This window comes from Lemur catta, chromosome 19 (assembly GCF_020740605.2).
Source record: "Lemur catta isolate mLemCat1 chromosome 19, mLemCat1.pri, whole genome shotgun sequence".
Taxonomy (NCBI): domain Eukaryota; kingdom Metazoa; phylum Chordata; class Mammalia; order Primates; family Lemuridae; genus Lemur; species Lemur catta.
The window spans coordinates 17,962,591-18,028,434 of record NC_059146.1 but is presented as its reverse complement, the minus strand read 5'-3'; the positions used below and the strand labels follow the sequence as shown (position 1 = coordinate 18,028,434).

The following is a 65,844-nucleotide window of genomic DNA, read 5'->3' as shown; positions in this document are numbered from 1 at the left end:
AAGGTTTCAACAGGGCTTGTTCCTCCGGGAGGCTCTAGAAGAGAATCCATTTCATTACCTCCTCCAGCTTCTAGAGGCTGCCCACATTCCTTTGTGGTCCCTTCATCTTCAAAACCAGCAATAAGTGGTCAAGTCTTAGGCTGCCAGCTCCCTGGCTCTGGTCCTCCTGCCTCCTCTTACGGACCTGGTGATTACACCTGGGGCCCACCTAGTACCCACGATACTCTCCCCACCTCAAGATCCCGAATCATATCTTGTCCCCTCCCCACCTGCACTCTTTTAAAATTTATTTTTTAATTTCAGAGTATTACGGGGGTACAAATGCTTTGGTTACATAAATTGCCTTTGCACCGCCAGAGTCAGAGCTACAAGTGTGCCCATCCCCCAGACAGCGCACACCATCTCCGTTAAGTGTGAATTTATCCATCCTTTCCTACCCCCTCCCACTTGCCTGACACCCTGTGAATGTTACTTCCCGTATGTGCACATTAATGTTGATCAATTAGCACCACCCACCTGCACTCTTAACCACACCTGCAGCGTCCCTTTTGCCATGGGAGATAAAATATTCACAGGTTCTGGGTATTGGGATGGGGAATCCTTTTCAATTCTTGAAGTCATAAAAGTTTCACTTTTTCCTGATATTTAAAAATATCATTGGCTGGGTACTGTGGCTCATGCGTGTAATCTTAACACTCTGGGAGGCCAAGGTGGGAAGATTGCCTGAGGTCAGGAGTTCAAGACCAGCCTGAGCAAGAGCAAGACCCTGTCTCTACTAAAAATAGAAAAACCCGGGCATGGGCGTGCGTGGTGGTGCTCGCCTGTAGTCTGAGCTACTCAGGAGGCTGAGGCAGGAGCATTGCTTGAGCCCAGGAGTTTGAGGTTGCTGTGAGCTAGGCTGACACCACAGCACTCTAGCACATGTGACAGAGCGAGACTATCTCAAAAAAAAAAAAAAAAGAAAAATCCTGGTTTTTTAATAAATCTGGAGTTTATTTTTGACTGTATATGAAGTAGAAATCTATTTTCTTTTATATAGAAAGCCAATTGTTCCCCAACATTTAGTGAACGTCCACCTTGTCTTCACTACTTTCACATATACCAAGTTCCAAAAGGTCTGTTCCTGGATTGATCTAGTTGTCCACTGCTGTGACAATACCACACTGGCCGGCTCCTCCTACGCCCTTGGCCTTACCCAGACTGGGTCATCCCACAGGGATAGCTGAGGTCCCTGGTGGGGAGTCAGGAGGACCCTAAAGTAAGGTCTCTGGGGGCACTGGGTGCTGCATTCCCACTGTTTCCTTCATCCACGCAGACACACTTATGTGTATATATTCGAGTTTATTCTCGCACTGCTACAGGGCCTACTGTCATTTCCAGTGCAGTTAGGTTAGGGATATGGTCAGGCTGGGATTCATGACAACCTCATGCAGGCCCAGGGTGAAGGTGACACTGAGTACAGTGGTGGTCAGAGTTGGTTCCTGTCCCTGTGGGCTGGTCAGAGGGTCAGAACCTCCAGGTTCCCTCACACACAGCCTGGTATATGTCTGCTGTCAGGGGCAGGAAGGTCTGGGCCTGGGTGTCCAGTACAAACAGGGGGTCAACGATGACACCCACGTTGAAGCCCTCACGCACCAACCGGGTCTTCACCAGTTTGAACGTGCTTGTGATCTCCAGGGCGTCCTGCAGAGCGGTGATGGTGACCCCCTGACTGTGACAGCCACCCCTGGCCGTGATCCCCCACCCATCTACTCCTGCCACCCTGGACTCACCTGGATGCGGATGAAATGGGGGACAGCGTAGGCAGGGAGCCAAGCACGGACGTACCGGAATAGCTTCTGCCCATCGAAAGTCTGGCCGGGGACCAGCTGCACGGCAGCCATGCCCACCTTACCCTCACACCCTAGGAAGCACACTGGTCACTCTCGGCTGACCTATCTCGAGGGGCCCGCAACTGAACCTCCAGCCTCGCTCAGCTCTGCTCACTGGCTGTGCGACCAGGCAAGTCTCTAAACCTCTCTGTGCCCTAGCAGTTCCCCACCTATAAAATTGGAATAACAACCCTCCACCCACAAAGTTGTTGGAGTTTTAAACTGAGGCGAACCCTCCGCACCTGGCACAGACACGCCATAGACGTTAACCTCCTGCAGGAAGTCCACCTGTGACAACACGCCCTCCACCTCCCGCGTGGACACGTTCTCACCCTTCCATCTGCAGGGTCGGAGCCCGAGCTAGCGACCACGCCACGTCCCTGGCAAAGGGGAGACCCTGCCTCTTGCCCTCCAAGCCCCGCCCCCTCCAGGATCCGGAAGTCCCGCCTCTTCGGTCTTGTCCCCTCTGGGAGCCGAAAGCCCCTGGGGCCCCGCCCCAGCCCCCGCTGCCCGCTCTCCTAGTCCCGCCCAGATAAACCCCAACCCCGGACCGGAAGGTGTCCCCAAGGCGGTCGCGGAAATAGACGAATCCTTCGCGATCCACGGCCAGGACGTCCCCGGAGTTGTAGTAAACGTCACCGGTGCGCCGCACGTCCCGCACCAACTTCCGTTCCGACAGCTCTCGGGGGCCGCGGTAGCCCACGAAGGGTTGGCGGGCTACCACCTGGGCCAACAGGATCCCCGCCTCCCCTGGGGTAGGAGTAGGAGTATTAACCAAGACCAAGAAGCCCTGGAGCCCACCAGCCCCCTGCTGGGGGTTTCCACTATGGTGAACTCTTCATCACTCAGGACTGTGCCAGAGACAGACCCAGAGATAGAGACAGAGTTCCAGAGACATAGAGAGGGAGACACACAGAGACCTTGAGAGACTGGGGCAGGGGGACACAGAAAATGAGAGAAGCAGAGAGAAGATGGCATCAGGGAGCCCATAAGAAACAGGAAAAAGATAACAAGGGATGGAAGAGGGACAGAGATAAATAGCAGCGGGAAGAAAGAGATACGGCCAGGACCCTGCAAGGGCCCAGAAGAGAAGACACTAAGAGAAGGTCCAGGACAAAGGACCTATGCCTGGGAAGATGTGACCTTCACAGAAAATCTGAGAGAACAGCTCATATGGACACCAAGAGACTCAACAGACCAGACTGAGAGATTGAAGTAGGGGGTCCCAGATGGTGGTCAGACAGGCCAGGGACTCAGGGGCCAGATGAGGGCTGCAGATAATCTCTACTGAGCACCAATCTCAAGGTTTTGGGCAGCTTGTTCCAGCCAAGGAGGAGACAGCGTCTCCACACCTTCCACACCCAGGAAAGGGCTCCCCGACCCTCATACCTGGCCCCACAGGGATGCAGAAGCCCCGATTGTCCCTCACAGGCTCCTCTGTCTCTATGTCGAACTTTACCAGCTCAAAAGGGGACAGCATCTGGGGTGGAGGGTGGGGAGCGTCGGCATAGTTCCTTTGGCCTCGGCCTCAGTCAGAGCCGCTGTCACACCAGGCACCCGACCCACTCACTCGAAGGAAGCAGCTCGTCTTGCCCACGGCCCCACAGCGCCCCAGATAGTTAACGAAGCCGATGTTGCCCTCTGTGGAGCCGTAGAGTTCCCAGATCCGAATGGGACCAAAGCGCTGCTGGAAGGTCTCCCACACGTCAGCCCGGAGTCCATTGCCCATCGCCAGGCGGACTGTATGTTTCCGGTCCTCTGGTTGCTACAGGGATGGCCCCAGAGGGTGAGGAGGAGGTGCCCTCAGGGTATGCCCTGGAACTTTAACCTGGAGTGGGGGCTATCTTGGGGCATTAACTTGGGCACCTATACCTAGGAGATCTACCTGGGGTCCTTACACGAGAATAGTTATCGGAGTTTTTACCTGGAGGATTACCTGAAAATCTTGCCAGGGGGAAGTTACCTAGGGGGGGGCTTTTACCTGAAGGCAACCTGGGGAGTGACTTAAGGCCTTATCCTGAGGAGTCACCTGAGGGTAGTTACTTGAAGCATTTCCCTGAGGGGTATCTGGAGGAATACCCCGTGACCTTGCTTGGATATAGTTACCTGGGGACCATACCTCATTGCTCTGTAAGGATAAGGCCAGCTCACATCTAGTGAGTTTATCCTGTTCTAGGCACTTTGTATATATGTAATTCATTCAATTCTCATAATACCCCCTTGAGGTGGGGGCCATTATTAACCCTATTTTCCAAATGAGGACACTGAGGCTGAGAGCGTTAAAATCACCTGCTTAAGGTAGCACAGCTGATCATCAAAGGAACTACTATCAGAAAATTTGTGTAGAACTCATTATCTGGGGCTCTTGCTTGGGGTGTTACCTGAGGGACCTTGCTTGAGTCCAGTACCTGAATCGTTACCTGAGACTTTTTCCTGGGTTTTCACCATGGAGCTCTAATCTTAGAGCCTCACCTCGGGAGTGTTACACAAGTACCGTAGGACCTCGCCCACATATAGGATCACTGTCACACCATGCCGCCTACAATCATTCCAGAAGCTGGAGGCAGAGAACTTGGGGGCCAGGACACAGGTGGCACCTGGAAGGGAGGAGAGGAGGGGGTTTCAGGTCATGCTTCTAAGTTGCCATAAGAAGCTGCTTTGATCAACTGACTGTGGTCCCCTGAAACAGGACAATGTCAAGGTCATCTCTGTGTCTACAGCGCATCCAGGACTGCTCCCATAAGAAGAACACAGTCAGACCTGGGTTCAAATCCTGTCTCCAGGATGTGTGGAAAGGTGGGTGCCCAGTACAAAGTGTGCACTGCTAAATATGGGCTGTGGCTATTAATCATTCTTGATTATGATAAATGAATGCCCAGCTAGGCAGATGGGTGGGTAGGTGAATGGATATGGTAGATAGATAGAAAGATGAGCGGGTGAATGGATAGATTAGGTGGGTGAATGAGTAAATAGATGGATGGAAAGATAAATGGATAGGTGTGAGGATAGATAGATAGGTGAGTGGATGGAAGGCAGGGTGAAGAGGTAGGTGAGTGGATGGATGGGTGGGTTGGTGGATGGATGTATTGATGGATGGACACTTGAATTAGTAAGATTTAGGGGCCATTATATGATCCCTCCCTCTTGATCTCTTCTGCATCTGGCTCTGTGGAAGGCATTCTCCCTACCCCAACCCTAATCTTTAACAAAACCCTGCAAGCTAAATATCATCATCCCTGCACCCCAAGGAACAACTGCTCATGTGATGTCTCAGGGAGGTAGCAAGTGTGTGTCCTTCCTTGAGGCTATATTTTTGGTGGGGAGGTAACCTATAATGCCCTCTCTGTGAAAATGAATGATGAGTCCTTTAAAGAAACAGCTTTGTTTGCAAACCCTAATGAAACATTTGATTCAGGAAAGGTCTTCAAGAGCTGGTAAAGCCAACAGGGGAGCACTCCCTATCCACCTTAGCCTCTCTAAGGTAGGACAACAGGGATGAGCCGTCTCCAGTATAATGAGTTAGGAAGCACAAAGCACCCCTATCAAGGTTCTTGCCAAGAATTATTGAAACTGAATCTAATAATACCTCTCGAGAAAGTTTCCAATCTAACAAGCAATTTGGGGAAAGAGGAACAGAGGCCTAACAAGTAAATATGACAAGGGAATCATTTAACTGTTAAAAAAACAAATTTAAAAAACCTACCTCCAACCATTGGAGAAATTTGACCATGGACTGGACATTAAATGATATTAAAGGGTTACTGTTAATTTTGTTAGATGTGATAATCACTATAGTCATAGTTTTTAAGTCCTTATGTGTTAGAGATTCGTACTGCAGTATTTACAAGCCAAAAGATACAGCATCTAGGATTTGCTCTGAAATAATACAGAAAGAGGAGAGTACATGTGAAATAAAACTGGCAACATGTTAACAATTGTTGAAGCTGGATGAGGACACATGAGACATCATAAAACTATTTGCACTTTTATATATGTTTGAAATTTCCCATGATAAAAATTGTTTTTAAATATGACAGTAAAAGACAACCAGGAATGGGGGGAGGGTGATAAATGAAACAAGTACAGCAAAATGCTGATAACTGAAGCTGGGTGGTGGGCACATGAGGATTCATGTAGAAAAATTTAGAAATGTTTGTATGTTTCAATGTTTTGTTTTGTTTTTTCTCAGACAAGTCTTGCTCTGTGGCCCAGGCTAGAGTGCCGTGGCATCAGCCTAGCTCACAGCAACCTCAAACTCCTGGGCTCAAGTGATCCTCCTGGTTCAGCCTCCTGAGTAGCTGGGACTACAGCCACGTGCTACCATGCCCGGCTAATTTTTACTATTTTTAGCAGAGACAAGGTCTCACTCTTGTTCAGGCTGGTCTCTAACTCCTGAGCTCAAGCGATCCTCCCACCTCAGCCTCCCATAGTGCTAGGATTATAGGTGTGAGCCACCATGCCAGGCCTGTTTCAAACTTTTCATAATAAAAATTTGAAAACAGAACAAACTGTGGAGAGGTCCCAGTCTAAATTCTGAAGCAGGCATCCAGGGAGACAGCCCCATGGAGTGCTTGTGGGGCATTCCCTCACCAGCTTCTCCTGGGGCAATGTCACAAATCAGCATCTCCATCACCTCCCGAATACCCCCAGCTCCCCTGGAGGCTCATAGCCATCACTCATATCAGCTCTTCTTACCTCCTGACCAAAGCACAGCCATTAAGAACCTTCTGGGTCTCCAAGCCTCTGTCCATGTGACCCTAGAACTCATTTCTGCATGTCCCTTCTCAAAATGAGACTGGGAACATATATTCAAGGCAACTTGAGTCTATGCTCCAGGACTGCAGTCCTCAAACTTGGCCCAAATAAACTCTACTTATACTCAAAAAAAAAAAAGTGAGACCCCAGGATGCTAGGTAACCTATGGGGTCTTTTCACCCGACAGCCCCACCCTGACACTCACTCTAGTAGTCCCGTAGATTGGAAGGATTCTCAGAGAAGGGCTTACCGAGCTCTAAGCAGCCAAGGACCCCAAGGACGAGCCCCATCGAGTGGTACAGAGGCAGAACTGTGTAGACCACATCATCAGCTGTGACCCCACACAAGGACAGCATCCTGCTCATCTGTAGCACCCGCTCATGCGTGAGGATGACTGGCTTTGGGAGGCCTGGGGAATGAAAGAATGGGAATGGTGGGATGGGGAATGGAGAGCGTGGAAGAGAGGGGGTCTCCAGCAGTCAGGGCTGTACGTGGGGTTGAGGGTCTCAGAGAGTGGTCAAGTATGGGTATTTGTGTTTGGGTTCAGAGGCTGAATTCGGACTGGAAGTAATCACTCAAGACCAAAGGTCATTAAAGGTTTCAGTGGCTGTTTACTAGACAGAGGCAGGATTCTGGCACTGACCACTCAAATCACATTGGGGTCAGATTTCTGGCCAATGTCAAGATCAGAGAGCAGCGGGTTTCAGTGGTGAGTATTGGGACACGGGTCAAGCTTGGGGTCAGGTCAGAGTGCGAGTTCAGAGGCTGAGGCTAGGACTGCTGGGCACCCTCACCAGTAGTCCCGGAGGTGTAGATGAACAGGGCAGGGCTTCGCCGTGTGATCCCAGCACGAAGGTCAGCAGGCACTGGATCAGGGGGTGCAGCGTCCAGCGCTGCCCCCAGAGCCCCCACACCCGGTGTAGGGGAAGTATGGCTAAAGTAGAAGCAGCGGATGTTCTCAGCCTGCAGCTTTGGAAGGATCTCCTCCAGGCTCTCCCGGAGGTCTGCGGGAATGGGTCAGAGGAGAAACTGAGGCAAGGCTCACCTTCAAGGCCCAAGGGGGAACCTGAGACCTGCAGATGGGGGATGAGGGGGACAGAGGAGTAGCTAACAGAGAAAAGCTTCTGTTTTCAACAAAGAATCCCAAAGAAACCCATTGTTAGTATTTTTTGGTGAAAAGAATTGAAATAGCCAGTGTGAAAAAATATTAAACTCTGGTGACCTCAGAATTACATTCCAGTTATAGTAAGTTTTGACTCTACCTGCCTGCAAGGGTGGGTGGGAGGAGAGCAAGGGCCTCTTTGCCCAGCCCCTCCCAGGACCCCATCCTCCAGTTGGTCCCTTGCCCCCTTCCATTCATTCTCCAGTGGCTCCAGGGGCCCTCACCTGGGTCTACCACGAGCACCCGGGCCCCAGAGCTCAGCACTGAGTGTACCAGGGGTGCCCCGCGGCCATGCGGGTTAATCCAGGCGGCTGGGCAGCCCAGCTTGGCCAGTCCCAGACACAAACTCAGGGCAGGAATGCCCTGGGAGGCCAGCACCAGGAGGGCAGCGGTCTCCCCGGCACACAGGCCCGCAGGGCCGCCCAGCTTGGTCTTCAGGGCCCATGCCGCCCGGCAGGCCTGGGCATCTAGCTCGCCAAAAGTGACGGAGCGGGCCCCAGGCCCCGTCCACACCAACGACACCTGGCCAGGCTGAGCTCTTGCCTGCCGCTCAATTGTGTCCACAAAGGTGTCGACCGGCTGTCGGCTCAAGCGCGCCCTGATGTCCAGGCCCAGGTGGAGGATCTTGGCCAGGAAGGCCACATCAGCAAACAGCCAACGTAGCCCTGGGGGCGGCTGTGCAGGAAGCAGAGTCAGTGCGAGGGACGCAGCGACAAAATTCAGCCAGTGAGGCACCCATGGGCTGAGCCAGGGCTGCACCAGCACGGCCAGGCTGAGCAGCACGCAGCATACAGTGTCCCCTAGGAGCCAGCGCAGGGCCAGGGCCACAGCTGCTGGCCACACTGGCTGCCCCAGTCCCCGAAGCAGTAGCAGCAGCAGTAGCAGAAAGGCCAGCCGCTGCAGGACACCCATGATATCCGCTGTCTCCTGAGAAGTGGCTGTGGAATACCCAGGCTCACCTTTGTCCCTAGGTCCCCAGGTGCTGACTTCAGGGAATCTGTCTGCTCCATTCCCCACCTCCAGCCCCACGTGGTGGCCTAGGCACTGTCAACAGTGGCTGCTCCTGTCCCCAGGACTCTGCCCCCTGCACCACCCCTCACACTAAAGGTCAAGTTTGGTGTTTTTTTTTTTTTTTGGTTGTTGTTGTTTTTCAGGCTTGGTTTTGTTTGTTTGTTTGGGTTTTTTTGTTTTGTTTTGAGACAAGAGTCTCATTCTGTCACACAGGCTAGAGTGCAGAGGTGTCATTATAGCTCACCGCAACCTCAAACTCAAGTGATCCTTCTTCCTCAGGCTCCCAAGTAGCTGGGACTACAGGCGTGCATCACCACACCCAGCTAATTTTTTTCTGTTTTTAGTCACTGGGCTAATTTTTTCTATTTTTAGTAGAGACGGGGGTCTCACTCTTGCACAGGCTGGTCTCAAACTCTTGAGCTCAAATGATCCTCCTGCCTTGGCCTCCCAGAGTACGAGCTAGCATTACAGGCATGAGCCACCGCACCCAGCAGGCAGTCTATTTGTTTTGCCCTGGCTGGCCTTGTGTGTGACTCCAGCCCCACTGCCTGTGTGCCATCTGCATCAGCCCCTTCCTCCTTCACCAGGTCTGTCCCCCTTTGCTCTGCCGCTGGCTTCTGGGCTCCCACGTCTCTGCCCCGTGGGCACCATCACCAGCCTCCTTCCTGCTGGCTGCTTGACCAGTCCACCCTCCAGAGCTAGCACCTGCCTCCCTCCCTTCACCTCCCAAACCTCTTGTGCACCAGGCACTTGGGAGACTAGCAGAAATCCCTGCCCTTGGGGAACGTTCCAATCAGGCCAAACAGAAAAACAACAGGATACAAGACACCTGGCCCTGGCCCTAAGCATGTCTTGCTGCTCCACCCACCTCACTGGGAGGTCCTCCTGTGATCCAAAGAAACAGCCTCTAGCCAGGTACATAGCAAGTGCTCAGTAAATACTTAACACTTGCATTATCTGAATTCAAACCCAGCTCTGTCCCCCAGCTATGCGCCTGCACTGACTCTCTGCCCCACCCTGGTATGGATGATGAGGATGGAGTCCTGGGGTTCAGGAGATTGAACTCTAAACATGATGTGCCTGGTTAGACCATAAAAGCCTTAGCCCCTCACTGCCTCTGGAAGGCAGTCACAAAAGGTGATCACAAAGGAGCCGCCATTGGCCTTCCTCGTCTGGAAGACTGGGCTGGGGCATGTCCTTCCACAGGCTCCAAATGCTTAGGGCTGGGTGCCCAGGCCAGGAGCCACCAATGCACTGGAGGTGGGAGAAAGGGAGAAGAGGGGCCCCTCTCCACACTGGATGCCAGGTCCTGTGACACTGGGTCCTGTGACACTGGCTTGCCACTAGAGGGGCGCCATCTCCAGCTGCCCAGTGGTCAGGCCTCACTGCTTCCCGCCCCCTACACAGCTGCTCAACACCTGCCCCACACCCTGGAACTTGGCCCCTAGCAGCCAGAGCAGGTATAGTGAGGCTCATACATATACCGTTACAGCCACCTGGTACCAGAGACCCCTCCCCCCGTAGGCTCCCCAAAAGTAAGGTGCTCAACCATCATATCCATCAGAGTGGGGAGGTAGAAGTCTTAAGTCCAAAAGGCCCTTAGAGTTTGGCTGAAAGATGTAAGGGAGGGGCATTGAAATCTACATGGTGGACAGCAGTAGCCAGGAGTGTGACTGTGTGATCAGGGATTTCCACATGTGGCCTCCCTCTTGAAGACCCACCTCAGATGGGGCCGGCCTGTCACCCTCCCCACAGGATGGGGGGGCAAAAGAACCAAGTGCCAGTCATACATGCAGCAGCCCCAGCCCTCCAGGACAGGACCCCAGGGTGGGAAAGTGGGTCGTCCAGTCTCTGCCCAGGAGAGCCTGGTGCCAGCATGGGTGCTGCCCAAGGACCAGTACGCTGAGCGCGGACACCCACAGCCCACTTATGAGAGCAAAGCACACGCTGGTCCAGGTGCACACAGCTTCACGGTTTAGGCCCCAGCCAACAGTCCTTTATTACAGAGCGGAGCCAGAGGCCCAGCTCCATTCTATGATGGGTCCACCTGAGCCTCCCTAGGCGCCCCCTGAGGGAGCACTAGCTGGGGGTAGGGAGCCAGGGACCTCGCCCAGCCTAACACTGGGGCAGGGGCGGGGCCCCAAACCCCACCCCCGTCCCCGCCCCAGGGGGTTAAGGAATCCTAGGCCAGGCTCCAAGGGTCTGAGCACCCGGTTCAGGCTGGAAATGGTCCAGTTCTCAGAGGTGGTCCGGTCCCTCACCAGCCCCAGCCTGGCACCACCTGGAGGATCTAAGCACGTAGTGGAGAGGAGTAAGGTGGACTGGGCCCTAGTAAGGAGAAACGGGTAGGAGAGAGGGAGGGCCTGCTCAAGAGAGTGTGGCGGGTGTGGCTGACTGCGAGCTAGTGTGGTCGCTCTCACAGTGGGCGAGGCCAGGCCCAGGACCGCAATCAGGGCGCAGGGTGTGAGGACAGGTGGCGCTCCAGCAGCGCACGGTGCGAGAAGACCTTGCCGCAGGCGGGGCAGGGCGAGCGCTCGGGCCGGTGCGTGCGCATGTGCACGTTGAGCGAGCTCTTCTGTGTGAAGCGCTTGGCGCAGACGGCGCACTGGAAGGCGCGCACGCCGGTGTGCGTGACCATATGCTTGAGCAGGTAGTCGCGCAGCGAGAAGGATCGCCAGCACACGGCGCACTGGTGCGGCTTCTCCCCTGCGGACGACAGGGTGGGCCGCGAATGCACGTCAGATCTACGGCTCCCCACCCACTGGGCGCCTGTACCTGGCAGGGGCTCCGCTCCCCTCCCCTCTGGAATCATCACCCCGGCGGTCCCTTACCTATCAGGAAACCCTCCCCTCACTCTGGGATCTCCCTACCCAGCAGGGACAACCCCTCCACTCCCCAGCCACCCCTCACATGGGGACTTTCCTGTCCAACAGGGACCCTCACACAAGCCTAGGTACCTCTTTCCCACCCTTGCCTGGCAGGGACACCCCTTTTTGTCATTGTGGGATACCACTGCCTGGCAGGGTCCCCCTAAATCCAACAGATACCTTCCCAGAAGGGAACGCTGCTCGTCTGGAACATCTGTTGCCCATCTAAACTGCCCATTCATTTTCCCCCTCCTCCAGGGACCCTCCCCCTTCAACCCCTACCGCACCTGGCAGAGGGAGACACAACTGCCCAGCCTCTATTCCCCCCATGCCCATAGAGCCTTCAGAACTTTCAAATCGCTAGTCATCATTGTGGGGACAGTCTGAGAAGGCCTAGTACCTTTTCACAAGGAGAAACCTGGGCACATGTGCCACCTTCCTGCTGGAAGCCCCAGTTGCCCAGAAGCCCTGCCCGTGGGCCACTATAATGTCCCTGGGATGACAGAGCTGAGTCAGCTGCCCTCCTCACCCTGGGTTGGAGGAGGAGAGGCAGGCTGTGTCTGCCCCTAGGGTCATCAGGTGTTAACAAAACAGCTATCTCAGTGGCAGAAGTCACACACTTCTTGCACAGCCAGCACTACCTTGGAGCCTGTGGCAGCTTCCTACTGGCTGAATTACCCAGCTCCCCTTATTCCCAGGCCCCTGGCTTCTCCCCATCCTCCCCAAGGCAGCCAGAAGGAGATTTTAAACTGTGACATCTCAGTCATTCCCTAGCTTAGAACAGTGATGGCTTCCCCACCACTCACAGTCAAACCCCAAGTTCCTGTTCCTGCAGACCCCCCCCCACACACACGTGGCCTTCCAGCCAAATTTTTGCTTTACCAGACAATGCCCAGCAGACCTCTGCCTTCCTTATCCCTGCCTTCCATCTCAGCCTCCAGGGAGCATCCCACCTCCCTGTGGCACACCACCCCGGGCCTTCTCTCCACCACCCTCCCGCTCTTTACCTCCCCTCTCCCCCAGCTCTGTGGCGCTGCCTCTCTGACACACACAAGGTCTGAGGGAACCTCCTCACAACCTTCAGGAGCCCTTTCCTCCCTCTGCAGCTGTGGGGTCCCCACACTGTGGCCATGTTTTCCTCCTCCTGCCCCAGTCTCAAGGGCTCCTGAGGCCTTCATCCAGCAACCTCTCTGCCAGCTTCACATGCCCTAGGCTAGCTAACCCTCCCTTATTGCCAGCCCATAACCAGACTGCTGGCATCCAGAGAGGCACAGGACGCTGCCCAGAGCCCGGCTCCCCAACCTGGTCAGGACACCCCTTCCAAGGCTCCACTGCTGGGGGGCTCCTGCTCCCCAACCCAGCCTCAGGATCCCTGCTCCATCAGAGACCTATGTCTAAAATAAATAAATAAATAAATAAATAACGGAAGGAAGAGAGGATCCCTGCTCCATAGAAGCCTGCTCCTGGGGGGGCAGGGTGGGGGTGTCGGAGGAAAAAAAAAACGAAAAAAAAAAAAAAAGCCAGCTCCTGCTGGCCACCTGGGGGGGGCGGTTCCTCTCTGCCACATGCCTTGCACTTGGGACAGAGGCTTAATTTCCAGGCTGCCTGGAGTTACCAAAAAGCAACAGAAATGGCAATGCCCTGCACACAATGCCCAATTCCCCCTTGGGTTTGAATCTCTAACGAGGGGGGTTGTTCCCTCTCCTGTCCCACCCCGGCTCACCGGAATGGATGAACATGTGCTTGGTGTAGTTTTTCCGTGAGCTGAACGTCTTGCGGCAGTGGCTGCACTCATAGGCCGGCGGCTCCGCGCCTGGGGCACGCGCAGGAGTGCCTAAGGGGGCCGTCGCAGGAGCGACAGAAGGTGCCGGAGCCTCCCCCAGCTGAGAGGTGGGGGCTGCATCCGGCTGGAGTGTGGGGTAGAAGGCAGGCGGGGGTGCAGGGGCTGGCCCCGATGGTGCGGTAGGGGTTGGTGCGGGAGGCCCCGGAGCGCCCAGGTGAAAGGGGAAGAGCGCGACGGGCGGCCCCGGGGCCTTCACGCCTGGTGGGCGCGGTCCGGCCAGGATGCAGTCAGGCGGGACAGGGGTCTCAGCAGTACAGCCTTCAGCTGCAGCGCCGTCCTCGTCGTGCCAAGCGGATACGTAGCTGTCTGGGAACATGTCCTCGGCTGCCGTAGCTCCCCGAAGGAAGTCCCTGCCGGCACCGCCGCCATAGTCAGCAAGGCCAGTGGGCGCAGGGGGTTCCTCGCAAGTACTGTCAGAGGCGGCAGTGAGGAAGCCACCGGTGCAGTCTGGGAAGGAAGGGGGCGCCTGGCCCTCGCCCGGGCCGCTGCCTTCGCCATCCTCGCCGTCGGTCTCATCATCAGTCTCCTCATCCTCGTCGTCACCTCGGTCGTCAGGGGCCTCGGGCAGTGCGGGATCGGCTTCAGACCCCTCGGCCTTGGTGGGCGCGGGGGGCGCAGGCAGCTGCAGACGCGCAGGCTGGCGCTGCTTGCGGCTGTGCGCGGGGCCAGAGTGCCCCGGAGGACGCGCGGCCAGCAAGTGGCGCAAGCGGTGCCGCAGCTGAGCCGGCGCGAGTGGCGGGGGCACCGGCGCAGGCAGGAGCGCTGGTGCGGAGGTGCCTGGGGCGCGAGCACGCGCGATAATCTGCGTGCACTCATCGATAACTGTCTGGATGCGAAGCACAGACGCAGCCGTGAGCACTTGCAGCGCTTCGCCCTGCGCCACCACTAGAGAGCCGCTGTAGAGGAATTCAACGAGCTGGCGCACGGTCTGTGCGGGCACCACCGGAGGCACGCGGATCTCAGAGTGACCGAGTAGCAGCTTGTCCTGGAAGAAGGGCGAGCCGGCGGCCAGCACACAGCGGTGTGCCCGCAGTGAAGCCTCGCGGATGCGCACAGTGACGTCGCAGAAGTGCCCGCCCAGCCTCTGCCCGTTGAGGGTCTCAAGAAGCGAGCGAGAGAAGTTCTGCAGGTGTATGTGGTGCACGGCCTCTGCCGCCGCCATCTGTATGAAATGAGGAGGGCCGGGAGAGGTCAGCCGAGGACCTCCCTCTGCCCCAGTGTCCCGGTCCCCTCACCCCTTATCACAGGGCAGGGCCCAAGGGTGCACCACACCCCCAGGCCTCACTGACCCCATCCCTCCCCAGCAGCTCGTTACAGTCCCATTCCCAACACAGGACACACCAGCACTCCTGCCTCCACTCTACCCCCAGGTCGTCTGCAGCGTCCTCCACCTCCACAGACCCCAGCACACCCCTAGGAGAGGGTTGGCGGTACTGAAGGTATGCCCCTTTCCCAGCCTTGCTCACTGCCTCAGGGAAAGTTCAGGGCTTGGCCTCCCCTATCTTGGCTCACCCACCTCCCCCCCAACTCCAATAACCTTAAGCCTCCCCATCTCCCGCTCCAAGGGGGCAGCCCTGTGTAGAAGAGGCCAGGGACAACACCCACCCCCCCATCCAAACTAGCTAACCTGCCTCACCCAGAGCAGACCTTGCTCTCCAACCAGGTAGCTTCGATTCCCCCAACCCACCTCTAGGCTCCTTTTTGGTTTCCCTTCATCATACCCCCCAATCTAAGGCCCTATGCATATCCAGGACTGGTGCCTCAGAACTAGGTTACATTAACTAGTATATACAGACGTTTTGCAAGGGGTGGGGTGGCACGATCTGCCTCCTGGGCAGAGAGATTTGGGATATGCCTGGTCACAGAGGGCCGAAGGTTGGGCATTACCCTGGCAGGTGCTCCATGGGAGACAAGTACATGGTCCCTGGCCAGACCCCAGCCCAGCGGGCAAGGATGTGCCTCCTGCAGCCCCAGCTTCCTGCAATCTTGATGGGGCCTATGGAGCCCAGGGTGTAGGTGTGGCACAGAGAGGGAGAGTATGTGGATATGAGCATGGGTGTGTGACTCAATGGGCGCAGGTGAAGCAGCAGCAGCCAGGAGAGCAGCATGGCTGAGCAATCAGGATGCTTCTTATGAACCTATGGCTCCCTGATCCCAGGCACGGCCCACCCTCAGGCACCGGAAAGGGAAACGGGTAGTTCCAAGGGACTCTGGGAATCTGAGAAGCTCTGCTACTACACCCATCAAGCCAGGTGACCCCCGCAGTCATTCAGCCTGTTTCCCCTTCTATCAAACAAGGGATGGGATACTCGCTCATCCCAAACCCAGATTCTGGCACCACATCTCCAGGTCTAAGAGAGGAGAATCCGGGCACAGGATGCACCGATAACCATATACTCTCCACCAGCCTGCCTCTCTCTTGGGGTCACACAATCCCAGAGTGGGGCCCACTTAATCCTGCCCCTACACCCTCGGGGTGTATTGGCATCTCAGACTCAATGCTTCTGGCTCCTTATGCCCAAACCGCCTTCCTTTTGCTCCAGTAAGACCCCTCCTTTTCTTGCATGCACCACAGATAACCCCTCCGACCACTTTGCACACGTCCACTGTCCCGGTTGCTGCTGTCTTGGTCGGATGAGGTAACCTTGCTGGTCCCCTCTGCGTCCCCCTCCTCCCGTTCTATTCCCCACGCGGCAGCCAGAGGGAGCCTGATCAGACGTAACATCGGGACACACATCACCCTGCCCCCGCTCGGAGTACTCTACGGTGATGCATTCATTGCAATTCCTAAAATAAGACAAGCCTTTGCACGTGCAAAGGCTTTACCTCTGCCAGCAGCACTGTTCCCCATCTTTATTCACCTAGCATCTGAAGGACGTCAAATCTGTGTCTGGGCGATGGAGACGGAAACCTGTGCATCAACCCGCAGGGCTTGAACCCTTCCTTTTCCGACCTGCCCCCCGTTGCTCCCTGGCGGGCTCCGATTCCTCAGTCCAGATGCCGCAGAGCCTTCTTGGATGCCTCAGAACAAAGGACCACCTTCAAGACCTGACACCCAGGCCCACCCTCCGGGGTCTGGCGCCGCATACTCGCCGCCACGCCTTCGCCCACGCCGTGGACTTTGCTCTGAGCCCCGTCTCCCGTACTCTGCGCCATTGCTCGCGTCCTGCCCTGAGCCCAGAGCCCCTTCTCTGATCTGCTAGGGCTGCACCCGCTCCACTCCCGCCAACCTAGGTTTCCCGCCTCCGCACCCTTGTCCGCGCTGGGCCTCGATCCTGCAGCGCCCTCTCGCGTTCGTAGCGTGCTCTGGAGCGTAGAGCGGGCGCCCCTCCCCTGGCACGCCCCAGCCTCCCCGCCGGCCCTGCGGCAGGGGGATGCCCGCCCGACCCCACCTCCGGCTCCTCCTCAGGCACCAGGCCGGGCCGTGGCCGCCTCCTGCTCACCAACGCCAAGGCCGCACTTCCGGGCCGCTACGCCGGCGGAACCGAAGCCCTGCGCCGAGGCGGCGCGGGGGGAAACCCTACGCCGTAGCACGTTTCCCGTATTTTTACGACGATCAGGTGCCGCAGTCGTCGGCAGGCCGCCCTTCTGACTCCTCTCAGAGTCGGAACCAAAGTCGCAGTAGCTGGGGCTGCCGCGGCGCAAGAATCCAATGAACCACAGCACACTTCCGGCGTGGCCTTGGAGACCAGGGCGAGGGTGAGGGTGAGGGTGAGGGCGAGGGTGAGGGCGGGGGCGGGGCCTGCTGTGATTCAGCGGGCGCGCAGTAATGGAGGTTGGGAAGACAGTGGCGGCCCAAGTCTCCCAACCTGGCCGGTTTATTATTATTTTATTTATTTGTTTGTTTCTTTCTTTCTTACTTTACTTTCTCACTTTTTTAGAGACGAGGTCTCGCTCTTTTGCCCGTGCAGGAGTGCAGTGGTGCAATCATAGCTCACTGCAGCCTCCAACTGCTGGACTCAAGCGATCCTCGGGCACCAGCCTCTGGAGTAGCTGGTACTATGGGCACATGCCACCACACCGGGCTGCTTTAAACCCCACTGTGACCTGGGGAAGCGCCCTTCTTCCTATAACATGCGTAGCCGCATAAGTAGGTCTCGCCCCTGGCCTGTTGGACCCCAGCCCTGCGTGAGGCGCAGGTGGTATACACCTGTAGCTTCTCCCCAGGACCTCTGGCTGTGGGTGGCATGGGGAGCGGACCCCACTGTGGCCCTGGCTCCCACCTTCCGCTGTGAGCCTGGGTACCACCCACAAGATGGAGGCAGCCTTACCCAATGCCTCCACCCCTCAGACCACCAGGCCCACCTACCCTGGTCAAGGACTGAACAAATGAGTGGATATTGAACTGAATGTCTCCTATGCGCCACAGCCTGGACCAGAGGTCAGAAAAGAAAGGGAATGTGGGGATAAGATGAGGTGGTAATCAGCCAGAAACCAAAGACCAGAAGACTGGAGGGGAGAGAATCTGTGGGAAGAGCTGTCCAGGCAGAGGGAACAGCCTTGATCTGCAAAAGACCTGAAATGGGGCTGGCTGTCCAAGGCACCCATGAACCTCATCCACTAGGTGGTGGGCTAGCATTGCTTTGTGCTCTATTCTTGTGGGTAGCCCCTTGGCCACTTTGTGGGGGCAGGCATCATTGGGGCTGGAGAGAGATAAAAGGGCCTGGACCTCAAGGTCAGAATATCACAGGGCCTCAGTGGACCCTATACCTTATGGAGCAAGTGCAGAGTCCAGCATGAGCCTCTCAGCCTCCAGGAGGGAGATAAGGTCAGGATGCCTGTCCCTCACTCAGGGCAGCTGCTGGGTGGCTGTATTGTAGATGTGGTGTTTGGAGGTCAGGGACGGGAAAGTATATGCCAGGTGGGGAACCTCACTAAAACACAAGTCTGATGGCCTGCATTCATTGTCTCTGTTCAGACTCTGAGCCCCACACCATGATGGGCTGGGCATATTGGGTTTGTTCCCATCAACCTTGACAACCCCCTTTCCTCTCTCTCTGGCTGCGTATTCCTCTTCAGCCTCACAGGCCCCTTGCTGTACCCAATTTGAGGCTGACCTGTGCAGTTCCCTCTGGCTGTAGCACCCTATCACACAGCTAAGATGTCACCACCTCCCCCAGGGCTCTCCCTGACCTCAAAGCTCCCCCTCATCCTCTGTTGCAGGGTCTGTGAGGGTGGGGGTTCATCTGTGTCCTTCATCTTGGCACCTGCTGCTACAATACAGACAGGAACAGACAGCCACTTCACCCTGCCCTGGACCTCCACTGATCTTGACCCTGTGGGATTGTGGGATTCTGGGACATTGCAAGTTAATCTGGTATGAGGGGGGCAGAATTCTGAAAATGTCCCCCCCCCTCAAGATTCTGTGTCCCAATCCAAAGTATATCACCTGTGCATAGTTACACTACATGGTGAAGGGGGCTTTGCAGATGTAATTAAGGTTGTTAATTAGCTGACCTTAAAATATACGATTCTGGTCTGGGCGCGGTGGCTCATGCCTGTAATCCTAGCACTCTGAAAGGCCAAGGCGGGAGGATCACTTGAGCTCAGGAGTTTGAGAGCAGCCTGAGCAAGAGCGAGACCCCATCTCTACTAAAAATAGAAAAATTAGCTGGGCACAGTGGCTCACACCTGTAGTCTCAGCTACTTGGGAGGCTGAGGCAGGAGGATCACTTGAGCCCAGGAGTTTGAGGTTACTGTGAGCTATGATGATGCCACTGCACTCTAGCCAGGGTGACAGACTGAGAATCTGTCTCAAAAAAAAAAAAAAAAAAAAAAAGAGCCTGTTACGATGGCTACATCACTATAGGATAAGTCCTAGTGGGGTGGCAAAGGCAGGAGACCTAGCGGTCAGCAATGGTGCTCTGATCTCAGCAGGGAAAGGCAGAAAGGGACAGATTCAGGGTAGGAAGGAGAGGACATAGGTGGCTTTAGAGAAGGTCTCAGCTTCAAGGAAAGAAGCTGGAAGGATAAGGGTGAGATGGGAGTAGAGGACCTGGCTCATGAGGCTAGGGGTGGGTGTAGAGGGAAGAAACCCAAACCCTGACCCCTCTCAGGCAGCCAAGGGAGGTGAAAACTGTGGCCTCCAGAGTCACAAGCCTTGAGAAAACATTTATTGCAGGACAGCATGGGTAAGAGGACGGATGGCTCCCACCAAAGGGTCTTCTAGGGCCTCTCAGCTATGCCTGCTTCCAGCTCAGTCTAAGTCTCAACCTCCTTCTCTCCTCCCTCACTACCAGGCCAGCTGTTCAACCAGGTTCTCCCTCTGTGGCAGTCATTCCAGGGGTAAAGCCCAATGCTCAGGTCCCCAAGTCCACAAACCCAGCCCCAGCCTAGCGGATCTGGGCTGTGCCAGGTGTGGGATGCAGGTCCCAAGATCCAGGTACTTGCCTCAGTCTGTCAGGAGCTTCCACTCAGCCCAGGGAGAAGACACTAAGAATATCCTGGCAGAAATTAGCTGGGCATGGTGGCGCATGCCTGTAGTCCCAGCTACTCGGGAGGCTGAGGCAGAGGGATCGCATGAGCCCAGGAGTTTGAGGTTGCTGTGAGCTAGGCTGACGCCACGGCACTCTAGCCTGGGCAACAGAGTGAGACTCTGTCTCAAAAAAAAAAAAGAAAAGAATATCCTGGCAGAAATGCTTCCTGGAACTGGGTATTGTGGCTTAAGACTGTAATCCCAGCACTTTGAGAGGCTGAGGAAGGAGGATTGCTTGAACCCAGGAGTTTGAGACTAGCCTAGATAAGACTCTGTCTCTACAAAAATTAAAAAAAAAAAAAAATAGTTGGGCTTGGTGGCCCACGCCTGTAGTCCCATCTACTCTGGAGGCTGAGGCAGGAGGACACCTTGAGCCTAGGATTTGGAGGATACAATGAGCTATACTACTGCACTCCAGCTTGGGTGACTGAGTGAGACCCTATCTCTAAAAAAAACAAAAACAAAAACAAAAACAAAAAAACAAACAAATGCCTCCTGGTATCAGGCAGATAGAGGTGAAGGCTGAGTGGCAGGGTCCCTCAAAGCAAGTGGCAGCAGTGGGGGATTGAGCCCTTCTGATGGGACAGAGAGGACATGGGACCCACACGGGGTAGGGAAGGGGCAGTGGCAGGGTCCCCTTTACACTCCAGAAAGGCTTCTGAGGCTGCAGCTTAGAGAGGGTCCAGCAGGGAGGCCCAGACCCAGGCCCTGGTGCAGCCTACCAGGTGGTCGAAGTAATGGGTTGGACCAGTTCAGGAGACTTGGGGATTTACCAAAAACAGCATTTGGATAGGTATTTTTATTTTTTTATTTTTTTTTGAGACAGAGTCTAGCTCTTTTGCCCAGGCTACAGTACCATGGCGTCAGCCTAGCTCACAGTAACCTCAAACTCCTGGGCTTAAGCAATCCTTCTGCCTCAGCCTCCTGAGTAGCTGGGACTACAGGCATGCGCCACCATGCCCGGCTAATTTTGTCTATATATTTTTAATTGCCCAGCTAATTTCTTTCTATTTTTAGTAGAGACAGGGTTTCACTTTTGCTCAGGCTGGTCTTGAACTCCTGATCTCCAGCGATCCTCCCACCTGGACCTCCTAGAGTGTTAGGATTACAGGTGTGAGCCCGGCCTCAGATAGGTATTCAGGGCTCAACAAAGAGAGGTGGGGGTGAGGAATATTTGCAAGAGAGAAAAGTTTCAATGTGCTTTTCATATGTAAAATACAAAGAAGAGCATACCAACATCCCTTTGGACAGAGGCCTGAGAAAACAATTCAGGAAGGATGAGACCTCAACTGAAATAATAATCGTAACAACAACCACTGTTTTCTCCAGAGTCCCAGCACCTTGACCCATACTGTGCCCTAGGATTGATTTTGAAGAGTTAAAAAACCCAAGAAAGACGTAGAATAATATATCATAGACTTTATACCGTGGAGCACTCAAATCCCCAAATTAGCAAATGTTCTTGTTTTGTCCTGCTTTTAGTATACTAAAAAAAAAAGAATATTTCAAGAGAAGCTCTAAGGCAAACGGTAAAGCCCCAGCGCTCTGCTGTGGCACCCCTGGGTAGTTCCACCCCTAAGGCCACAGGGAAGAAGCTCTAGTTCCATCCCCAGAAGACAAATCATCTGCGGAAGCCAGGGTACTGTTCCTTGGGTGCCCTGGGGCTGGGAATTCTGCCACCCACAATAAGTGTGAGCCTGGCCCCTTCAGTTTTACAGCCCGAAGGGACAGCCTTTCCCACCTCCAGACACCAACTCTCTCATATGATTCCCTCATTTCAAACGCACAATTCAATCATTTTTAGTAACTTTGCCCTGTTGTATAACCCTCACCACCCTTATCCCCAAAAAGATCTCTCGGCCGATATACTGTGAGTCCTTTTCCCCACCCCGGTCCCCGCTAATCTAAGGTCACTGTCTGTTCTGGACATTTCATATCAGTGGGAACACACAATATGAAGTCTTGGTCCCTGCCCTCACTGGCCCTATCTTTGGCTCAGACTCCCAGACATTGTGCTGCCCAAACATTGTGAATTTTGCTTGGTCAGATTATTTAGTGTTTTCTCAGACCAAAAGCAGTTGGTCTGAGAAGTGCTTCCCTACCGAGGTGGGCAACTGAGGCGGAATGGCCTTCCAGCCCTGCTCTCCCAGCCATCTTGCTGCTTCACCCAAGGTGGTGGAGGCCAGGAAGAGACAGCCCAGGCTTGCCACACCCTGACCTCATCCCCTCCCTCTTGACAAAGGTTGCTCTCCACTCTGCCCTCTTTGTGTTTAAGCCATTGATTAACCCTTCTCTTTTAACCTCAGGAAGTGTATTTGAAAAACAAGGATGGGGGCCTGTGTGGTGGCTCATACTTGTAATCCCGGCACTTTGGGAGGTCCAGGCAGGAGGCTCTCTTGAGCCCAGGAGTTCCAGGTTGCAGTGAGCTTTGATCCAGACAGCCTGGGTGACAGAGTAAGACCCTGTATCAAAGACAAAAACCACACAAAATACAAGGATGGATTTCCTGCTAATCCATCTTCAGAAGCTTCCTCACTGCTTAGCATACCTGGTCTGCAAGCCACTAGTTGTCCCCACACAGGCACTGGCAGCCAGTTTGTCTTTGCCAGGGACCCACTCTGGCTGCTCAGGTCCTTTGCTCCTGGTGGATCCACATGCGCTGCCCGGCTTTTAATTTTTTCTTTTGGCTCCACACAAGCAACTTGACACCCGCCCTTTTTAAAAAGTTAAGGCGGGAGTGCTAGGGAAGCCGAGGTGGGGGTGGATCGTTTGAGCTCAGGAGTTCGAGACCTGCCTGAGCAAGAGTGAGATGCCATCTCTATTAAAAATAGAAAAAAATCAGCCGGGCATGGTGGCGCATGGCTGTAGTCCCAGCTACCCAGGAAGCTGAGGCAGGAGGATCGCTTGAGCCCAGGAGTTTGAGGTTGCTGTGAGCTAGGCTGATGCCACAGCACTCTAGCCCGGGCAACAGAGTGAGACTCTGTCTCAAAAAAAAAAAAAGTTAAGGTGAAATGCACATAACACAAAATTAACCATTTTAAAGCGAACAGTTCAGTGCCTTTTAGTATAGCCACAATGTTGTACAATCACCTCCTCTATCTAGTTCTAAAACATTTTCTTCACCACAAAATAAAAACCTATTCCTCCCTCCCCCCCAGCCCCTGGAAACTGTTAACCTACTTTCTGTCTCTATAGATTTGCAGATTCTGGTTATTTTATATAAATGAACCATACAATATGTTATTTTTGTGTCTGACTTCTTTCATTTAGCACAATGTTTTCAAGGTTCAACCATGTTGCGGCACATAGCAGTACTTCCTTTTTATGGCTGAATAGGACTCCATTGGATGGACATGGCATGTTTCTTCATTCATCAGCTAATGGACATTTGGGTCATTTCCACCTTTTAGTTATTTTGAATAGTGCTGCTATGAACACTCCTGCTTAAGGATTTGTTTGAACACTTGTTTTCAATGCCTTTGCGTATATACCTAGGAGGTGAATTGCTGGGCAATGTATGAAGGTTCTAATTTCTCCGCATCCTCACCAACATTTATTTTCAGTTTTTCTTTATAGCCATCCTGGTATGAAACAGTATTTCATTGTGGTTTGATTTGCATTTCCCTGGTTACTACTGATGTTGAACACCTTTTCATGCTCTTACTGGCCACTTGTATATCTTCTGGGGACCCCCTTTCCTTTTTTAATAGTTGTATTGAAATCTAATTTATATGCCATAAAATGCATATGGTATATAGGTGTTGGGTGGGATCTCAATGTCACATCCTGATTGTCCCCTGCCCATTTACGTTTTCCCCCTAGGCAACTGCATTGACATTACACCCGCCACATACCTCATAGTGTAAATGTAAGCAGATAATCTTGGCCTAGCAGGGATTTCATTACTGGTTGGGAAATTATGTTTTCCAAATTGTAACATCTAATTATTAGCAGGCATTCTTCTGTAAGCAAGAGCTAGGGCCATGTGTTCCCCTGAAATACACTTCCCCTTGGGAAGGCAGGATCAATGCCAAGTTCTCAGAGTGAGGGGCTGGCTTAAAAGCCATATCATATGGTGACAGATGGGTGTATTTTTCTGGCTCTCTCTCTTTTTTGAGAACACTTAAGGACTCATGGATAGTGTGGATTTACCATGTGTCAGGCGATGACATTCACCATTGTTATGTTGGAGTTGTACTGTCAGGTTTGGCTTCTGTGTCCTTTTAACATGTCCCTGTCATTCTTTGGGCACTTCTTACTTTGTAGCATAACAAGATGTTTCAGGCTCACCTGGGACTTTTCTCTGAAAAGCCTGGAATCAATTGTTTCTCCTGGGTGCCCTGGTTCCTCTTGGCAGAAAGGGATGAGACCCTGGGCTCCTTCACTGCCCCCCCACCCCACCCCACCGCCCCCCGGAAATCACAGGTGCCTTTGGGAAGCCCGCAGACAGAAAGGGTGACGGCACTCACTGAATCCAGGACTGCATTGAATTCCTACAGGCTGTGGAGCTCTAGACAACCTCTTTCACTCTCTGAGGACTTATTCCCCCTTCTGTGAAATGGGGACTGCAGTAAGCTTAAAATGGACCCCAAAGATCTATACATCCTAATTCTTGGAGCCTGGAAGTGTTACCTTATTAGGCAAAAGGGTCTTTGCAATTGTGATTAAGGATCTTGAAATGGGAAGATTATCCTGAATTATTTGATGGGCCCTAAATGTAAATTAACATGCATTCTTGTAAGAGAGAGGCAGAGGAGAAAATAACAGACTGAGTAGCTTTAACAATAAAAGTTTATTTTTCACAGTTCTGGAGGGGGAACTCTAAAATCAAGGTGCTGGTAAGGTAGATTTCATTTTGAGGACTCCTCTTCTCTTGGTTTGCTGGAGGTGGGATTTTTTGTGGGGAAGAACTCTCTGGTGTCTCTTCTTGTAAGGACTACACCCATCATGGGGTCCCCACCCTCATGACCTCATCTAACCCTAATTATCTTCCAAAGGCTCCATTTCCAAATACCATCCCACTGGGGGTTAGGGCTTCAACATATGAATTTGAGGGGGACACAACTCAGTCCATAGCAAAAGAAATAGGAAGTCAGAACAGACAGAGATTTGAAGATGTTGGCCTTAAAGATTGGAGTGATACAGCCACAAGCCCAGGAATACCTGGAGCCACCAGAAGCTGGGAAGGACCTCTCCTGGCCTCCAGAACTGTGAGAGAATCCATTTTTGTTTTAAGCCACCACGTTTGTGGTAAGGTGTTAAAAAAGCTATAGGAAGTTAATGGAGGAACATAGTGATTCCAAAGAGCAATTGAGAAGATCCAGTTGGAGGCTTGTCTTCTGCTTCCCATCCTGCTCCCACCACCCATCCACTCCCCATCTGAAACCCTTGAAATGGGAATCAGATCATGCCACCTTCTGCTAAAACCTTCTGTTAGCTCCGCATTACAATTAAAGAAACATCCAGGCAAAAGCCATATATGGTATTGTTCACTGCAGCAGCTGTGTTACTAACAGCACAAGCAGGAGGGAGACCCAAATGCAGTCAAGAGAATATGTAAACAAACTGTAGGGTATTCATATGGTGAGAGCCTCCATAGCAAGGGCAGGGAAGGAACTAAGGCCACACATGGCCACACAGATGTGCACTGAGGGAGAGAAACCACATAGAGAAGTACAAATTCCATGTGTTTCCAAGAATAGACAGGCAAAGCACCCCTGTGAAGTCAAGATGGCAGCCAAGAGGGGCATGAAGCACTTCTGGGAGCCAGAGGTATTCTGTTTTTTCCTATCAGAGCTAATAACCTGGGGTGCTCACCGTACATATCTCTATACATCATAAGCCTCCATCAAAAGGTTAAAAAGTCAGGCTGGGTGCAGTGGCTCACACCTGTGATCCCAGCACTTTGGGGGGGCCAAGGTGGGAGGATCACTTGAAGCCAAGAGTTCCAGACCAGGCTGGGCAATGTAGCGAGACCCCATCACTATTTAAAAAATAAAAAAAATTTTGCACAGTTTCTACAGGTCAGAAAAAAAATAAAAATGAAATAATTTAAAAATTTAAAAAAGGTTAAAATGTCTATGGAGGCCAGGTGCAGTGGCTCACACCTGTAATCCTAGCACTCTGGAAGGCCGAGGCAGGAGGATTGCTTGAGGTCAGGAGTTTGGGACCAGCCTGAGCAAGAGTGAGACCCCGTCTCTACTAAAAATAGAAAAAATTAACCAGTCAATTAAAAATAGAAACAAAAAATTAGCCGGGCATAGTGGTGTGCGTCTATGGTCCCAGCTACTCAGAGGCTGAGGCAGGAGAATCGCTTGAGCATAGGAGTTTGAGGTTGCTGTGAGCTAGGCTGACACCACGGCACTCACTCTAGCCGGGGCAACAAAGCAAGACTCTGTCTCAAAAAAAAAAAATGTCCATGGAGAGAGAAAGTAGCTTAGTGGTTGCCAGGGACTGGTGAGAGAGGGAATGGGGATGGAGTACTGATGGATACAGGATTTACTTTTGGGGTAATAAAAATGTTTTGGAAGTAGGTAGAGATGGCAGTCACACAATATTGAGAATACGTGGAATGCCGCTGATGTACACTTTAAATGTGAGTTTTAACTCAATTACCAAAAAAAAAAAGTTTAAAGTGTAATAGAACCCAAACTTCATTTTATGGTCTATAAAACTGGCAGGGTCAAGACAGTCATCATCCTCACGTATTTTTTTTTTTTATCTGCAGGCATCTTGATAACATCCTCATACATTTGTCTGTCTTTTCACACATCTGCTGATTGCCTACTGTGGAGTAGGTGCTGGGCCAAGCACAGTGGATGCAGCAATGAGCACAAACAATTTGGAGCTCATGTCTTCATGATTCTCCCTAGTGAAATGGGGAGGAAGAGAGGCCAGAGAAGAATATTCTGAGTAGAGGTAACAGCAAGTACAGTGGTGCTGAGGTGGGGACAAGTCTCCTGTGTGGCTGGAAGAGTGGTGAGGTCAGAGGTCAGCAGGGCCAGACCCCAGAGCTCTCATCAGAACCTGGATTTTTTTGTATGTGATAAGATACACATATAGTTTCCATCTCAACTATTTTAAAGTGTGCAATTCAGTGACATTAAGTACATTCATGATGTTGTGCAACCATCACAACCATCCAGTTCCCAAATAGAATTTAATTTTTATTCTAACCCAAATAGGATCACTGGAGGGCACATGATTGTGGAGGCTGGCAGGTCTGAAATCTGCAACATAGACTGGTGATCTAGAGACTCAGGGAAGAATTCTGCAGTCTGCTGGTAGAATTCCTGCTTCCTTAGGATAGGTCAGTCTTCTTTAAGACCTTCAACCGATTGTATGAAGCCCACCTACACTATCGAAGATAATCTGCTTTACTCAAACTCTACTGATTTAAATGTTAATCTCATCTAAAAAATATCTTCACAGAAACATCTAGAATAATGTTTGACCAAATTACATTATCTGGTACCACAGCTTAGTCAAGTTGACACATGAAATTAACCATCACAAGTGGAGTGTAGTGGCTCACGCCTATAATCCCAGCACTTTGGGAGGCTGAGATGGAAGAATTGCTTGAGGCAAGGAGTTGTAGACCACCCTGGACAACATAGTGAGACCCCATCTCTACAAAAATAAAAACATAGAAAAATTAGCCATGCATGGTGGTGTATGCTTGTAGTCCCAGCTACTTGGGAGGCTGAGGCAAGAGGATGGCTTGAGGCCAGGACAGCCTGGGCTACAGAGCGAGACGACCCCATCTCTAAAAAAAAAAAAAAATTATCACAATGACACATCCCTGTCCAGGTATAAACCCAGAGACATGTCTGCACAGGCACCTTAGTCTGCATGAGGCTGTGTGTCACCGCATTGCAGGGACCACAGGTGAAGGGAGTGGCTGCCTAGGGTCCATCACAGGGCAATGAGTCTAACAGGGTGGCCTGTGATGGAACCCTCCATGGCAGGTGGCAGCCTAACCCATGGCCACTCAGAGATTTCCATCCATCAATCATGCTAGAGGACACTCAGCCGCAGTCTGGGGAGGACAGCTGAGGAGGGGAAGGGCAGTGGGGACAGCGTGGGCAATTATGGGGAGAAAATAGCACAATAAAATATAAAGAGAAATGTCTGGAATAGGCAAATCCATAATGAAAGTAGATTTGAGGGTACCAGGGTCTTGGAGGACAGGGATTGGGGATCATATGAGTTTCCTACAGTTCCTGTAACAAAGTACCACAAACTGCATTGTCTAAAACAACAGAAATTTATTCTCTCACAGTTCCAGAGGCCAGAAGTCCAAGCTCTGGGTGTTGGTAGGGTTGGTTCCTTCTGGGGGTTCTAGGGGGGAATTTATTCCATGCCTCTCTGTTAGCTTCTGGTGGCTCCTGGCAATTCTTGCCTTGTGGACATATTATTCCAATCTCTGCCAATGTCTTTTTTAAAAAAGTTTTTTAGGCTGGGTGCTGTGGCTCATGCCTGTAATCCTAGCACTCTGGGAGGCCAAGGCGGGCGGATTGTTTGAGCTCAGGAGTTTGAGACCAGCCTGAGCAAGCGAGACCCCGTCTCTACTAAAAATAGAAAGAAATCATATGGACAGCTAAAAATATATATAGAAAAATGAGCCGGGCATGGTGGTGCATGCCTGTAGTCCCAGCTACTTGGGAGGCTGAGGCAGAAGGATTGCTTGAGCCCAGGAGTTTGAGGTTGCTGTGAGCTAGGCTGACGCCACGGCACTCTAGCCTGGGCAACAGAGCAAGACTCTGTCTCAAAAAAAAAAAAAAAAAAAAAAAGTTTTTTAGAGACAGAGTCTCACTATGTTGCCCAGGCTGGACACAAACTCCCGGGTTCAAGCAATCCTCCCACCTCAGCCTCCCTAGTAGCTGAGACGACAGGAGCTGGCCACCATGCCCGGCTTCTACCTGTCTTTATGTGGCACTCTCCTTTGTGTACGTAGCTCTTCTGTTCTTATAAGGACACTAGTCTTATTGCATTAGGACTTACCCTACTCCAGTTTGACCTCATCTTAACTTTATTACATCTGCAAAGACCCTATTTCCAAATAAGGTCACATTCACAGGTCCAGGGGGTTAGGACTTCAACATCTTTTTTTTTTTTTTTTTTGAGACAGAGTCTCACTTTGTTGCTCAGGCTAGAGTGCCGTGGCGTCAGCCTGGGACTACAGGCATGTGCCACCACACCCGGCTAATTTTTTTTATATATACATATTTTTAGCTGTCCATATCATTTCTTTCTATTTTTAGTAGAGACGGGGTCTTGCTCTTGCTCAGGCTGGTCTCGAACTCCTGAGCTCAAATGATCCACCTGCCTTGGCCTCCCAGAGTGCTAGGATTACAGGCGTGAGCCACTGTGCCCAGCCAACATGTCTTTTTGAAGAACAGAAATCAGCCCATAACACGGGTATAGTGGGTTGAATAGTGAACCCTAAGAAGATATGTCCATGTTCTAATCCTCAGGACCTATAAATGTGAACTTATTTAGAAAAGGTCTTTACAGATATACAGTCCTACATCACTTAACAACAGGGATAATGAATACACAGTAATATAGGCAATTATCAAGTATGTATTCGTAACTGTACATGGTATACTTGTTTATGACTGACAGCATAGTACATTTATTTTTTAATTTTTTTTAACGTAACTGGAATGGAATCAAACAGTACCTTTATTTATACCAGTATCACCATAAATATGTGAATTATGTCTTGCATTAAGATGGTGTGATGGGCCAGGCGTGGTGGCTCATGCCTGTAATCCTAGCACCCTGGGAGGCTGAAGTGGGAGGATCACTTGAGGTCAGGATTTCAAGACCAGCCTGAACAAGAGTGTGACCTATCTCTACTAAAAGTAGAAAAATTAGCCAGGCATCATGGCACACACGTGTAGTCCCAGCTACTCAGGAGGTTGAGGCAGGAGGATTGCTTGAGCCCAGGAATTCGAGGTTGCTTTGAGTTAGGCTGATGCCACAGCACTCTACTCAGGGCAACACAGTGAGACTCTGTCTCAAAAAAAAAAAAAAGATGCTATGATGTGGCTCACACCTGTAATCCTAGCACTTTGGGCAGCTGAGGCAGGAGGATCACCTGAACTCAGGCGTTCAAGACCAGCTTGCGCAAGAGTAAGACACTATCTCTACTAAAAATAGAAAAATTAGCTGGACGAGGTGGTGCGCACTTGCAGTCCCAGTTACTTGGGAGGCTGAGGCAGGAGGATCGCTTGAGCCCAAGAGTTTGAGGTTGCAGTGAGCTATGATGATGCCACTACACTGTACTCAGGTGACAGGGCGAAACTCTGTCTGAAAAAAAGAAAAAAACATGTTATGGTGGCTACATCACTAGATGATAAGAATTTTTCAGCTCCATTATAATAGTATTGGACCACCATTGTATATGTGGTCCATCGTTGACCAAACCAACTATAATTAAATTAAGGATCTGAAGATGAGGTCATCCGGGATTATCCAGGTGGGTCCTAAATCTAATGACAAGTGTACTTATTGAAGACAGAAGAGAAGGCACAGAGAAAAGAAGGCTATGTGAAAACAGAGACAGAGATTGGAGTGATGCAGCCATAAGGCCTCCTCAGGAAGTGGCTTTGGGGGTAACACCTGAGGAAGAAAGGGTGAGGGTGGCTGTTTTCTGGCAGGTGCCCAACTGGGCCCATGGAAAGTCCTCAGGAGGCCTGGCTGAGTGCCATCTGAGCACCCCCTACATATTGCTTCATGCCTCCAAACCCTGTCTGCAAAGCCAAAATATAGACAGTTCCCAGTGCTCCAAGACAGGGAAGGGAGAGATGCTATAAAGGGTTAGCAAGAAGCACAGAGGCAAGAGTGTGGGGCAGAGCTGAGGCGCACTGGTGTCCCACCATATACTTCTGGACCTCTGGATATACTGGCTCCCAGAGAGCGCCTCTGAGTGAGGTCCTCAGCCTTGCCCTCCTATATGCCCACCCTGGCTTGGTCCATGCCAGGATACACCCTCTGGTTTCCCTGAGTCTGCCTGAGTCTGGTTTCCAGTTGATTCCCTTCCCTCTGTGTTGTTCTGGCACTTCTTGAAGCCTTAGATTCCCCATCTGGACAATGGGGCCCACAGTGGCCTGGTGCCTGGTGGTGAGGGTACGCTCCAAAGGATGCTCTGGCACCAGGTAACACTGCTTGTGTGGCTGCCCCACACTGGGGATGAAGGTCTTGGGCCTAGGAGGAGGAAGGAGGCACTCTTACAACCATCATGCAGAGAGAAGAGCATGGGCCTTGGTGGGCCACTGAAACCCCAGGGCCTGTTGCCAGGGCCTAGGGGAGGGCCTGTAATGAGGGGCAGCTAACGATAGGGTGGCAGGGACCCGATATACCCCCAGAATCTGCTAAGTGTACAGTGACCTCTCTGGGTACTGCCTACCATTCCTCACATCACTGCTCTCTACTTGCTTATTCTGCGTCAGAGCCTTTGCACTTGTTTCTGCCTCAACTGTCCTTCCCGCAGGTGTTTGAGGGTGGCCCCTAGGAGAGCCACGACTACACTTTTTACGTATTTCGACCTTCTGGCCCTGGGTACCTGTGCCTGTCCTAGAAGCCAAGGTAGGTGTTGGTCACATGCTTCACACTTTAGTGATTTTGGGAACCAGCACAGGGTGGGGCTGTGGAAAGTGTTCAGCAAATATGACTAAAGGACGCCCACACCTCACCCTACGCATTGCCAACCACCAACTTTCTTTCCCAAATACCAGAAGTGAGGGTCGGGGCCTCGGCCTCCTCTGGGTGGCGGGAGTGCAGCAGGCAAGGTCCTGCGGAGGGGAGGGGTGGGTGTGGAGGTCCGCGACTACGCCACGGAGGGGCGGGGCCTGGATTTGGGGGCCGCGCGGCCGGGTTGGAACAAAGGCAGGGGCGGGGACAAAGCCCCGCAGCCCCCAGTCCCGGGCAGGAACAAAGGCCACACCCGGCCGGGTGGACGGACATGCCTCAGCCGCCGCCACGTGTAGGCACCTGGGAGCTGGGCTGGGGACCGTGCCGAGTTCCCCCTAGCCCCCGTCGCCGTTGCTGGAGTGCGCCTGGGGAGCGGCAGGCGGGGCCTCAAGGCTGCTGGCGCCAGCCCTCGGGGCCTCCCGGAAGCTGCCACCCTCCCACTAGTTGTCGCCGGCACTGGAGACCTCAGGACCTGAGGAGCACTGCACAGGAGTTGAGGCCCACCTCCTTGGACAAGCCCCAGGGCACTCATCCCTCGGGTTTTCTCCCGCCGAGGGCACTCGGGGCTCCCCTCTCTCTACAGGCCCTGCTTCCCCCCAGATATGGTCTGCACACACGCGCTCCGCTTCCCCCTCAGACAGGATTCTCCCCACGCAGACCCTGCTTCCTTAGGATCCCCACTGTGGAGGTTCAGGATGGCCACCCGGAAAAGCATCAGTCAGGAGAGCAGCAGGCTAGAACATGGGGAGGGGCGCCTGGGGGCTGGGTGGCATCTCACGGACTCGCTGCCTTGTAGCCTCTTGTCATCTACCTTTGATTTAGGCAAGTTTCTGCTGTTCAAGTTGAACAAGGTTAAAACCAAAAGTCAGCCTCCTCGCTCGAGCAGGAGCTTCCTCTCTCCCAGGAGGTGGACCGTCCGCCCTCTCCCCCGGCACCCGCCGCCCCTCGGCCTTGGCCCCGCCCACTGGCCATCGGCTCTGCCCCGTGTCCCAAACTATTGGTGACGCAGCGGCTGGAGACGTCTCCCGGCTGGCCGAAGGGGCGCGGAGCGAGGTGGAATGCAGAATGCCCACGCGCTTGGGCACACAGTGGCCTGCCCTGGTGCAGTCTGGAGTTGGAGCTGGGGGAGAAATCACGTTCTAGGAACAGCGCACACGCCCCGCTCGAGGATTAAATTGCAGCGGTGACATCACGGAGGCCCCGCCCCCACCGCACGAGCCGCGCCGAAGTAGGGTTGGTGGTGGGAGGGCCCGGCCGGGCCGAGCGGCTGGGGCCCCGCCTTCGAGCGTGCGGTGCCCAACGCGCGTGCGCGGCGGCGTCGGCGCCAGTTATTTCTGTCCCGCCCCCCGGCCGCGGCTCTTTCTGCGAGCGGGCGCGCGGGTGAGCGGCTGTGGGTGTTGCGTGTGGTGCGGGTCTCGGCCGTGGCTGAGGCGGAAGCGCGGACGGCCCCGTCTGGAGGCAAGCAGGTAGCAACCGGCCGTGCCTCGGCAGCGCCCCGCTTGCAGCGGGCAGCGGCCCAGGAGGCGCGTGGCGGCGCTCGGCCTCGCGGCGGCGGCGGCGGCCCAGCCGTTGGCAGTGAGCGCGTCTGCGCCTGCGCGGCGGGCCCCGTTCCCCTCCTCCCCCCCGGGCGCCCCCGGCGGCGTGTGAATGGCGGCCTCGGCGGCGGCGGCGGCCTCGGCGGCGGCGGCCTCGGCCGCCTCTGGCAGCCCGGGCTCGGGCGAGGGCTCGGCTGGCGGCGAGAAGCGCACCGCCGCCTCTTCGGCCGCGGCTTCGGCCTCGGCATCGTCGCCCGCGGGGGGCGGCGGTGAGGCGCTGGAGCTGCTGGAACACTGTGGCGTGTGCCGGGAGCGCCTGCGACCCGAGAGGGAGCCGCGCCTGCTGCCTTGCTTGCACTCGGCCTGCAGTGCCTGCCTTGGACCCGCGGCGCCCGCCGCCGCCAACAGCTCGGGGGATGGCGGTGCGGCTGGCGACGGCGCTGGTGAGTACGGAGTGGCTGGGGGCCGCCCCTCCCCCCACTTCCAGGTTTTGATTGCATCTCGCTGCTGAGATGGGGGTGCATCTGCGCAAGGGGGTGGGGGCCTGGACAGGGCCTTGCCTGATCGTGCACGGGGAATGGGTTCGGGACCCTGCATGGGACGAGGGTCTGGGCTGAGCACTGAGATGGGGAGTCTGACTTCAGCTGGAGGAAAGACGGCTCAGGGAGGGGAGGTGGTCGGGGCCCAGTAAGGGGATGAGGGCACAGCCTGGATAGGAGCATACAATGGTCTCACACGCTCCTACTGTTCGCAGTGGTGGACTGCCCTGTGTGCAAGCAGCAATGCTTCTCCAAAGACATCGTGGAGAATTACTTCATGCGTGATAGTGGCAGCAAGGCTGCCACTGATGCCCAGGATGCTAACCAGGTGCGTCGTACCTCAGCTATCCCTAGAAGGTCTCTGGCTATGGGGAGGGGGCATCTACCCAGGAGGAGCTTGGCACCAAGTTCCAAGATGTTACTCTTTCCACTCTCCTAGGCTTTGGGTGGGTTGCCTAGTCTGGGTCAAGGGACCAACCTTAATTTCAGGTTGTGTTTCCTGGGATGTAAATGTGGACTTAACAGGTTGTCCTGCCTTCTCTGACCCTGCCTTTGCCTGGCAGTGCTGCACGAGCTGTGAGGATAATGCACCGGCCACCAGCTACTGCGTGGAGTGCTCTGAGCCGCTGTGTGAGACTTGTGTGGAGGCGCACCAGCGAGTGAAGTACACCAAGGACCACACTGTGCGTTCCACTGGTATGTGAGGCCTAGGCCGCTGTTGCAGATGTTCTCCTATATGTGCCTTGAGCTTGTTATAATATTGGTTGAGTCTGATGGATGGGTCTTAGAGTTATTCTCTAAGGGGTGCCATCTGAACGGTCTATAGGCTGAACTCCAAAAGCAGGGAGTCTGGGGTTCTGTTGTGCAGTCTCTGGGGTTCTAGCTGGGAGGGGAAAGGCCATGAGCAGGGGAGGCACAGGACACCTTGGCATGCTGCAGGGGTACAGAGGGTTCCAGGAGGCTCATGGGGGAAGCTCTCAGGGTCCTGGTGGTGGAGGGCTCAGTGTATGCAGGAAAGGAAAAAAAGGCATGATGTGAGGAGCTTACCAGATCTGGGGTTCTCTGGTACCTGGCTTAAGATTCTTCTCTGGACTGTGACACTTCAGGACAGGGCTTCTTGACAATCTTTACATGTCTCCTTGAATTGTCAGTGATGGTGAGTTCTGGAAGTTTGTGTTAGCTATGACTTGTTAGCAACCTATCCAAAGGTTAGTTAGGTATTTACAGTTTTTTTTGGGCTGTCTTTGGTGTGGAAAGAGACTTGAGAGTCTCCTGAGGTAGCTGTGCTGTGATTCCTCCCATCCCACTGGACAGCATTGGTGGGAAGATGGGGATGGAGGTGGTGGCTGTGGTGCCTGAGGAACCAGGAGGATGGGCAGAGGTCTACAGGGTGCCTTACATTCCAGAGCTTGCAGGCAAAGGTAGGGTGCAGGAATGGGTGGCATTGGGGAAGCCAAGGCCTGGCTTACCTGTGTCCTGACACTACATGTTACAGGTTTGTTTGGTCCATTGGGGACCAACGTGCCTGATCAGCTTTTAGTGTAGAAACAGGCTTTGGAGGTTACTGGTGTATTGGTCTTCTGTGGCATTATTCTGAGCACCTGGATCCTGCTCCAGAGAAGGGGCCTGATACCATTCTGAGGGTCCTGGTCTGACATCTCATTTTTACCAGTCTGAGAAGACTCTGTAAGATTTCTTCTGGGCCCTTGGATTGGAAGATACCCTGGAGTTTTGTTAGTAGAGAGGTTACCATGAACAGAGGAGAAAGGGTTTCAGGTGGAGAGTGGTTTGTAGGCAGAATTCTGAGTTTCCCCACTTGGAGAAGTATTCACTAGAGGGCATGGGAATAATCTTTTTTTGCCACAGGCTGTCACCCTTATCCTTTATGCTGTCACCACCAGAAGCTGGAAGGAACTGGGGATGTTTCTCTTTGCTAAGCTGGTGCAAGAGATTCTAGGAGCAAAGATCTGGATTTGTAGGCCTGTGCTTTGCCCTGGCCACTACCATGTATCCTGTAGGTCTTCCCAGTAGGTGGCCCAAGGTTGCAGGAAAGGGTGGAAATGAGGCCCCAAGCTCTATCTGCTGCCTGAGTTGTGGGTGGCCAAGGACAAGGTCCAGCCTTACGGTTTGCACTCCCTAGGGCCGGCCAAATCTCGGGATGGTGAGCGTACTGTCTATTGCAACGTACACAAGCATGAACCCCTTGTGCTGTTCTGTGAGAGCTGTGACACTCTCACCTGTCGAGACTGCCAGCTTAATGCCCACAAGGACCACCAGTGAGTCCCAAGGCATGGTGGGTGGGTGGGACCTGTTTCCAGGTTCAGCACCCAGGCCCATCTCTGTCTTCTCTCAGGTACCAGTTCCTAGAGGATGCAGTGAGGAACCAGCGAAAGCTCCTGGCCTCACTGGTGAAGCGCCTTGGGGACAAACATGCAACATTGCAGAAGAGCACCAAGGAGGTTCGCAGCTCGTAAGTATGGGTGCCAGGGCTGTGGGGGTGGTTCTAGGCGAGACCCTGCTCAGCTTGACCTGCCCTGCCCTGCCCCCTAGGATCCGCCAGGTGTCTGATGTACAGAAGCGTGTGCAGGTGGATGTCAAGATGGCCATCCTGCAGATCATGAAGGAACTGAACAAGCGGGGCCGTGTACTAGTTAATGATGCCCAGGTAAGCCTTGGGTTGGCAAGAAGGTCCCGGGGCCCCCTCTGCTGGTTCCTGACACTTTCCAGAGTGGGGAGGGATTCTGGTACTCTGTCCTCCTTGCTGATAGTGCACCCTTTGCAATTGCAGAAGGTGACTGAGGGGCAGCAGGAACGCCTGGAGCGGCAGCACTGGACCATGACCAAGATCCAGAAGCACCAGGAGCACATCCTGCGCTTTGCCTCTTGGGCTCTGGAGAGTGACAACAACACAGCCCTACTGCTTTCTAAGAAGTTGGTGTGTACTTCTGGGCTCCCAGGTGGTAGGCTCCAGTGGGTGGCCCCCAGCTCCCTGGAACCTTATTCATTTCTTGGTGTGCTGTTGCCCCACCCCACCAGATCTACTTCCAGCTGCACCGGGCCCTCAAGATGATCGTGGATCCCGTTGAGCCACATGGCGAGATGAAGTTTCAGTGGGATCTCAACGCCTGGACCAAGAGTGCTGAGGCCTTTGGTGGGTCCGTCTTTTGCCCCAGCTCTACTGTGTTACCACCCTAGGTGCTGCACATACTTAATGCTATTTTCTTCTCACAGGGAAGATTGTGGCAGAGCGTCCTGGCACCAACTCAACGGGCCCTGCACCCATGGCTCCTCCGAGAGCCCCAGGGACCCTGAGCAAGCAGGGCTCTGGCAGTGGCCAGGTGAGCAGGGGAGAAGAGCCAGGAAAGGAGGGGGCAGGGCAGGAGGTCCCATGGGGTTCCTACCCCACTGAGGGCCACCTGTTCTCTGTTTGCAGCTCATGGAGGTACAGGAAGGCTATGGCTTCGGGTCAGGTGAGCGGGTCTGCCTAGTGGGTGTGGAAGGCCTTAGTAAGTGTGCTGTGTTCATCCCAACTTGCTGGTCACTTTTTTCTGTCTTCTAAGCAGATGATCCCTACTCAAGTGCAGAGCCCCACGTGTCAGGCGTGAAGCGGTGAGTGTGGCAGTTCCCTAGGGTGGAAGATAGGTAGGGATGGGGATAGATGGAGGGTAAGGGTTCACATCAAGTTGCACCTACAGATCCCGCTCGGGTGAGGGTGAGGTGAGCGGCCTCATGCGCAAGGTGCCACGAGTGAGCCTTGAACGCCTGGACCTGGACCTCACGGCTGACAGCCAGCCCCCAGTCTTCAAGGTCTTCCCGGGCAGCACCACCGAGGACTACAATCTTATTGTTATTGAGCGGGGCGCTGCTGCTGCAGCTGCTGGCCAGCCCGGGACTGCGCCCCCAGGAACTCCTGGTGCCCCACCGTTACCTGGCATGGCCATCGTCAAGGTGAGCCTGACCGAGGGAACCATGATTACAGGATGACAGCTGTCACCCAGGTCTGGACCCTGTTGAACAACACTCTTCCCTTATCACCTTGCAGGAGGAGGAGACAGAGGCTGCCATTGGAGCCCCTCCTGCTGCCACTGAAGGCCCTGAGACCAAACCTGTGCTGATGGCTCTGGCAGAGGGTGCTGGTGCTGAGGGCCCCCGCCTGGCCTCACCTAGTGGCAGCACCAGCTCAGGCCTGGAGGTGGTGGCTCCTGAGGGTACCTCGGCCCCAGGTGGTGGCCCAGGCACCCTGGATGACAGTGCCACCATTTGCCGCGTCTGTCAGAAGCCAGGTGACCTGGTCATGTGCAACCAGTGTGAGTTTTGCTTCCATTTAGACTGCCACCTGCCTGCCCTGCAGGATGTGCCAGGGTGAGTGCAAGGCTGGGTGGGGTCTGGGCAGAGCATAAGGGGCTGGGCAGGGTCCTGTGCAGCCCTTTACTCTTCCTCCCAGGGAGGAGTGGAGCTGCTCACTCTGCCATGTGCTCCCTGACCTGAAGGAGGAGGATGGCAACCTCAGCCTGGACTCAGACAGCAGTGGTGTGGTGGCCAAGCTCTCACCAGCCAACCAGCGGGTGAGGGCCGGGGCTGCTCAGGTTGGGGTAGCTGTAGGTTTGATGGGATTGCCCAGAACTGTGACATTTGTTGCACTGTCTATAGAAATGTGAGCGTGTCCTGCTGGCCCTGTTCTGTCATGAACCTTGCCGCCCCCTGCATCAGCTGGCTACCGACTCTACCTTCTCCTTGGTGAGTCCTAGGACAGGAGAGAGAAGAAGGGGTGGTGACTGCTGGGCCTCACCCTCAACCTGTATATGTGGTCTCTGCCTGCAGGACCAACCTGGTGGCACCCTGGATCTGACCCTCATCCGTGCCCGTCTCCAGGAGAAGTTGTCACCCCCTTACAGTTCCCCCCAGGAGTTTGCCCAGGATGTGGGCCGCATGTTCAAGCAGTTCAATAAGTTGACTGAGGTGAGCCTGTGGAATGGGGGGCTGTGGGCAGGTGGATATTGTGAAAGAGCCAGGACCCACCTACCCACCACATCCCTGCTTGGCCCAGGACAAGGCGGACGTGCAGTCCATCATCGGCCTGCAGCGCTTCTTCGAGACGCGCATGAATGAGGCCTTCGGTGACACCAAGTTCTCTGCTGTGCTGGTGGAGCCCCCGCCGCTGAGCCTGCCTGGTGCTGGCCTGAGCTCCCAGGAGCTGTCTGGTGGCCCTGGTGATGGCCCCTGAGGCTGGGTCCCCCTTGGCCAGCCCAGCCTGGTTCTGTTCTCTGTCCTGTCACCCCACCCCCACCCCTCTGGTGGCCTGACTCCCACTCCCTGGTGGCCCCATCCCCAAGTCCCACACGATAAATGGTTTTTACTTCTGTGGATTTAATAAAAACTTCACCAGTTCTTCAGGCTCTGGCTGGTTGGGGGCTGCAGTCTTGGGGCCTGGTCTCTGACTGCATCACCTCACCCTCATCAAGCACTGGTGGCCCTGAGAGACTTTTGCCCCCAGCCTGCCTGAACCTTTGTGGATGCCTAGGGAGTGAGGAAGAACATCCTTCCTGGACCTTTATTGGTGTTGGGAGGGTCAGGCATGGTAAAGGATGCACATAATAGAGGTTGTCAGGAATCTTGTGGATGGGTAGGCAGGGTGAGGCCCCTCAGGTTCAGTGGCCACTCTTATCAGCTATTTCTCATCAGAGACCTCCCAGGTACAGTTTTGTCCTTGTCATCGTTCCTTGCTGAAACAACTGACACTATTATTCCTGTCTTAATGACTCTTGGCTACTCTCCAGCTGAGCCTCAGTGGGAACCCCAAGTTAGACTGGCCACCCCTTGCCCCCATTTGCTGGCCTGGACCATCCTCAAGTGTTCTTGGTAACCCATCGCTGGACCAGTGTTGGGCACTGCAACCTGGCACATGGGGGCTTAGACTCCCAAGGTGTTTGGAGGAGCTCACCATGTTGGGAGTAGAGGCTGGGAATGGGTGCTGGAACTAGGTGCACAGCTGACCTTAAGCCACCAAGCCCTGAACATCCCAGGTGGACTTGATTTGTTACCCCTAACCCCAAACTCCAACTAATCTGGTATTTAGCTTACGCCAAGTGCTGCTTTACTGAGCTCTGCCCAAGTAACTCCTGTTCTTAAACCCCAGGGACACCAGCCTGGTCCCACATGAGGCTAGTAGTTACACAGGCCCAGAAACTAGTGTTCAATTTCTTTTATTACAGAGGGGTCTTGGTAACAATCCTGGGCATCCACTGGTACCCCTCGAGTGGTGGGGGCAGTCAGTCCCTCCGCAGATTCTTAAGCCGCTCCTCCAGGTCTGCGTCAGCATCAGCCAGGGCTGAGGCTGCAGCCTCTGCTTTTTTCCCACCAGCAGCCACACTGAGTGAGCCTCCAGTTGAGGGGAGGTCTGTAGGGAGAAAGGGAGGGGTAGGGAAATGGGAGTAATGTGGGGAGAGGGACAGTTGGGCTGTTGCTGGGCCTGGGGTGGGAAGTGGAACCTCCTTTTTGGGGCACTCACTTGACAGCTCATCTGTTAGGCTCAGTCCCAGCTCATCCAGGACCTGGGACACAACAGCATCACTAGGGAAGAGATAAGGAACCTCTTGTGAGAGCTATATGCGATAGTGAGGGCAAGGCAAACATCTCAGTTACCCCATACCTCTCCTCTTCATCTTCCTCGTCACCCATTGCATCATCGATGGCATCGTTCATCATCTCTTCCTTCATGTCCATGATCTCTGCCTGCCGCTCAAACTCCATCATGATCTTCTGAATCTGGGGCAATTTCAGCTGAAAGGGGGAGTGTCAGACTGGTAGTCATGGGTCAGGTGGGGTGGGAAGAGGGGATTAGGAGAAATCTACCTGTCTGTTCATGGTGCCCATGGCCTTGGTGACACCTTTCATGGCTTGTGCCATTGAGTTGTTTGACTTCAGTGTCTGGATCTTGAGGGACACAGCCTGGATGTTGGCCCGCATCAACACAAACTTGCGCACATAGCGCCGGGTGCGCACCAGGTCTTTTGCCATAATGCGCACAGCATCCTGTGGAGTAGACAAGGGTATCAAGGACACTGCAATGGTGCAGTTGTGTTGCCCCCATTCCACCATTGTCACTGAAGTCTCCAGAGACCTTATGTGGGTTAAGGCAATAGTCATTACTCCCTCTTCCTGACTCACCCTCCTACCTCATGGGCCACCACTCCCTGGACTCCTTTGTAAGGTCCTTAACTCTTGATCCCTAAATGCTGGCGGGTAGGCCTGGGCTCACTGCTATACGTCACTCCCTTGACTCAACAAAATTCCTCAATTTCTATCCCCAGCCTAAACAAAAAAAATCTGCCTCTTAACGCTGCCTGACACAGGTTCACACCTTGATGCTATCCAGAATTACATACAAACCTATCCAAGACTGAGCTGTTGAATCCTTGCCCATTCCAAGAAATGGCACCTCCTGCCCAGTTGTATAGGCAAAAACCCTGTTACCCATTTAACGGTCTGTTCTTTCTCAATGGTTTCCTTACTGGTTCTGGCTGTCTTTGGCTTCTTACAGCCTTGTGGTTAACCTTTCAACTCATTTCCCACTATGGTCCACAATTCTGAGTTGTCAGGCCTGTGCCTAACCCTTGAAGCTCACCAGTGGCCTGCCATTTTGCTGAGGCTCTCTCATCTGACATTAGCTGCTCTGTTTGCTTGACACACTCCCCTGCCCAGATCTGCAGTCCCACTTGGCCTCACTCAAACCTTGGCTCTCCTATCACTTCCTTGGAGGTGGTCTTCCAGACCCCGAAATGAGGAAAGCTCCACTCGCCCTTCGTTCATTTTCCTTGAAGCACCTGTCTTTTGGGGTCCTATCTGTCTTGTTTACTGCTACTACAGCAGTGCCTGAGTGATGGCACCTTGCCCCTGACTATCCGAACTCACCATCTGGCCCTGTTTAGCCATCTTCTTGATGTCTGCAATGATTTTCTTTTCCTGGGTCTCTAGCTTTTGTCGCTCGCGGTCCAGCTCCCGCATGGCGCGGTTCAGGGCCCGCTGGTTCTGCCGCAGCAGTTCCTCTGGCGTCTTCCGGCGCCCGAACAAAAGGTCCATGGTAGTAGGAGCCCACTGACAAGCCTGAGACAGATAAGAGGCCTACCTATGGGGCGTGGGGGACCAAAGGAGAAGAAGCAGAGCGGGGTCACGGAGGCCTTAAGAAATGGGAAGGGGCAAACAGGGATAGGAGGCATGAATGAAGGGCTAAAAGGAAACAGCTGAGAACATTGGGACTGCCCTGGGGACACAAAAGGGACAGCTAGACCTGAAAGCCATCCATCGTGTGCTGGCCGAAGCCGTTCCTTCATCACCATGCCCCCACAGAGGTTAGGGCGTGGAAGTTAAGCTTCTCTCTCCAGACTCAGGGGTGAGGCTGGAGGTGGAGGTGGGCATGAATGGGTGAACTGGAGCATTTGGGGCCGTGGGGGACCTCCGTGCGAAGAACAGGGTGGATGTGGGGGCTCTTGAGAATTGGGAGGTGTCCCTGGGTGAGGGGCACCTGGGTGAGGAGAACACAGTTGTGGGCACTGGGCACCCTGTACATCAAAGGCAAGGCGGGGTTGGGGACCCTGATGGTGAGGCCAAAGTCCCAAGGAGAGGCAAGGCAATGGACGCCCTGGCGAAGAGAAACCCTCGTCTAGCCGCCGCCCGCGCGCCCGCCCGGGATCCGCGGTCCAGCGGAGGCCACTCACCGGAGACGGGACGGGGACCCGTTTCCGCTTCCGGGTCACGCTCCTCTTGCTCGAATACCCCGTGCGCCCCCCAACGAAGTCCCCTCGGCTCTGTCGCCCCTGCCGCCGCCGCCGTTTCCGGATTAAACGACCTGACGTCACACACCCCGCTCACACCCGGAACGCTGGGAGGCGGCAGAACCCGCGCACGCATGCGCCCTGGAGCAGGCCGGCGTCCGAGCGCATGCGCACCAGCTTAGGTTTCTCTACGGAAGGTCCGAAGGTGTTCTACGCTGAGTCCCACCCGAGTGACCCGATGCAGACCCTGATTCGGATCCCGGACAAGGGTGGTGTACCTTTGGGCGCCTTCCGCCCAGTCACCCCGTAGATCCCACATACATGTGAGAGCCTAGATCATCTGTGGTGCTCTGACTTCTGAGGCTTCAGAGAGTGCCAGGCAGGAACTGCCTCCTCCACTTTGGTTGGCTCCCTCATGCCAAAAAGGGGCAAAGCTGGAAATGGTGCGTACTTTTCCCCTATGCTGGCTTATTGGGAAGGACGTCAGTGGTCACTGCATCCTGTCCTCGCTCCTCGTCCCAGAGTGGGCTTCATTCCACCCTACCTGAGGCTCAGGCCTGGTATCCCCATCATCCCCAGGGCTGCCCCAGGCACTGGACAGCCTGTTGCACGATGCCCCAATGCCACCTGTGACCACACACCTTCCACCACCCCTGCTTCTGGAGCCCCTGGTGGACCTCAACTTCCCCTCCCACCCCACAGAAGGAAGAAGCAGAGGCCATGCAGTAACATTCCCCTTTAATAGCCTGGTGGGACCTCCAGTGGTGGAGGGGTGGGTTGCCCGGGCCCAGCTACCCACACCCCTTGCCTACCCATCCCACAGCCCAGAGTGGGGGCTAGACAGCCCAGTGGGGAGGGGGGGCTGGACAAGCCAATTCATTTCCCATCGCTGAGTGAGTGGGTCGCGGGAGGCAGCGCCGACCTTAATCACATGGTGGTTAAAAAAAAAACAACTAGGGACAGGTGGCAGGGAGGGGAGACAAGGCCAAGGCAGGGGATTCCCCCACCGGCCGCCTTCCCCACCCCCCACCCGTGGCCCCCAATAAATATTTGCAGGGGATGCTGGGGCTGGTGGCCCTGGCAGGGGTGGGTATGCGCCAACCCTATTTCAGGCAGCGCTCGAAGTAGGTGGAGCCGATGTAGCCACCCCGCATGGAGCGCTGCACATTCTGCTCAAAGAGCCGCCGGTTGTTCTGCAGGACCTCGGCAGCCTCCTTGTTCAGTGGGTCCTCAGGGTTGGGCTCCTATAGCCAGTACAGGTGGGGGTCAACAGGCCAGAGGGGCAGAAGGCCAACCACCCACCTCCAAGCCCCAACCACCCCCTCCTACTCACCAAAAAGAGATACTGCAGGCCATAAATTATGGAGTTTATCGTAAGGACTGGCTTCCAGTCCTCTCTGTGGGCAAAGAGCATCAGGGTCAGGGGCTGGTGACTGGGAGGTTGCTACAGGCCCTGCTGGTACTGGACAGGTCAGGCCCAGGGCACAGGACAGTGAGGATATAAGAAGCTGAGGTGGAGGGCATAGAGGTCAGGCCAGGCAAGGTCAGGCCATGAAGACGACGACTTGGAAATGAAAGGACACAGACCAGAAAGGGGCAATGACCACTAGGCCATAAAAGGGGCCTGGTAGGCAGGGATGGGGAGGGCAGTAGAGGGCCAGTGCCCTCACCTGAGGATGTTGAGGCAGACGTTGCCCTCGAGGTCAATGTTGGGGTGATACACCATCGTCTCACACTTCACCTTGGGGGGGTCATGCGGGTAGCCCTGGCCCACCTGGCTCCAGGAAAAAGAGGGGAGGTGAGTAGGTACCTGGCAGGGCCTCAGCTGCTGCCTTGTCAGTCCAGGGAGCCACCCCTGGGCAGCTGGGACTCACCTTAAAACTGAACACAAACTTGCCGCTCTTGTAGAAGCCCTGGAAGGGGAGGGGAGAAAAGAAGGTGTTAGGGGCCCATCCCACAGGGCCTGATGGGCAAACCAGCTCTCCGTCCCCTTGGTGGGGCTATCCTTGGTCTGCTCCTTGGAGTCCAGCCTTGTGGGCCCTCACCTCATCAGGACAAATGACCAGCTTGAAGTTGAGGAGGTCGTCTGGGTCTGAAAAGCTGATATCACACGTCTTAGGCAGGTTCAGCTCGTTTATATCTGGGTTTGGGCAGCAAAGAAGGGGGACAGAAAGAGGGAGAGGAAGAAAGTGAGAAAGAGGCCAGGTGCAGTGGCTCATGGCTGTAATCCTAGCAGTTTGGGAGGCCAAGGTGGGAGGACTGCTTGAGGCCAGGAGTTCGAAACCAGTTTAGGCAATAACGAGACTCTGCTGTCTCTACAAAAAAAAAAAAAAAAAATTAGGTGTGGTGGTACATGCCTGTACTCCCAGCTACTTGGGAGGCTGAGGCAGGAGGATTGCTTGAGCTCAGGAGTTGGAGGCTACAGTGAGCTATGATGGTAGCATTGCATTCCAGGCCCCAGCAACAGACACTCTGTACCCCCACCCCCCAAAAAAGAGAGAGTACTTAGGGCAGGCATTTGCAGAGCCTCTGTGGCCTACTCCTGGACCCCGGGCCTCTGCTCCACATCGCCAACCCTCTCCCACTCCCCAGTCTCCAGGTGGGCTCTTCTGGAAACACAGCATATCCCAAACACACATGTTCAATTCCAGCTGTGTGTCCCAGCTCCTGGCCTACAGTAAACTCCAACTTTTCTGAATCCACAGCCCCAAGTCCCCCCAACCCAGGTCCCAAGGGCCCCCATTCCCACGTGGCCCCCAAACCCGTGACCTCCAACAGCCTCTGACCACCCCAAACCTCAGGCTCCCAACCATGACCTCCACTCTCCAATATCTACCTATCCACCCAAACTCGAGGATCCTGTTCCCTCCATATCCTAAATCATCCTCTTACACCAATCCCTAGTATCCATTTTCCCTCTTCTTTGCCTGTCTCCCAAACCCAGGTTCTCATCTGACCCCTACACTCTCAAGTCCCTGGTCCCCCCACCCCACTATTCCCTACTCCGCCTGACTCTGAGATTACCAGCTCGACAGCCTAAATTCTCCCTCATCCCTATCTCCAATCCCTGGCAACCACTATCCCTTCCCTACTCCACCTATCACCCCAAGCCCCAAATTGCTGTGACCTCCAGACCCATGAGTCTTGGGCCCCTAACCTACTCTACCCATCTGACTCTGAGGTTCCCAGAGACCCAGGCATATAACACATTACATCCTCACCCATTCATATCTCCAATCCCAGCCCTCACTATCCCTCTCTTCTCAGCCTGTCCCCCCAAACCCAGGTTCCCATCTGACCCCCAGACTTTCCAGTCCCCGGAGCCCCACTCCACTGCCTGACCCTGAGATCCTGGGTCCTTAGGACCAGACGCCAAATCCTCCATACTGGGCCCTCATCTCTGACCCCTCCCCGTGACTACATTACCCAACCCCTGATTGCCCCAATACTCCAACCCTTAAACTCTGACTTCCAACCCCTCACACTCGCAGCTCTCCATTTCTGACTCTCAGTGATCGCATTACCCCACTTCTGACTCCCACATCCTCCCTTCACAGGCTCTGACCTCCGACCTCCGATCCCCAAACCCCATCCCCTGACCCCCTACCCTTCTGGATCCGCAGCTGCGCCGCCGACGCCTTCTTGCTGCTGCCCTTGGTGCCGCCCGCCGACTCCTCCTCCTTCTTCTGCTGCTTCAGCGAGAACAGCTTGATCATCCTGCCGCCGCCGCCGCTGCCGCCGCCGCGGGGCCAGGGACCCCGGCCACCCGGCCCCCCGCCGCCGCCTGCGTTGCCTCCGCTCCTCTGACCCGCCGCCGCGGCCTCCTCCGCTGCTGCTGCTGCTGCTGCTGCCGCCCGCCCGGCCTGCCGCGCCGCTCCGCCCCGCGCCCACCGCGCGGCCCGCCTCGGCTCCCGTAGTCCGGCTCCGGCCTGGCCCAGCGCCTCGGGGTCGCTCGGCGGCCCTCGGACGAACTCGGCTGTTCTCGGGCCTGCTAGGCCCCGCCCCTACCTTCCCCGGCCGCTCCCTCCGCCCCCTCGCCCGCTCTGGTCTCCTCAGGCCCAGCTGCGTTTCTTGGGCCACGCCGCTCGCCTGCTCAATCAGTTCCTCCCCGAGGGTCTGCGGCTCAGTGGGGAAGGATGAGGCGGCGGCTGCGCTAGCGGCGGCCGCGTACTAGAGGAGGCTCGGCTTCTGCGGCACCAGCTGCTTCGGCGCGGAGGTCGGCAACGGCCTCGGGCGCCCCGCCGCTTCGGATATTTCCGCCGCCTGCGTTTTGCGTCTGCGCAGTCGCCGCAAACCCGCCTTGCTTGGCAATGGGGTTTGGAGTTCGGGCTCCTTCGGCGGTACTCGGGTATTTCCGTTCGTGAAGATGACGATTGGGTTGTCTTATGGTCACTTCCGGGGGCGCTTGCCGGACCCGGCAGGAAATGGCTTTGGCCGCCATCTTTGAGTGGGGCAGATGCGGACGCTTTGCTCGAGGTCCGTCCGTTCTATGTTGTACCCGTGCACAGCGCGGCGGGGGTGGGCAGACAAGGTCTTTAACCCTGTAGGCCTCAGACAAAGGCTAATGATAGCCTCAGGGCAGAACCTGTGGGAAGCCAGGGGCGTTGCCCAGAGGGTGAGGGGTTGAGCACCCTCAGTGTCCATCACAAACCCAAATATACCCGCTCGTGGAGATTCTGATTAAGGTAAGCAAAATGTGTATTATGTCAGAGAGTGGTAAGCACTGTGGAGGTTAACAGGGGTGTAGGGGAAATCCTGCCCGAGGTTGGGAACACTTGGGGAACTGGACGAAAGTGCCAAGCGGGCCTGCTCTTGGAGCGGTCCCGGGTTCCAGCGAAGACACACTGCATGCAGCCTCTGCGTTTCCGCGGCTGACAGAGTGGGGATGTGGGCGGGGTCAGCCCTCCATCCAATCATAGCTCAGCATGCCTCGGAGGGCTGGAGGGAACGGCGCCCCGCGGGGCAGCGACTTCCGCCCATCCCCACCAAAGTCATCAAGCTAGTGAGCGGCGGGTGTCACACTCCACAGCTCAGCCCTGACGCGTCCGAACGCGGCTCCCCGGGCACATCCCCTCCCTTCACCGTGGCGGCGCGCCGTCGCCGCCCAGAGCATTGTGGGAGACGTGGTCTCGACGGTCCGGTCGGCGCCGTAGTGGGGTCAGGCTTGTGTGCTCTTGGGCCCTTCTCCGCCATCTGGGTCCGCAGTCGTCACCTTGGCTGACTCGTCCTGAAGCTCTTTCATCCCCAGCACCTACTCAGGACCCAGACTGGCATCCACCTTTCATCTGTCCTCTGTCCTCACCTCGCCGGAGTCGGGTTCATCCCCTCACCTCCAGCACCTCCTCGGACCTGCCCCGATCCCATTTTCACCTTAGGAGAGTCGCCTTTACCTGTTCAGATCTTGGTCTGGCGTCCGTCTCGGCCGCAGCCTCGGAGGCCCTGCCTTGTGCATGCCCGGGTACCCTTGGCAGCTTTTGGCCCCGTGGACTGATGCCTGCCTTGTCTCTCTGTTACTCCTCCTTTGGGCCCTTCTGTGTTCAGTGTTGCATCTCAGCTGTCTTGAGCCTCCTCTCCTGTCCCTTAAGGAGTCCCCTTCCTCCTTCAGCCCTATTGTTGTCCCAGCTTCATACCCCCAGCATCCTTTCTTGTCTTTACCCCTGAAAGCTGAGTACTGGAGATGTCTGGGGTGAGGAAAGGGGCTCAGAAGGCTCAAACAGCTTGGATTTGGGGCCAACATAACTTCAATCGTCCCACCTTCCTCAGGCTTCACACATGGTTGGTTCCGGGACTCAGAGAACCCCTGCAGACTGAGTCTCCCTCTCTTTCTCTTTCCCTGCTCTTTCTTCTCAGCCACCCTGCTCCATGCTGATTATTTTCATGCAGGCCATCTCCATATGGCAGTCAATGACCCTCCTGCTGTTTCCATCCGGTCTCAGGGTACTTCCTCTTGGCCAGCCTGGTCCATGTGTCCATCCTCAGGTCAACTGCTGAGGTCCATCTGGTGAAGATCCATGTAGGAATTGGGCATTGGTCCCCCAGAGATGTGATCTTGGACTAGCCAAAGCTGGACTTGTGTGTTCTCCATCCTTATGGCTTACCATCCAGTGGGGAAGACCATGAACCATGCAACAACATGCTAGGAAGAAGGGGGTGGTGGAATCCAGACCAGGGAGGAGGGGATGGCCAAATTGAAGCTGGGTGCTGGGTTGGATGTCGTACAGCTGTATCTTCCTTGTCACCCTCACAGCTGCCCAAGTGGTGGGGGAGCATTGGAGTTGGGTGGCTTGGGAGGCGAGTGCCTGTAGCCCCTGGCCCTGCTGCCTATGGGAAGGCAACACAGGGCTTGGTATATGCAAAGTCTTTGAGGGAAGCCAAGGCCAGTGCCTCAGAGGGCTGTGGGTGTTAGCGTAGCTTCTGGGACCTGACACTGGAAAGACAGGGTCTATTTTGGAGAGGAGGGGGCTGAAGCAGTCAGAGAAGGGGGGCTGAAGGTAGGTGCTGTGCTCCACCAGGCCAGAGATGGGAGGCTGGAATTAGAAGGTGAGTAGGTAGAATTAAGGAGGCTGGGGTTGGGGTAAGAATAACCAGATGGATGTAGCATTGTGGGGAGGGGTGCTTAACTTGGGAGCAAACAATATGGCCTGAGGTACAGACCATCCAGGGAGAGGCTGGCTGGGCACATTGTTATAGCTGCTCCAGCTGACCAGGGCCTTGGTGGTTCCTTCCTGGAATTCCTCTCATGGCTATGGCTGTGTGGGGCCAAGTGATCATTCTGTGCAGGCTCTCAGCCCTGCTGATAGTATGGTAGTAGTTGGCTACTGATGGGCCCAGTCACCACACCTCTGATTCTGCAGATCCTTACCCAGGAGTGGCCTCTAGCCCAAGCTGGTTTGTCTGCTTTTCCTGAGGCCAAGGCCCCAGTCTTGGGGGTCAGGGTAACTTGATATAGGAGGGGAAAGTCCAGCTACACCCCTGGAAGAAGCTTGGACACAAGGCTTCAAGTCCCTATTCCTGGAAATGCCCAGGCCAAGGCTAGCCTGACACCTGCCCAGAGGTGAGACCTTGACTGGGGTTCAGGACTTAAGCTGGACCCTGCTGCATATAGACCCCTTCATTGGCACTCTCTTTCATCCTGTGTTGCCTCACTCAAGGAACCCACTAGGATGGATGCAGGGCTATGTCAGGGGCTTGGTCAATGGGATGGAAATAGAAGATGGCCATGTCAAAAAAGGCAGTGGTGCAGGGTCCTGGAGATGCTGCCCTGAAGTCTGCAGCATGCCGAGCCTGTGCTGCCAGCATCTGTCCACTTTCACACAAGCTACTGTCAGCTGTGTTTCCTGTGACTTGCTGCTGAATGCACTCCTTATGGAGACCACTCAGTGTTGGGGAGCCCTCCTGGGGCTGTGCACAGGGCCATTCCAGACCGGCTGGGGTTGCATCTGCAGGCTTCTACAGTCTCAGCACCTGTTGGTTCTAAACACGTGGGAACAGGAAAGTTGGAAAATCTGAATTTCCAGGTAAAACCTTCCAGTTTTTCAACCTAGGAAATGGTTTCTTAGGTGTACAAGAATTTTACAAAGATACCTGCAGGCAAGATTTGGCTCACAAGGTGCCAATTTGCTACTTCTGCTGCACCTGATGATCTTAGTTAGCCGGGGAGAATTTGGCCAGTCCAAGTCCTCTCCTGGGAGTTGGCTTGGCCCATAGTCCTGGGGACAGACATGACAGGAGGGGGTGTGCAGGTCACAGGTGTCACAGGCCAGGCACAGTGCCACTCACAAACCTGGGAGCTGGAGGGTCCAAGTGGGTTCCTGGGCTCCCAGCTATCAGAGTGCTGAGAGAGAGCCCCAAGTACCAACTCGCCAGCAGCTACTCCTGTTGATGGGGAGAAATCCTTGGCCACTTATGACCATTGCAAGGAGGGGTAGGGTGCTGATAGGGTGACTGGATAGCTGAGCTGGGGGTGGAAAAGGTGGTTTTGTCAGTGCTGACTTGGAGCATGGTGGAAAACTTGGTGGCTTAACAGGCTGGTAATCGCCCTGGGGACTGAGTGTTCTCCCAACCCCTCAGAAGCCCCAGGTGGTGGCCTCAGTGTCAAGGGAGGATCCTGTGGGATGTCGCCCAATAAAGGCTGGGCTCCAGACCTGTCCACCTAGGCATCAATGTGCAGGGCAGAGATTTCATAAATACAGTCCTCTTTACCTGCAGCTCTGTTAGGGACAGAGTGGAAGTGGGGTTGGGAAGGGAGAAAGGACTAGGGCAGAAGGTCGTTCCAGCAGCAGCAGTTTTTATATAACCTCCCAGAATCAGACTCTGTGCCCCTCAGAGACACCCATACCAGCACACCCTCCTCAGGAGTCTCATCCTAGACCCCTGAGGCACCTTCCTTTGAGCCCAGTGACCCCAGCACCAGCTACAGTATCCCATCCTTAGAGCTCTGGGTCCCAGGCCCACAGGGCTTCCCTGCCAGGTAAGAGACCCCAGGACCAGCCTGGCAGCAACCTCGTCCTTCTCAAGGCCCTGAGTTTCAGCTCCATGGGAAACTCATTGGAGTCTAAGTTCCTATGCTTCCCTTTGTTCCTCTAGCCCTGGGGAGTCTAGCTGCTCCTTGCAGTTCTCACCTTTCCCACCTCCATGACAGCTTGACTTATACCCTTTTCAGTCACCCGTCAATCACCTAACACCTATGTAGAAGCGCTGTCAAAACACCTGCTATGGCTCTGTCTCTTGACTGGACCCTGATTGATGATCAGGCATGGCACCATGCTATGCACATGTGGTCTCCTGGCAGGTGCTCACAGAGAGCACTTCCTCCTTTCTGGATTTGGGAAACTGAGGTGTGCTGCCCAGAGAGAGCTGAAGTGGGGCTGCTCTGCGCTACCTGTTGCTGGGCCATGACTTCGGTGTAAGCCAGAGACATGGTACAAGGACCGTGCAACACATGGGAGCAGGTGCTGCCAGAAGCCACCTCTGCGGGGACAAGGGGATGTTGGGGCAGCGACATGGCCCTCACAGAAACCACTTGGGTGCAGAGGGAACACCCCAGTACAGCATAGTGGATAGAGTGGGTGGACAGGGACCGTGAAGGTGGGGAGGGACCATGTGGGTGGAGACCCAGTTTTCCATCTACTGTTTATTGAGCACCTACTGGGGACCAGGCCCTGGGTGGGCCTGCTTGTACCTATGCAATCACTGGCCTCCCCAAAACCCTGTAAGGCAGGTGTTCTGACCAAGGTGGACACAGTGTGTGCTGGCTGGAACTACTCCGCGCTGTGCATGCGCTGGTGCTGGATGAGCTTGGTGCTCTGGTGGAAGCGGCGGCCGCAGTCCTGGCAGGCAAAGGGCTTCTCTCGCCGGTGGGTGCGCAGGTGCTGGGTGAGTGTGGGCCGCTGGCGGAAGGCCTTGCCACACTCGGGACATGCGTAGGGCCGCTCGCCCGTGTGGATGCGCCGGTGTTGGGTGAGGTTGGCGTGCTGCCGGAAGCTCTGGCCGCACTCAGGGCAGGCGAAGGGCCGTTCGCCCGTGTGGATACGCTGGTGCTCCGTGAGCCGCGATACCTGCGTGAAGCCCAGGCCGCACTCACCGCAATGATAGGGCTTCTCGCCCGTGTGTGTCCTCTGATGGCGCGTGAGCTTGAGGCGCTGGCTGAAGCGCTGGCCGCACTCGGGGCACGCAAAGGGCTTCTCGCCCGTGTGCACGCGCAGGTGCTGCGTGAGTGTGGGCCGCTGACGGAAGGCCTTGCCGCACTCCGCGCAGGCGAAGGGCCGCTCGCCCGTGTGGATGCGCCGGTGCTGCGTGAGGTTGGAGCGCTGCCGAAAGCTCTGGCCGCACTCGGTGCAGGCGAAGGGCCGTTCACCGCTGTGCACGCGCCGGTGCTGCAGCAGCACCGAGCGGCGGCCAAAGCGCTCGCCGCACTCCACGCAGCCGAAGGACTTGTCGCCTGTGTGCACCGCCTGATGCTCCAGCAGCACAGCACGCCGTGTGAAGCTCTCGCAGCACTCGCTGCACGGAAAGGGACCTGGGGGCTCCGGCGCCCCAGAAAGGGCAGGGAGCACAGAGCCAGGGCCCGGCGGCGGGTCTCCGTGGATACGCTGGTGCTGCAGCAGGTTGGAACGCTGCCTGAAGCTCTGGCCGCACTCTGAGCAACGAAAGGGCTGCTCACCTGTGTGCACACGCCGGTGCTCCTCCAGGCGCGCGCTGCGCACAAAGCCCTGGCCACAGTCGCTGCACACAAAAGGCCGCTCCTCAGTGTGCGTGAGCTGGTGGCGTAGCAGGTGTGAGCTGCGGCTGAAGCTGCGGCCGCACTCGCTGCACACAAATGGTCGTTCACCCGTGTGGATCTTCTGGTGTCGCAGCAGGTTGCTGCGTTGGCTGAACACCTTGCCACACACATCACAACGGCCGCCCCGAACTGTCCCTGCCCCGGTGGTCGGGCGGCCCCGGCCCCGGTTTCGGCCCCTGGGGCTGCGCCAACGGGCGGTGGTGGTGACCAGTGTGGGCCCCACACCCCGGCAGGAATCCTCGTCCATGGGGTCCTGTTCAGTGCTCCGGTCGCTGGGGAACAGGAGTGCATGCACAAAGCCACCTTCGTGAGAGGGTGACTGTGTCCGACCTGAGAGACCTGCCATGCCAGTGTCCCAGGAGACGTGAAGGGGAGGGCTCACAGTACCTGGGCCTGTGGAGACGCTGTTCATCTGGAGCACAAACCCTGTGTACAAAAGGGGACCCACTCATTCATGACAAGATTATCCACTGTGCCCAGACCCACTTCAGCCCTAGGGACATGGAAACTGACCAACGAGGCAGAGAGAGGTGACAGGAGCTGGGGCAGGGATTCTGTCTGTGCAGGCTTCCGTGAGGAGGTGACAGTGGGGCAGAGCCTCGCATAAAGAGGAAGACTGGGCTGTGTGAGTAAAAGCTCTCTACCAGCATATGGATTTTAGGGGACATTAAAAAAAGAAAAGAAGTGCTCTGGGTCTTATATGAGTTAGAAAAAATCACCTCTTTCTGGAAGAGCTATAGGGCAATAGTAGGGACAGACAGCCCTGCACTGTCTAGGTGGGCAATGATGGTCTATGCAATGCAAAGAAGTGGGTGGGCCTGAGGGAGGCTGGAGAAAGGGATTGGTAAGGGCAGGGAATGTAAGCTCCTGGACTTTGTTCTGGGTTTGGGATGTACCTTGCTTGAGATGTCTGTAGGGCATTTGATAAACAGATATTTCATTCAGGCTGCTGGGAAGTGCAAACAAGGGCTCTATGGCATATATATGGCAAATGGAGCCCTGGGCCTGCCTGTGATCAACAAGGGTAGGTGTCTACAGAGGAGAGAAGTGGGTCCTGGGCACACCATGAGCATTCTAGCATTAGGGGCTGGGTGAGGGAGGAGGCGTCAGCAACTGCAACTGAGAGGCAGTGCTTGGTCAAAGAGGAAACCTGTAGGAGGTTAAATCAAGAAGACTGAGAGAGTAGTGAGGGCTTTAGTGGGTGACAGAAAATCCATAAGCTGCCGAAGAAAAGTCAGATATATTAGAATGTATCAAAGGAAATCAGCAAAAACCACCTCAGAGTCAAAAGACAAATGACAAACTGAAAGACTCTCCAGAGGCAAAGGGTTAATTAACCTTCTAAGTAAAGAGCTTCAATAAATTAAAAAGAAAGACCAATAACCTGACAGATGCAAGGGCAAAGGATGTGAACAGGAAAGGAAATGTAACTAATGCTTAAATCCCATAAAATGTGCTCAGTTTCCTCCTAGTAAGAAAAATCCACATTAGGGCTGAATTCATCTGCCATTTTCCACACCATCACTGCAGGGACCCAAGTGTTCCTATGCATTGCTGGTAAGCATAAATGGGAAACCAGTGTGGCAAAATCTATCAAAACAGCAAATATCCTGCACTTGGACCCAGTAATTCCACTTCTAGGTATTTCTTCAACAGCTGTGTTCCTCCTTGTGCTGAATGACCCACGTTAAAAGAATTCTCAGTGCATCACTGAGAAACAACCCAAAAGAATGTCAGTAGGAACCTGGATCGATGAACAGTGGTGTGTCCACAGTAAGCCAGAATGGGGCTCTAAGCAGCGATCCCAAAGACCTAGGCCCTCACTGCTGTGTATCAAAAGTGGGAAGATGCAAGAAAAATGTCAGGTGTGGAATAGGGTGGAGATTAAGTATCCACATTTTTTTGTTTTTAAATTTTTTGAGACAGTCTTACTCTGTTGCCCTGGGTAGAGTGCAGTAGCATTATTGTAGCTCATTGTAACCTCCAACTCCTGGGCTCACGTGATCCTCTTGCCTCAGCCTCCTGAGTAGCTGGGACTACAGGCTGGCAGCACAATGCCTGGCTAATTTTTATATTTTTGGGGTCTCACTCTTGCTCAGGCTGGAACGTGGGTGTTTTTTTTTTTTTTTTCTTTTTTTGAGACCCAGTCTCACTCAGTTGCCCAGGCTAGAGTGCCACAGGCTCAAGCAATCCTCTTGCCTCAGCCTCTTAATTAAGTAGCTGGGACTACAGGTGTGCACCACCACACCCAGCTAATTTTTACTATTTTCAGAAGAGATGGTGTCTCACTCTTGCTCAGGTTGGTCCCGAACTCCTGAGCTCAAGAGATCCTCCCTCCTCGGCCTCCCAGCGTACTAGGATTACAGGCGTGAGCCACCACATCTGGCCTGGAACATGAGTTTCATAGAAGGGAAATAAGCATGCATCTGTATATGTGTTTGCTTCTCTATGTACAGAATCTTTCTGGAAAGACATAAAACTGGTAATGTTGGCTGTTGGAGAGTAGGACTTCATGGCACAGGCAGGGGAGAGGCATTCCACTGTTATACTGTCTTGTGCCTTTTGAATTTTCTAACATGTGAATGTATTAGCTATTTAAAATATCATGACAAAAACATTAAAAAGATGTCTCTGGCTACAAAGAGGAGGCAGAATTTTACTTCAAAGAAGATTCTAAAAACTTGGGAGTTAGAGATACCAGGTACCTCTGGCCTTGCAGGGGAAGGTGCAGGGCACCACCCAGGCTAGGAAAGGCAGTTTGAGAAGCAGACGCTGGGCAGGACTGCTGCTCTGGGCTCTGTCTGCACAGAATTCTGAGCCAATAGCGTGCACTGCTGTGGCTCTGATTTCTGGATTTCTTCTCCCATCCTAGCAGAAGGCTGTGTTGAAGGTGGGAGACTGTACTGAGAAAGTCAGGGAAATTAACTAAACAGTCACACTTGGTGCTGAGACATCAGCCTCTCTCACAGGATGCGGGCAGGAGGCTGAAAGTTCCTTCTTGTGGGACTCAGAGGAAGAACCTGAAGATGCTCACAGTGGGGAATGCCCCCAAATGGCACAGCCATATTGCCCCATGGATCCTTCAGTGGCATCCATTCATACTCCAGCCACCCATTCACGTTCCCCAAGTGGACCTCCTTGGGGAATGGGCTTCCCCCCATCCTTCCCAGTGCTGGTTAGTGTTGTCACGGTGAATAAGATCCTCACCCACCTACTCAGAGCTGCCAGGCAGATTTGTGGACCCCTGTCTTACACATAAACCAACAACAAGTAGGGAACAGAGACCACACTGGTGGAAGGAAATTAAAAAATTTTAAAAAAAGTTATTGTCCTTAGAGAAATAAGGAAAGGCATTACAAGTGAAAGAACAACAGCTTTAAAGATGAACAATCAGGTTGGGTGAGGTGGCTCACGCCTGCAATCCTAGCATTCTGGGAGGCTGAAGCAGGAGGATTGCTTGAGCTCAGGAGTTCAAGACCAGCCTGAGCAAGAGCAAGACCCCATCTCTAATAAAAATAGAAAAAAATTAGTCGGGTGTCATGATGCACGCTCCCAAGTCCAAGCTACTAGGGAGGCTTAGGCAGGAGGATTGCTTGAGCCCAGGAGTTTGAGGTTGCTGTGAGCTAGGCCAATGCCATGGCACTCTACTCAGGGCAACAGAGTGAGGAGACTCGGTCTCAAAAAAAAAAAAAAAAGAAAAAAAAAAGAAAAAAGATAACAATCAGAGAATGAAAACACTTTTGGAAATTAAAAATATGCTAGCAGAAATTAAAATCTCAACAGAAGGTCTGAAAGACACAAGTAAAAATATTTCCTGGAAAACAGAGCAGAAGGACAAAGCAGTGGAAAATTGGAAGGAAAAGATAAGAACATGAGAGGATCTGTCCTGGAGGGCAATAGCCAAGTAACAGGCATCCCAAAACAGAGAACAGAGCAATGGAGGGAAAGAAAATCCAAGAAAACATTTCAAGACAATTTCCCACAACTGAGAGATGTGAATTTCAAATTGAAAGAGCTCACCAACAACAGTGATTAAAAAAAAAAAAATCTGTGATTGAGTTAATAAAAAGAATTCTTGGCTGGGTGTGGTGGCTCACACCTATAATCCTAGCACTTTGGGAGGCCGAGGCAGGGGAATCACTTGAGGGGTCAGGGTTTGAGACCAGCCTGAGAAAGAGTGAGACCCTGTCTCTAAAAAAACCATATTCACTGGGTGCGCACCTGTAGTCCCAGCCACTCAGATGGCTGAGGTAGGAAGATTGCTTGAGCTCAGGAGCTTGAGGTTGCAGTGAGCTATAATGACACCACTGCAGTCTAGCCGGGGCCACAGAGCGAGACTCTGTGTCCAAACAGCTTTTCTGGGCAAACTTCAATCTAATGTTGAGGGTTAGATAAATATGTTTCAGATATGTGACATCTCAGCATTTTACTTCCCACACCAGAACTCACATGAGGCTCCACCAAAACAAGGGAGTAAACCAAGAAAGAGGAGACCCTGGGTCTGGGGAACAGGGAGGAACAAAAGATGAGGGGTGTGGGGGAGCCTGGATGATGGCAGACCAAGGCAGTGGCTGAGAGGTAGATGTCAGGGGGCCTCGGCTGGTGACGTCTGGGTGACTGGGCAGGATCCTGGTGTGTCCTTGCCCGATCCCTATCTTGTATCAAGGTCCCTCCTGCCCACCTACTCTGTATACTAACCTGCTGTCCTTGCAGGTCCTGACCCTCCCTGCTCCAATGCCCGGCCAGCAGAATGCAAGCCCAGAGTCTGGGGGCCATCCAAGATGCCAGACTGGTAGAGAATGTGGGTATGGGGAACATAGGCCCCACTCTCAGGTTTTACTTTGGTGGGGAGCAAAAGCTAGAGGGGCTGTGGGGTGAGTGGTGGGCTTGGGTTTGGAAAGCAGGAGATGCTCAAGCAGGCTGAGCACTGTAGGGGATGGTCTAGGGAACAGGGGAGCTTGGGGATGCTAGGGGAAGAGGGCTGCCTGGGTAGGGCCAGAAGCTGGGTTGGCAGAGGCGGTGGTGTCCATGCAGAGGGTCTACCCCACCATGCCCCATCTCACTTACCTGGGGAGAAGATGCCCCCAGTTTCCTCATGCCACAGGGCCCCAGGGTGCTGCCTCCATGAGGGCCATTCAGGCCCAGTCTTGCTGTGGGGAAAGGCCTGGTCCAACGCTGTCCCACAGCCCTGAAACCACAGTGGTCACTGCTCCTCTGTGCCTGGCTGGGCTCAGGGAGGGACCTACTCAACCCCCACCCACTGAAGCTCCTGGGGCAGGGAGGCAGACACAGCCTGTGCAGGGCTCACCTGGGCCTCCTCAGGCAGGAGGATGGGTGCAGCCTCCTGGCTGGCAGCTAGAGGCCCAAAATCCAGGGGCTCTAGAGAGGAAGGGTTGGGTCAGGCAGCCTGAGGGAGTTCCCACCCCGCTGCCCTTCTCAGTGGTGTGCCAGGTGCTAGCATCCAGGTATGGGGGAGTCCTGGGTATGGGCTTGGGGCTGAGGAGGGCAGCACAGGGCAGCCTAGGGCCCAGCTTGGGAGTTGGGTCGAGCAGAGTACACTGGCAGGTCAGGCGCTGAGCTGCAGTGGAATGAGGTGGGCTTGGGTCTGTGCCCCTGTGGCCCTACATGAACCCTGGGACAGGATGGCTAGTAGGGGTGGCTGTACAAGGGCCCACATAGGAATGGCAGAATATGGGCAGCTGATTTAGGTACCATGACTGGCACATGAATGGGTGGGCATACCCCCAACACTGTGGGGTCTTCCCTCAGTAGCACCCATCTATACTGCAGCCTGCTGTCTGTTCCCCAAAGACCAGTGGATATCCCCCAATGGACCTTCTCAGGGAGTGAATGCCTCCTACATAAGGAAATTCCAACAGTCCACTCCATGCTAGGGGAAAGTCATGGAAACAGGGCTGTGGCAGTCAGGCTTGGTGTGCAAGGAATAGTGACCACACCGGCTAGGCTGCAGGGGAGACCCAACTGGGTGGCACGTGGGGGCTGCTGGCACATGTAAACCATTCCCATCTAGCAGAAGCCTGGCCCAGCAGACTTCAGACTACTCAGTCCAGGCCCCCTCTGGTCTACCCAACCAGGCCTCAGGCTCTGCCCACCCTGTTTGTCCTCACCTGGGTCCTCTGTGACCTCTGGCTCCTCTTTCACCTGAAGGCTCAGCAGTGGTGATCCCTGCATGGTCCCAGGGGACGTCTCTGGCCCAGGCTCTGGAGTTTGAGGCTCACTTTGAGGTAGAGACTGGAAGCTGGAGGGCTCCATCTTCTCTGATAGGACATCTTGGCCTTGCACCTGGACTGTGACCTGGGGAGGTGTCCCCACCATCAGAGGCTCAAGCAGAGAGGGGGGCTGGACACAACCTGGGGTTCACAGGCACCCATCCCCCAGGGGTCTGCCTGGTAAACAACTACTGATTAGGTCTTCCAAGGACCTATTTCCCCTGAGCCCTGAGCAAGGAGCAAAGGGACCACCTGAAGTCCCTCTCCTGCTGCTGACACCCTGGGCTGCCCATTAACCTCCCTGTCTCACTCTACCTTGCAGCCCTCATGTCCATGTGACTCCAGGTGATGCAGGAATGGGCTGGCAAGGCTGACCTTGGAACTACTCTGCCGTGGCAGGTGGCCACTTCTGTACCACGAGGGAAGATGCATTTCTGGCCAAGCACAGCACCCCCAGGGTGAGGCAGAGCTGGACAATGTGCCAGTCCTGACCCTCCACTCAGAGCCACTGACTCACCCATCTCCGAGGCCCGCCCAGCTCCCGGCGCAGCCTGTCTACCAGGGCAGCGGCCTCCTCAGGGCTGTCTGGCTGCTGTCTCTGCACACGGGCCTGGATCTCAGGGGGCAGTGCGCCCAGGAACTGCTCCAGGACCAGCAGCTCCAGCATCTGCTCCTTGGAGTGCACTTCCGGCTGAAGCCACTGGCGACACAGCTCTCGGAGCTGGGCTAAGGCCTCTTGGGGTTCTATTGCTTCCTCATAGTGAAAGCACCGGAAGCGCAGGCGTGCAGCCTCGGGGCCCGGGTCCCATGGGGCAGCTTCACCCTCCTCCTCAGAGTCCTCCAGCTTCACCATGACAGGCCCCTCATCTTCTGGGGGTGTGGTGCTTGGGGATCCCAGCACAGCAGGCCTCATTGGGAATACCAGGTCACGTTTCTGAGGCCACCGTCTGCCCCTAGGAAAGGAATGGGATGAGGCTGCTGCAATAAAAGTAGATAGTGACAGTGAATGCTTATTGAGTACCTACTATATGCTGTGATGGTGAAACCTCAGACCTACCCCATGTGGAGAGCAGATGAGAAAACTGAGGCTCAGAGATTCAGGTCATACCCCAGGGACTCATGGGGCTGGAAGCCCTCACTGAACCACCCATGTCCCCGGCCTCCTCTCTAGGTGAGCCTGTATGAAGTCTCTGGTAGCCCTTTTGCTCCCAACACAGGCTGTTTCTTTTTTGTCTTTTTCTTTTCTTTCTTTTTTTTTTTTTTTTGAGACAGAGTCTCACACTGTCACCAGGGCTAGAGTGCAGTGGCATCTTCATAGCTCACTGCAACCCTGAACTCCTGTGTTCAAGCAACCCTCCTGCCTCAGCCTCCCAAGTAGCTGGGACTATAAGCATGCACCACCACACCCGGCTAATTTTTCTATTTTTGTAGAGACAGGGTCTTGCTCTTCCTCAGGCTGGTCTCAGAACTCCTGACCTCAAGTGATCCTCCTGCCTTGGCCTCCCAGTGCTAGGATTACAAGCATGAGCCACCACACCCTGCCTCACAGGTTATTTCTTAGGCCTATAAGACACCTCCTCTCTTCCCTAAATCCTGCCTGTCATCTATACATGCAACCTCATCCCTGCCCTGTGGCGATCCCTTTACCAAATTGATGGCATCTATACCATCTAAGCCCTGTGCATTAGCCCCACTGCTATCCCCCTGCCTAACGCCAGCTCCTCACTTCATCATCCACTCTCTATCAACCCAGTCTTAGATTTGGCCACTCATTGGGGCCCCACCATCATACTCCTTCCATCCTGGTTCCAGTGGGCAGCCTTGCTTCACCCACCTGGTCTCCCCTCATAACTGGTGCAAAGCCACTCGCTGGTCCAGCCCTCAGGCAGCACCTTCTCCCTACTCAGTCCCATCCTCTGATCCCAATTTATCACACCACGCAATGGCCCGATTCCTCAGCTCCGTGATTTAGGTGGGGCTGGGAAGTGACGAGAGAACTTCTGAAGGGGCTGCAAAGACCCCCTCCCCCCAGACCACTGGTTGAACAGGAGCCTGCAAGAAAGGTCCGAGATCCTGATTCTGTCCATTTTCAGGTCGCTGTGCTTCTGTGAACCTGTTTCCCCATCTGCAAGTGGGGCTGACCTCCCCGCTCGGGCAACTCCTTCTGCAGCCTGGGCTTTGTGAAGGAATCGGCGATTATTAAGGGGATGGCACCGCAGTCATCCCCCCATTGGTGGAACCAATTTCGAAGGCCGCCTGATCCCGTGGGCCAAACCTCCACTCCTCACGGTTCCATGTCAACCTGAAATCCTGGGAGAAACTTCGGTCATCCAGCCCGAGAGTCGCCGTGAAGGTTCCCGAAATACACTTCCCAGAAGTCTAGGCGGGTAACTTCCGCTCCAGGGTGTGCCGCCATGGCAACCGGGGGGCGGAGCTCTCAAAGCCTGTTGTCGTGGCAACGAGTGGTGATTGATGAGCCTTGCGCGACAGCGCAGGACCAGCCTGCAGGGATTGCCAGGATCCCTGGCCTGCGCTCCCGGTCTCCGCAGCCACCACCCCATTCCCCACCCGAGCATTGCCGGTCGAGAGGCCTGCCCGGGCCTCACCTCCGCGCTCAGCTTGCCGCTCCGCGCTCTTGGGCATGCGCACTCGCCGACTTCTGCCTCCCAGGATGGACTACGTCTCCCAGGACGCTCTGCGTACCAACCAGCTCTAGCACCTCCTTACCCTTCCCCCACCCTAGCTTTCGTTTCTACCCCGCCTCCTCCCGTCCCTTGGGGGTAGCGGTGGTCGCAATGATTAGGTCCCAGTGCCTGCTGCCTCTTTCCATGCTCCCCGCCTCGAATCCAGGCGTCCGGCCCCAGTCGACGTGCGCAAGCTCCTCGAAAGCAACGGACGGCAGTACCGCCTTCCAGACCGCGCATGCCCCCCACCACGTTTTCCTCAATTCTCTACGGGTCTTCCCTGGATTAGCAGGGTTCTGCACCAATCACAGCCCTCACTAGGATGCCGTCAGTTTCGCCCCCCGTCTCCGTAGCAACCTCTTGCTGGGGCGGGGGGGCCTCCCTCTGCTACCTTCCGGACCGCAAAATGGAGAGAGGCTCGAATCAGTGCTTTCCGGGAGATGTAGTCGACCCGGGGAACCTCCGTTCACTCATGCGCAGGGCGATTACGTTCCTGCGATCGTGGGCTGTGGGCGGCCCTGACCGTAGCTTGGTGACCTGACCCGGTTGTCGCCAGGGCAACCCCGGGACCCGGCGGGTGTTCGAAATGCACAGCAGGAGGAGGAGTAAGAGAGTGGGGGGGAGGGGTAATGGGGCAGAAAGATGCTCCCCGACAGAGACAGTGAGGGGACAGAGACAGTGAGACGCAGAAACAGAGACAGGACAGAGGGAGTGAGAAAGGGAGGGAAAGAGAGGGAGGAAGAGAGAAGGAAGGAGGGTCCCACAGACTGGGAGCGCAGAGTCTTGACGTGAGAAGAGACAGTAAAAGTAAGTAAACAGACAAGGTCCAAGTCAAAGAGTATTTCAACTGTCATTAAAGAGGGTCAGAATCAGGGCCAGGGAGGTGTGTCAGAACAGTTAGGAACAGGGAGAGAGATCAGGAAGGGATGAAAATGAAAGGAGAGACAAAGACAAAGAGGGAAATGTAGAATGGATCCACAGAGACAGGAAGTACACACAAGACTAGAGGGACAGACAGGAGTACAGAGGCAAGCCGGGAGAAAGGGACAGAAATTAGAGATACAGTAAGATGAATTGACAGTTTTCAAAGACTTGGAGAAAGATGATAGAAAGCAAGAGAGACTGGAAGAGTTGGAGGCAGACTTATTAGAAAAAGTTATTCAAAACTTGACAATAAGACAAAAAGATAACCATAAGCCCTCTCTAAGTTCTGCTTCTGGTCATCTGACTCCCTGTGTGAAGCAACTCTTTTTTACTTTACTTTTAATCAAGGTCCAGATGCTGTTCAATTAGATGCTACCTTGTAAAGATTGATAGGTTGCAAATGTTTCTGTCCAGTGTATCGCCCTGTAGGCCACTAAACAGTTTTGTATCCTACTTTGCACTTTTATTTCAGTGTTTATTCTTTCTTCCCATTTTCCTGCCACCTTGCTGGTTCCCTCACTGAGGTAAATAAACCTTTGACACATGCTGAGAAACAGGTTTTTAACTTTTTTAAAAATTATATTTCAGGCCAGGCGCGGTGGCTCACGCCTGTAATCCTAGCACCCTGGGAGGCCGAGGCGGGAGGATCGCTTGAGGTCAGGAGTTCGAGACCAGCCTGAGCAAGAGCCAGACCCTGTCTCTACTAAAAATAGAAAGAAATTATATGGACAGCTAAAATATATATAGAAATATTAGCCAGGCATGGTGGCACATGCCTGTAGTCCCAGATACTTGGGAGGCTGAGGCAGAAGGATTGCTCGAGCCCAGGAGTTTGAGGTTGCTGTGAGCTAGGCTGACGCCAGGGCACTCTAGCCCGGGCAACAGAGTCAGACTCTGACTCGAAAAAAAGAAAAGGTTCGGGACCGCTGCCTGCGGGACCCAGGAGCCCCTGGTTCACCGAGGTCGCTGTCGCTGCTGCTACCCCCCCAGATAGCGTCCCCATCCTCGCGCTTCCACCTCCAGCCAGTACCCCATCGGCCGCAGCAGCCCCTGGCTCAGGACTCTGGGGCAGTGGCTGAGGGGTCCTACCCGGTAGGGGACAGGTGGGCGTGGAGGGGAGAGGCAGCAGAGCTGCTCAGGTGCAGCTCCCTGGGGACGGAGTGTGGCCTGTCTTGTTCCCAGTCCCAGCACCGAGCCCGGCACGCGGTAGCTGCTCAGTTGACATCTGTTGAATGACTAAAGGATGGAGTGAACGACGGGGACTGGGCGAGCCAGACCCCAGATGCACCTGGCGAAGAATGTGCTGGAAAGATGCGCCCCCCGGAAGGAGTGGGCCGAGGGGGTTCCGGGAGGAGCCTTTGAGGTCACAGGGGCAGCAGCGTTAAGGCCCTGAGGTCCCGCAGGTAAGTGCCGGGCGCGCAGAGGAGACCAGCACGGCCCTGGTGGGAGCCTTCTCCCCGCGCGGGCCCGGAGCGGCTGGGGGCGCCAGGACTCTTCCAAATCTGTGGAGTCCAGCCCCTTTGGACTTGATCCCGATGCCTCTGCTTACCAGCCCCTGAAGAAATGAAGGCTGGCTGTGTGTTTTGCCCAACTGTTTGCTAATAGTTCTTCAATATCTATAGGCCTCCTATGTCTTAACTCCCAGCCAAACTGTATATTTGTAAAATCTACCCCCTTGCTAGTATGAAATAGTCCATGTTAGTAGAGTGTTCCATACATACTATTAAACTAACACTTGTTGATTCGTATGCAGGCCTGCCGAACAAGACCTTAAGCATACAAACAGCCACCCCCCCACCCCCCCAAAAAAACCCTATATTTTGCTCAAATTAGGGGTTAGAAAGCCTTTTTTGGTTTTTCGGCATTAATCAAGTTATAGAAAAAAATACTGGTGTCAGTGAAGGTCCTAGGCTTTATGGAAAGGTAGTAAGGTAAATGCTGCCTTTCAAAAAAATTTCGTAGTATGCGATTAGGTTTACTACTAAATAGTAATTTGGGCATTTGGCCTGTGTATCTTCATTTACAATATATATATTTTGCTATTTTTTAGTTTCCCAGTGCATACCTATAGACTAGTCTAGAAGTCAGGTTGCAGCAATAGATATCTTTGACAAGATGTCTAGATCCCTGTATGAAGGACAAGATTGTTTAAACCTTGTATACATCCATTTGTAATTTCACTTCTATATCTAAGGAGTGAAAAGACCAGCAGCAGAATCAGGTTGCTGGTTTCTCAAAGGGATACTTCCGAGTCACAACAGCAAGAACTGTGATTGTCTCAAGGATGAAGCTAGGATTCTCTCACCTTCCTCAGAGGAATCCATCAGACAAAATGAAAGGCAGTTTTACAGGGCGAACATTAAGTTGTCCTGATTATGTCAAACACACACACACACCCCTACACAAAGTGCTCAGAGGACTTGTAAATTTAATAAGCACAATTTCCAAAAAAGCATTCACAGGGTTTCATGTTAGACTGCAGAATCCAGTAAGGTAAAGGCCAGCGCATTTGGCACGCCAACAGCTCAGCCAGACTAGTGTTAATTTAATGGTGCTGCTCTGCCGCCCTGTGGAAATACTGAGAAGTGAATGAGATGATGTTGCTCAGAACAGAATCAGCTAATAAAAATACTGTTGGTCATAGAAACAAGCAAAGTACAAATAAAATCCAGAGGCTTCTCTTTTAATAAGAAGCCATGATAAATGTTTATACTTTATTATTTTTTTCTTTCTTTGATTTTTTCTTTTTTCTTTTGTCCACTATTTGGGTGACATATACTTTCTGAGTATAGCATTCCTGTATGCCAAAGTATAGGACATAAATGACTTAGAGGGAAAGTGACTTGCAAATGTCAAATGGTTTTTAATTTATCCACTTGTAAAGTTGAATTTAATGTTCCTATATATATCTCTTCTAATTTTTCCAAGGTGAAATGTCATTTGATGGTGTATAAAATATGACTATGGATGTAAAGGTGAAATGAAGGATAACAGTCCTAATTAACATAAATTGAGCAATTCCTATATGTCAGGTATCAGGTAAGTGTTAATTCATTTAATCTTCACAACAAACCCATGAGATAGGTATTGGTTCTTTATACTTTTCAAAGTGCTTTTACATAAACATCTTCTGTTGCTCCTTACACAATGCTCTGAGGGAGACAGGGAACCTCATGGTACACAAGACACCTCAAA

General features: G+C 54.2%; 6 protein-coding genes and 1 long non-coding RNA gene across 21 annotated transcripts; 2 read left to right on the top strand and 5 right to left on the bottom strand.

Moving 5' to 3' along the window:
* Positions 1-1,324: 1,324 nt before the first annotated feature.
* SLC27A5 (solute carrier family 27 member 5) lies at positions 1,325-8,937 on the bottom strand. Of its 2 annotated transcripts, XM_045532904.1 has the most exons (10): positions 8,013-8,936; positions 7,421-7,630; positions 6,877-7,035; positions 4,344-4,468; positions 3,442-3,636; positions 3,261-3,351; positions 2,423-2,621; positions 2,114-2,211; positions 1,773-1,903; positions 1,325-1,683 (listed from the first exon to the last, which is right to left on the bottom strand). In XM_045532904.1, the coding sequence occupies exons 1-10, from the start codon at positions 8,698-8,700 to the stop codon at positions 1,507-1,509; spliced, it is 2,073 nt and encodes a 690-aa protein (XP_045388860.1). In that variant the 5' UTR covers positions 8,701-8,936; the 3' UTR covers positions 1,325-1,506. The 2 variants fall into 2 exon arrangements, with proteins under 2 accessions (XP_045388860.1, XP_045388861.1); XM_045532905.1 differs by lacking the exon at positions 1,325-1,683 and having other exon boundaries at positions 1,825-1,903; positions 2,204-2,621; positions 8,013-8,937.
* Positions 8,938-10,775: 1,838 nt separating this feature from the next.
* Positions 10,776-17,156, bottom strand: ZBTB45 (zinc finger and BTB domain containing 45). 4 transcript variants are annotated; one of them, XM_045532902.1, is made up of 4 exons: positions 16,902-17,156; positions 16,371-16,530; positions 13,390-14,671; positions 10,776-11,505 (listed from the first exon to the last, which is right to left on the bottom strand). In XM_045532902.1, exons 3-4 carry the CDS (start codon positions 14,669-14,671, stop codon positions 11,249-11,251), a joined length of 1,539 nt encoding a protein of 512 aa, XP_045388858.1. In that variant the 5' UTR covers positions 16,371-16,530; positions 16,902-17,156; the 3' UTR covers positions 10,776-11,248. The 4 variants fall into 4 exon arrangements, with proteins under 4 accessions (XP_045388858.1, XP_045388855.1, XP_045388857.1 ...); XM_045532899.1 differs by lacking the exon at positions 16,371-16,530; XM_045532901.1 differs by lacking the exon at positions 16,371-16,530 and having other exon boundaries at positions 16,953-17,156.
* A 15,874-nt stretch (positions 17,157-33,030) lies between these two features.
* TRIM28 (tripartite motif containing 28) lies at positions 33,031-39,146 on the top strand. The gene is made up of 17 exons (XM_045532898.1): positions 33,031-33,662; positions 33,974-34,086; positions 34,322-34,454; positions 35,899-36,034; positions 36,112-36,228; positions 36,309-36,423; positions 36,547-36,693; positions 36,795-36,909; positions 36,990-37,096; positions 37,192-37,228; positions 37,322-37,367; positions 37,454-37,706; positions 37,801-38,120; positions 38,203-38,323; positions 38,409-38,495; positions 38,580-38,717; positions 38,806-39,146. The coding sequence occupies exons 1-17, from the start codon at positions 33,332-33,334 to the stop codon at positions 38,980-38,982; spliced, it is 2,493 nt and encodes an 830-aa protein (XP_045388854.1). The 5' UTR covers positions 33,031-33,331; the 3' UTR covers positions 38,983-39,146.
* A 799-nt stretch (positions 39,147-39,945) lies between these two features.
* On the bottom strand, positions 39,946-42,615 carry CHMP2A (charged multivesicular body protein 2A). 5 transcript variants are annotated; one of them, XM_045532896.1, is made up of 6 exons: positions 42,473-42,612; positions 41,670-41,861; positions 40,611-40,790; positions 40,408-40,538; positions 40,267-40,328; positions 39,946-40,155 (listed from the first exon to the last, which is right to left on the bottom strand). In XM_045532896.1, the coding sequence occupies exons 2-6, from the start codon at positions 41,835-41,837 to the stop codon at positions 40,028-40,030; spliced, it is 669 nt and encodes a 222-aa protein (XP_045388852.1). In that variant the 5' UTR covers positions 41,838-41,861; positions 42,473-42,612; the 3' UTR covers positions 39,946-40,027. The 5 variants fall into 5 exon arrangements, with proteins under 5 accessions (XP_045388852.1, XP_045388851.1, XP_045388847.1 ...); XM_045532895.1 differs by having other exon boundaries at positions 41,670-41,883; positions 42,473-42,611; XM_045532891.1 differs by having other exon boundaries at positions 39,946-40,328; positions 41,670-41,883; positions 42,473-42,615.
* A 635-nt stretch (positions 42,616-43,250) lies between these two features.
* UBE2M (ubiquitin conjugating enzyme E2 M) lies at positions 43,251-46,787 on the bottom strand. The gene is made up of 6 exons (XM_045532897.1): positions 46,137-46,787; positions 44,575-44,669; positions 44,404-44,442; positions 44,200-44,303; positions 43,863-43,926; positions 43,251-43,773 (listed from the first exon to the last, which is right to left on the bottom strand). The coding sequence occupies exons 1-6, from the start codon at positions 46,243-46,245 to the stop codon at positions 43,633-43,635; spliced, it is 552 nt and encodes a 183-aa protein (XP_045388853.1). The 5' UTR covers positions 46,246-46,787; the 3' UTR covers positions 43,251-43,632.
* Positions 46,788-51,636: 4,849 nt separating this feature from the next.
* On the bottom strand, positions 51,637-62,267 carry MZF1 (myeloid zinc finger 1). 7 transcript variants are annotated; one of them, XM_045532887.1, is made up of 7 exons: positions 61,648-62,267; positions 60,876-61,543; positions 59,559-59,994; positions 58,940-59,126; positions 58,120-58,190; positions 57,879-57,999; positions 51,637-53,237 (listed from the first exon to the last, which is right to left on the bottom strand). In XM_045532887.1, the coding sequence occupies exons 3-7, from the start codon at positions 59,952-59,954 to the stop codon at positions 51,790-51,792; spliced, it is 2,223 nt and encodes a 740-aa protein (XP_045388843.1). In that variant the 5' UTR covers positions 59,955-59,994; positions 60,876-61,543; positions 61,648-62,267; the 3' UTR covers positions 51,637-51,789. The 7 variants fall into 7 exon arrangements, with proteins under 7 accessions (XP_045388843.1, XP_045388844.1, XP_045388839.1 ...); XM_045532888.1 differs by having other exon boundaries at positions 60,876-61,485; XM_045532883.1 differs by having other exon boundaries at positions 60,876-62,267.
* Positions 60,550-63,203, top strand: LOC123624762. The gene is made up of 2 exons (XR_006730201.1): positions 60,550-60,590; positions 61,135-63,203. It is a non-coding gene; the product is annotated as an uncharacterized LOC123624762 (long non-coding RNA).
* Positions 63,204-65,844: the final 2,641 nt, after the last annotated feature.

Bases quoted from the DNA above. Each gene is read 5' to 3' on its own strand.
- SLC27A5 (XM_045532904.1), bottom strand. From the start codon at position 8,700: ATGGGTGTCCTGCAGCGGCTGGCCTTTCTGCTACTGCTGCTGCTACTG. The intron at 7,036-7,420 runs GTGAGGGTGCCC...TTCATTCCCCAG, and splicing joins CTACACCTCCGGGACTACTG to GCCTCCCAAAGCCAGTCATC. The intron at 1,684-1,772 runs GTGAGTCCAGGG...ACCGCTCTGCAG, and splicing joins CCCATTTCATCCGCATCCAG to GACGCCCTGGAGATCACAAG.
- ZBTB45 (XM_045532902.1), bottom strand. From the start codon at position 14,671: ATGGCGGCGGCAGAGGCCGTGCACCACATACACCTGCAGAACTTCTCT. The intron at 11,506-13,389 runs GTGAGCCGGGGT...TGTCGTCCGCAG, and splicing joins GCACATGTTCATCCATTCCG to GGGAGAAGCCGCACCAGTGC.
- TRIM28 (XM_045532898.1), top strand. From the start codon at position 33,332: ATGGCGGCCTCGGCGGCGGCGGCGGCCTCGGCGGCGGCGGCCTCGGCC. The intron at 37,229-37,321 runs GTGAGCGGGTCT...TCTTCTAAGCAG, and splicing joins AGGCTATGGCTTCGGGTCAG to ATGATCCCTACTCAAGTGCA. The intron at 37,707-37,800 runs GTGAGCCTGACC...ATCACCTTGCAG, and splicing joins CTGGCATGGCCATCGTCAAG to GAGGAGGAGACAGAGGCTGC.
- CHMP2A (XM_045532891.1), bottom strand. From the start codon at position 41,837: ATGGACCTTTTGTTCGGGCGCCGGAAGACGCCAGAGGAACTGCTGCGG. The intron at 40,791-41,669 runs GTGAGTTCGGAT...TCTACTCCACAG, and splicing joins TGGCTAAACAGGGCCAGATG to GATGCTGTGCGCATTATGGC. The intron at 40,539-40,610 runs GTAGATTTCTCC...TCCCCCTTTCAG, and splicing joins TGGGCACCATGAACAGACAG to CTGAAATTGCCCCAGATTCA.
- UBE2M (XM_045532897.1), bottom strand. From the start codon at position 46,245: ATGATCAAGCTGTTCTCGCTGAAGCAGCAGAAGAAGGAGGAGGAGTCG. The intron at 44,304-44,403 runs GTGAGTCCCAGC...TCCTGGAGCCAG, and splicing joins AGTTTGTGTTCAGTTTTAAG to GTGGGCCAGGGCTACCCGCA. The intron at 43,774-43,862 runs GTGAGTAGGAGG...TACTGGCTATAG, and splicing joins GCCTGCAGTATCTCTTTTTG to GAGCCCAACCCTGAGGACCC.
- MZF1 (XM_045532883.1), bottom strand. From the start codon at position 59,954: ATGAGGCCTGCTGTGCTGGGATCCCCAAGCACCACACCCCCAGAAGAT. The intron at 59,127-59,558 runs GTGAGTCAGTGG...ACACCTCCCCAG, and splicing joins TGGGCGGGCCTCGGAGATGG to GTCACAGTCCAGGTGCAAGG. The intron at 58,000-58,119 runs GTGAGCCCTGCA...CTGTGGTTTCAG, and splicing joins TCCTGCCTGAGGAGGCCCAG to GGCTGTGGGACAGCGTTGGA.